At 38.2% G+C, this 72,089-nt stretch overlaps 4 protein-coding genes across 7 annotated transcripts in view; 2 read left to right on the top strand and 2 right to left on the bottom strand.

Moving 5' to 3' along the window:
- Positions 1-14,517: 14,517 nt before the first annotated feature.
- LOC116253376 (WRKY transcription factor WRKY76-like) lies at positions 14,518-17,959 on the top strand. 2 transcript variants are annotated; one of them, XM_050077275.1, is made up of 5 exons: positions 14,546-14,680; positions 14,768-14,935; positions 15,929-16,258; positions 17,196-17,312; positions 17,397-17,959. In XM_050077275.1, exons 3-5 carry the CDS (start codon positions 15,959-15,961, stop codon positions 17,742-17,744), a joined length of 765 nt encoding a protein of 254 aa, XP_049933232.1. In that variant the 5' UTR covers positions 14,546-14,680; positions 14,768-14,935; positions 15,929-15,958; the 3' UTR covers positions 17,745-17,959. The 2 variants fall into 2 exon arrangements, with proteins under 2 accessions (XP_031484027.1, XP_049933232.1); XM_031628167.2 differs by lacking the exon at positions 14,768-14,935 and having other exon boundaries at positions 14,518-14,680.
- An 11,895-nt stretch (positions 17,960-29,854) lies between these two features.
- On the bottom strand, positions 29,855-46,273 carry LOC116252932 (uncharacterized). Of its 2 annotated transcripts, XM_031627567.2 has the most exons (7): positions 45,811-46,267; positions 45,513-45,717; positions 41,720-41,921; positions 41,392-41,585; positions 40,151-40,304; positions 32,484-32,648; positions 29,855-30,636 (listed from the first exon to the last, which is right to left on the bottom strand). In XM_031627567.2, exons 1-7 carry the CDS (start codon positions 45,986-45,988, stop codon positions 30,178-30,180), a joined length of 1,557 nt encoding a protein of 518 aa, XP_031483427.1. In that variant the 5' UTR covers positions 45,989-46,267; the 3' UTR covers positions 29,855-30,177. The 2 variants fall into 2 exon arrangements, with proteins under 2 accessions (XP_031483427.1, XP_031483428.1); XM_031627568.2 differs by lacking the exon at positions 32,484-32,648 and having other exon boundaries at positions 45,811-46,273.
- Positions 46,274-50,976: 4,703 nt separating this feature from the next.
- LOC116252082 (red chlorophyll catabolite reductase-like) lies at positions 50,977-54,466 on the bottom strand. The gene is made up of 2 exons (XM_031626134.2): positions 53,998-54,466; positions 50,977-51,803 (listed from the first exon to the last, which is right to left on the bottom strand). Exons 1-2 carry the CDS (start codon positions 54,367-54,369, stop codon positions 51,186-51,188), a joined length of 990 nt encoding a protein of 329 aa, XP_031481994.1. The 5' UTR covers positions 54,370-54,466; the 3' UTR covers positions 50,977-51,185.
- Positions 54,467-62,546: 8,080 nt separating this feature from the next.
- Positions 62,547-72,089, top strand: part of LOC116252623 (uncharacterized) — a 10,340-nt gene continuing 797 nt past the window's right edge. Inside the window, exons 1-3 of one of the 2 annotated variants that reach the window (XM_031627008.2) lie at positions 62,547-62,793; positions 63,138-63,369; positions 70,706-72,089. The exon at positions 70,706-72,089 is cut by the window's right edge and continues 797 nt beyond it. In XM_031627008.2, coding sequence (XP_031482868.1) covers positions 70,884-72,089 — 1,206 coding nt within the window. In that variant the 5' untranslated portion in view covers positions 62,547-62,793; positions 63,138-63,369; positions 70,706-70,883. The remainder of the gene's footprint in view (positions 62,794-63,137; positions 63,370-70,705) is intronic. The other variant, XM_031627007.2, reaches the window with a different exon arrangement.

Raw genomic sequence — 72,089 nt, 5'->3', positions numbered from 1 at the left:
GTGTTCTTGCAGATGATATGGAGTGGAGTGATTGTGACGATCATGGTAACTGTCACCTTTCCGTGATCAAGAAATGGACTCTTTAATACTTCAAGGATGCTATCATCAACAACCTTGAAATTTTTGTTAATGAAATATTGGATAATGTTTTTGAGGACAAAACAATCCTCGGTGTCATGAGCAGGGACATGATGGAACTTATACAGTTTTTCTTTATTACTTCCCATCATTTTCGGAGGTTCTAACATTTTCGACAAGACGACAGTTCCTTTGGCGAGGGGGTACTCTAGGATCTTTTCTCAAGATTGACTGAGAGGAGTGAACTTCCAGTCATAATTCTAGCCTGCGTGTTTGTTCCTTCCTTCTTCATTTCCTTTGGGCAACTATGTGTTCTTCTTGTGGTTTGTCTATTTGTCTTGTTTATAACTACTGTCGTTGTCATTTTGAGCGTCGACATTTTCCATGAAGTGTGTGGGTAACTGTGTTCTTCCTCCTTTCATGCCCTCTTCTTTATACTTGAGTGCAATGGTTTCATCGAAATCACCTTCTTCACTTCTTTTTTTTATTGAATTTGCTTGTTCGGTGAACTCTGCAAAGGTCTTCTTTGAAGCATTGCAGATGAGACTTTTCAAGGGTTGGACAAGCTTTTTTCTAATGAGTGACAGATTTTGCGTTTCAGAAATAGGCTTATTCATCATGTTGCATTGAATTCTCTATTTTTGGATGAATTTTTGAGTTTTTTCTCTTTATTTTTTACATAGACTGCAAAGGGTACTGAGGGTTGGAGCCATGGGAACATTTTACTCAAATCTCTCGACGAATATGTTAACCAATCTATGAAATTCCTTAAGCTCAACTGGGTTAACATTTTCTTTGTACTATTGCACTGCAATACCTTCAAGACTCTTTGAAAAGTAGCGAAACAATGCTTTGTTATTCGTCCAGATCTTGTAGCAATCGTTGATGAATGTCGAAAGATGAATGTATGGGTAGGTTGTTCCATCATATTTGATAAACTTTTTGGGCAAACCATTCACATCTTCATCTCCTTCAATGCCTAAGTAGTAATCCTCGCATGAGTATGAGTGTTTTCCTTTCCCCATAAGTTCAATGTTGGTCATTCTTTTCTCCATTCGTAAAATTTGCGCTTAGTTTGACTCATATCTGACCTTTTTTTTTTCCTTTCCCTTGACCTCTTTTACTTTTTGTTTATAACTCTTGGTGTCTGAGCTACTGCATAGGGTATACTTCTTTGCTTTTCTTGGCAGGCTTTCTCTTCCTTTTTGGTTTCTTTTCTAAACTTTCGCTTGTGATTTGGCTAGGTGAGCTGCTATCTTCTATGATTTCTTTTCCTTCTTGCTTTTTTTTTGTTGTCTTTTTCTCCTTGAGCGGAAGCAATTCAGGCATTTCATCTTTATTGGTTGTTGAGTCTGAATCCAGATGGTCTTTATCCCAATCTGTGGGAGAAGGTTTGTTATTTTTCTTTTTTTTTTGTTTGGTGGGTTTTCAGTTGCTGGTTTTAGAGTAACCATTAGAGCCTTTTGTTCTTCTTACTCCCTCATAAATCTCTTCTTAAATAAATGGAACATAAAATAACCTTTTGGTTTGATTGCTGGGAAGCGAAGTATTTCTGGCATAGGATCAAAAGATGAAGCTTCGGTCTGAGGAGCCTGCTTAGCTTGTGCTCTTGTTTCAACCATCCTGCTAACTTCAAGTATTCATCTTATAAGACAAGAAAATGAAAAAACATTGGAGAGAAATGATGATAAAATGAAAGTTCTTATTGCATTAAGAATTTAAAGATTACATCCAAAGAAAAATTTTAACAAAGATGACAGCGACTAAAGGCCAAATAAAAAATACAAAGTTGACAATAGGAACTTTTAAGGAAGGATGGATGGTGGTTGACATCCCACAACTCGGCGTATTCTTTATTCACTACTGGGCTTGTGAACCAAGTGTAGGATGTGTGCGTCTCCCACTCTTGTCAAACTACTATGAACAGTGCCACCCATTGAAAAGAGCTGAGATCGAATTCAGGAATAACTCCGATTGGGGCATGCACAAAAACCATCTTCTGTCTCTAAGAGAATTGTCTCATGCATCTATCAGCACAACAATCAACTATGAAATAAGGGCCCAAGAGTGTGGTATGACCATGGTAGTGGTGAGTGTATCTTGATGAATTCTGATGACGATCATAATAATCCCAAATGATCTCTTCTCTATTTAAGTGCTTGATCAAACGACAGTATTGTTCTAAGGTTGTCAATGCTCAAGTAGTGTTTCTGAATAGACTGGCTTGGGATACCATGTGCTAGAGAAACCACAATTGTAAAGCATATGTGCATCTTTCTACAAAGTTGGTGCCTCTGATGATGAAGCGGGTGAGTCATCAGTAAAGAAAAGTCAAGGGTGTCATTGCCACTAATAAGTGTCAGGTCCTGCTATGTTTACATATCCAAAAAAGTTGGGTGGTACAAACATATAGGAAGTCGGTTCCATTGGTGAAATGGGTCACTCCCACTATGCAAAGCATCATACAATGTTTAACTCTTCCTATGGCTTTTTGAAATAAGGTGGAAGGTTCAACATAGGCTTCAAATTCTTCATATAGATATTTTAGGTTGATGTTTTGACTCTCATGGTCTTTTACTATGGGCCAAGTTCCTGGCCTAGTAAAGTGAGTTATAAGGTCATTTACGTTAACCTTAGTTGTGTTCACGAAGAACTGTTTCTCCAATGGATCATTTGAATCTTAAGTCGGGGTAGAGAGGTCTAGTATTTCAGCAAATTCATCTAATAATATTGTCATTTTTCTTCATAAAAATAAAAAAGAAGAAGTCCTTGTGTTCCATCATTCGGCAATTGCATGCACCAAATTCTCATCCACTGATTGCATTCCTCTGGCTGCCACTGTTTCTAGCTCACATTCTTCAAAGTAAAAAGGAAACATTCGAGAGAATGTGAGATGCCAAGAATGATACCATTCAGGAGCCAAGGGTCTTAACTCAAGAGAAATATAAGTAGACCATTTAGATTCTTCCTCAAAGAGGATGTGATCATAAGGGAAGGTGACAAAACGTTGAAAAGAATACATCTTGAGTGATGACTCTGAAAGATGGAGATTAAATTAGTAAAAAAGATTGACAAGGACAATATGAGGTAGAGGTATATAATGAGGCTGTAAATCATCACATAAGGTTTTGTGCATATCCAACATTCGCTATATTTCTATTATGTAAAAGAATTTGGAGAAGGGATATAAAGGCCTAATTTAGATAATTGTGAATCACGATAACTAATACTATGTTATGCTTATATAATTTAACCAAATGGCTTAGTACTAGCATAAACTTTTTTTTAGGCAACTAAGGGTAAAGTTTATATGCCTCTTCTTGGGCACTTTTAATATACCACAAGTTACCACTCATGGTATTAACGAAGGGTCTTTCTTGCCCAAGGTGTGGTCCAGTTGTAAGGCTTAGTCATATGCTACTGCCTAAGACCAAACCCGACAACATGATGACCAGGACAAATAGATGCAAGAAGTTTTGAAATATGAGCAAACATGCAAAATCGGTTGTCTCTAATGCAATGTTTCTTAATATGATGATTAAAATAAATAAAAAAACAAACATTATTTTTTAATCAAGTCTTAAATTGTAGATGGTTGTATTTGATCGTATATCTATGTAAACATGATTGATCCCCCTCAATTAGCCTTATATACAAAAAAACAAATATAATCATTAAGCAATGTAATGAAATGTAGTTGGTGTCAAGGCCAAAGAAGATGACATGCTTTATCATAGCAATATGGGAGATGTTCAAGTTCGCGAAAATGCATCAATAATAATCATAGTCAAACGATGATATTTATCATCAAGGTTGACATCTGTTCGCATCCCCGGGATCTATTTTGATTTTTGGAGTGTTTTAGAAAAATTTTATTTTTTGAAATGAGAGAGAAAGAGACTCGCACATCCGTACAAGGACTGACCATTTCTGGTGCCTTTATTGGGAGTAACCAATGTAAGGGTTATGTTTATTCTTGATACATTTTGTTTTTGCTTAAACATATTTTCATTGTAAATGCAGTGTGGTGTTTGAGAAAATGTTGAAGATTTGATGTTTCAAAATTTTTAGAAAGTTTTGAAGAATCATTGGAGAGCATATACCATTTTGATTTAGTGAATCTTTACAAATATCATTTAGAAACTTTTAAAGATCTAGGATAGGTGGCCAGCCTCCTAGAAAGAGCGATGTGCATGGACCCAAGAAGATCAGAAACGTGGTGTTGGGAAAAGATCATATAACAGAAAGCATGGCAAAAGAATTTCCAGAACCAAAAGGGAGAGGGATGATGGTATTCTCTCTTCTGCATGAAAAACAGTGGAAAGTAGGAGGGAAAGTCGAAATCTATATGCAGCCCGACTGTAGCGAAAGTAGTACAACTCTTCTTTCTTTTGTAAACACTTTTGCTTCAACTACAGTATAAGTAGAAGAAGCTAGTACAGAGAAACCTTATGTATAAGGTTTGTGGCAGCATGCCTCATCAGTCATTAGACATATTGGTACATCAATCCTCGTACCAAGGTTGGAACAATATGTAGGCAAGAAGCGTTGTATGATGAATGGCCTCCTGGTACTTGGGGTCTTTAGAAACAAGCATTCAAACAGACCTTGTCCTCCCTCTCCAAACTAAATGAGGTATGAACAGGGTGGATTCCAAGGCCTTCCACTACTGGCAGGATTGCAAAAGGGAGCTAGGCGTAGTAGCCTAACTCTATAGAAACTGAGGCCCTACATCACAAGATTAGATTAGCAAAGACCAAAACTCGCAACTTTCAATGGCATCGGGTTATAATTGGGGCTTGGGCTGGTTGGGGCTTTAGAAAGCAAGTTGAATTCATACTATGCCTATCCGCAGTTACAAGTAGTTTGACCGCTCAACAAACGTGAAACATAAGTGGAAGAGCTAGAGCTCGCATCTTCTGATGAGGATGCATCCATGGAGACCAGGGCTAGGGCTTCAGGTTCCCAGCCTACCATGCCGAGGCTTGGAGGCTGTGTGGTACGCTATATGATTAGTTAAGGAAACTTGTTGTGTTTTTGTAGTGACAGGTTCACAGCACTGATAGCAGGGTAGCGACAACTCCTTCCTTGATGATGATGTCCTGAAACAACCACTATCAGATTGATCTAAAGAATGTCATTCCATTCCACTTAGCACTTTCTTTTCTCACCTTTTTCGCAGGAGGGAAAGCTGTTGGAAAAGCGCTCATCTCTGTGCTCTCCTCCTTCTCTTCTGCTAATGTGAATATCACGTTCTTGGTTCTGAAAGATATGTCTCCTGCCCCTATTAGCGTCTCTAATTTCATCTATGGTTGGAGCTCTCTTCAAAATGGGTCATTTGAGAAGAACTTCTTCTTTTTTTGATGAGTTCGATATTGATGATAGTGACGATATCAATGATGACTTGATACAGAGCTGCTAACTATGTTGAATGTGTTAACTATGGCTTAAGTTCTTTTAGAAATGTGCTTTTGATCATTCATGGTTTTTACAAGTGAATGTATGCATTGACCCTATATGATTATAAGCAAATCCTTCATTCCTACTATGACATTCATTTAAAAGCATTCATACCATCACATACATCTAGGTTTTCTTTTTTGTATTTATATAGTCATCATAAAAATCTTTGTGAAGAGATAATAATTTTGAAAATGGAATGAAAGTTATAACCATCAAGCATGGTTCCAATATTGGGTCTTTAATTGAGTTTTCGGTCTTGGTGAAGCCGACAAATGAATAAAACCTTAGATCTTGAGAGAAAAAATATTCAAAAGAATGGAAAATAAGAAAGACTTTAATCCAAGAGGAATAGGGAGAAAGAGAAAAAGATTTTGAAAATCACAAAATAAAACCTTTTGAAAAAGAGGGAGATATATATATATATACACACACACACACACACATGTATATATGTACGTATATGAAAGAAGTATTAACTCGAATAAAGAAAAAAAAAAGAGCTTTTAAAAAGAGAGAGATTTTAGAGACAGGGAGATTTTAGAGAGAAAGAGAAGAATAAGTTTTTAGAAAAAGACATTCATTTATAGATATACGTAAATGAAGATTTGTAAAGGAATATGTTAAACCATAAAGAGAAAATGACAAAGAGAAATAATTATGTGCATGTATACATGCATAACATGTATATACGCATATGCTCACCCGGAAAGTTGAAAACAAGAAATAACCTGAAAAATATCCGACTTCGATTTTCCTATGTGGACCGGAGAGGAACTTGGGCTGATGCAAGGATTTAAGCTAAGTCTCCAAGGCCTCGTTAAAGAGGGTCTTGCTTTCAATTTTTTTTTTGAAAAGTAGGTTTCAAATATTTTTATGCGTGAGCATAGCACCACAATTATTTTGTTTATTACAAGAAAATTTATTTATCCCACCATTGGGTATGGAAGAAAATCAAACACACATGAAATGAAAAGTAATGAAAGAAAGCATTCATTGGACTCCCTAACCGGATGATTAAGAGAGTAGCTAAACGTGTAAATGCCATGAAGATGCATTTTAACATGTACAGACTAGTGAATGACTTTCTAGGGTTGAACAAATCATAACCTCAAAATCAACATAATAATGAAGAAATCCCTACTCAAACGCTCATTCTTACCATTCATTTGCCTATTAATTAAGAAAATTTAGTCTATCATGCATAAACATCATGTCAAACATAAACGGTGAACAAAGCAATATTTCAAGCATATTTCGGAAATAAATGAAGAAATAGAATTTATTTCGCCTTGCTTATATTCCTTGTGCGCTGAAGAGTAGCTCTTGACTCTGGATAAGAAATCTTTAAAGCTCTCTTGCACGGCCATTGGGAGGTGGCAAGGGGAAATGAAAATTAAAAAAAAAAATGAGATGAAGATTACATATCTCTAATATAAATGATTTTGAAAATGAATCTCCTTCTTCAGATGATCCTAGGGTTGCCTTGGGTGAAGCTCCAAGATAATAAAGGTGTTCCTCAAGTGATCTCCTCGTACTCACTTGAAGAGTTGGAACTTGGAGAAGATTGTTCTCAAGGTTGGTGAAGAAGATAGAGGAAGAGAAAAAATGGGGGAGAAAGAGGTAGAGAAAAACTCTAATCTTCTGTTAAAGCACTAGAGGTTCCCCAAGAGTTAGTTTTTATTTAAATGAAAAGATTGTAGGGTATTTACAGGGAGTTTTGGAGCCAAAACTCAAACTTTTAATTTTTTTGAATTTCATTATATTTTCATGTGAATTTCAAGTATTTTTGAATAATTTTTAATTTTAAAAAAATAGGTTTTAACTAAGTGTGATTGGCCCTTAGCCCTTCAAATACCCATTTGGGGTATGGGCAGGGCTAATGCCCACCCAACAGACCCAAAACCACCCCCCAGGGGACAATTTTTAATTAAAAAGAGGGCCTGCATTCTGGTTCGGTGCATTTGCGGGTCCGCGTGATCATCGGGCAATAGCACTGCCGCCCAGCACACGCGACTGTTCAATCACGTGGGTGCACAACGCCGTCCCCCGGTGTGCACGACTGTTCAATTACTCGCGCCAGCACATTGAGCTCAAATGAGGGGGTGAAATGCCCCCTTATTGTGTCATTTGGACCAATAAGGGATGGATTTCACCACCCTAGCTTCCAAGGGGTCCGTTCATAAATAAAATAATAAAAAAAGCATAAAATTATGTTTTTAAATGTGTATTTAAAAAAGGTAAAATGGCTTTTGTTACAAACGGGCTAACTCCGTTTGAGTAATTTCGGGCTTGTTTTAGATCTAGATTAGGTTCAATTGGTCTAATGAGTGGTTTAAGCTTAAAAATATATTTTTGGTGCGAGAACAAGATATACAACAAAGGGCAGTTTTGTGCATGCGCGCATGGTGCTAGATAGCTTCAAATTTTGTTGTTTTGATCTCAACTTTGAATTTTGAGTTGAAATTCTAGGTTTGGATCTAAACTTTGGTTTTGCATCAAATTTAGATCACAGAGTTGGATTTCAGATTTGAATCTTTTGTTTGGACTCAGACATGGGCCTAGAGATTCGTTTTGGATCGAATAGTCATGAATTGGATTTAGGTATGGATATGAAAGTTTGTTTTAGGTTTTGGGTTGGGCTTCGGATTCAAAAATTGGATCCAAATGAAATAACTGAGAATTTTGTTTGAGTGAAAATGGAATAATGTTCTTTTGGAAAAATTTGGGATGATAACAACCATCACTACGGAAAAAAAGGATTTTGCTGACAGAAAAAAGAACGTCAATAAAAATAAGCAAACCATCACTGTTGGATTTACAGATGTTTTATTGTGAACATCAGTAAAAATAGTGTCGGTGATACTTTTACTGACGCTTTGAAAATACATTAGCAAAAATTAACCATTGACTTACACTTACGGGTATTATTTTACGTTCCTTGTTATTGTAGGCTTTAACAATATTTGAATCTCTAAACAAAAAATTGGATGAGATAATTTGATTAGCTAATATTTGATTAGTTGGGTATAGCAAATGGCTCGATCCTGTATGAATATAAGCACCGGTTGCACTCTCCTTAAAGTTCAAGGTTTCATATTTAACATATCGCAAACACACAGCAGATCATTTGGTAAGGTATTTTGGGTGATATCGATGTTATATTATATATATGTGTGTGTGTGTGAGTGTGTGTGTGTGTGTTTGCAGCCATAAGATTTTGAATGTAACCACTATTTAAAGTGCTGTCGTAGTTAATTGAAAATAACTTTGTTTGTGGGAGACCTTTGCGCTTGGGGCAATGCTGCAGGTAATGACGTCAAACCGAAGCGTTCACTTGGTGGTTGATCAACTTTTGTTGCAGGGGATTGATACCTTTTGCATTTTTCTATGGATCCATAGGTTTTGGGCTTGTTATCTTGTTATGAGGTGCATGTTGCCTCTTTTCTGAACTTTTGATTGTTCTTTCAGTTCCTATCCCTTTCCACTTCCTTCCATTTTTTTTTCTTTTGTAGTGCATTGAACACATGATTCTTTCAATGTGGTCACTGGACCAGAAGGCTCTAGTTCAAAAAAAAAAAAAGATCCTCTTTTTTAAATTTCTAATTTTGTACATGAGTTTGCACACCAAAGAAGTGAATTATGAACTTGGAGATCAACATCGATGTTAGCTCGTCCATTCTTATTCTTTTCTTTTTCTGACTTGGTATGTCAATACTATTCTTTCAATCCCTGAGGGGCCTAGCTCAAAAGGGCAGATTTGAGGTGTGTTGGAGGCGCATCACCAGTTTGAAGGTGGGTTCTACGCGTAGGGTTATGGTCCTGTGCCATAAGGATGGTGGGTTCTATGTGCAGAAGCACACAGAGATCTTGCCACCTGGTACGGGCACAGCTTTAAACCTTTGAGGGCAAGGAAAGAGAGGGCGGCTTTAGCTCTCGCCCGGGTCATGGGATAACCCTCTCAGTCACCCAGAATATGTCACTAATTCGAGTGACATTGTATCAGATCATTTCCCGCACTAAACCAGTGTAATTTCTGGGTACTTGTTTGGTTTGCCAACTCTCTTCTGACATAGAGAAAAATGGTCTCTGATCCTGACAGAGGCTGCCGCTGACTGCCTGTCTCAACTCTCAAGCACTTTTTACCTACACAAATCAATAACCATGTCTCTGTAGTTTCCCTCAAAACGAATGGAGCAGCAAGTTCAGTTTTTATGACAGGCAACATAAAGTGATTTTGTTCACACTTTAACCCTGCAGGCTCATAACTAAAAACTGAGACTTGGCCCGACTCATTTCTTAGATGGGCCTACGGCATGCTTTCTTCAGGCTCAGAAGGGCTTGGTGGGGGTATTCCAATTCAACGGGCCTGGTCTATGAATGGCACAATCTGGTCTACGCATGGAAGAATCAACCCAAACCAAACTGAGATTCGGCCCGACTCATTTTTGAGATGGGCCAAGGGCAAGCTTTCTTCAGGCTCAGAAGGGCTTGGGGGGGTATTCCAATTCAACGGGCCTGGTCTATGCATGTGAAATCTGGTCCACGCATGGAAGAAACAACCCAAACCAAGGTGGCAGCCTACGTATTGGACTCAGGCCTCTTGTTAACTTCTGGCCGGTCAGAGTTGATAATGCATGGCAATTGAGGTCTGCGACCAGAGGAACGACCAAGAAATGAGATTCATATCAAGAAGGTGATCATGTTCTTCAGTATGAATCAATGTGCAATTCCTGTGTGAAACCATTTCAATTGGCTCTGGACTCCAGCATATTTAGTAAAATAGCTTTAACTTCTTTAGGTGTGTGCTGATGACCAATTGGTACACGGGCAATTAAGGCTCCTTGTCTCGTTTTGCTTTTTGATCAATTTCCTCAGTCAGGTCAGCAAGGTGTGTCTGATGTGTCTGGCCCACCTTAGCTAGCTGGTTATATGTTTAAGCCCCAACCTTTTGGTCCCCCAAAAGATCAAGAAACACATTTGAAAAACAAAAATTAACTTGAAAAACAAGGTTGTAACATTAACACGCATATTTACTCATGATGGGCAGTTGGGTTCGAATTCAATTTTTCAGTCTCCTGTTTGCACGGAACAGTAACATATTCTTCCATGTATTTGACTAATATAACGTTTCACCTTAATCTTTGAGAGAGGTATATGAAACAGTATTTCATGAATCTGTCTCAATTATTGGGGTAGATACATGATGCCCTAATTTTTAGGGTAGGTTATATATAAACAGTGGTCCGTTAGTATTGTTTTGGATGCCAAATGACCCCTTACTGGGCTTCAAGTTTGACATAAATGAGCTAACGACCAAATACCGTGGCTTTTCCGTGTAAGTAATAAGTTGAAAAGAGGATGACAACACGATTCTCAAACCATTTGACGTTTGGTTGAAACCTTCAAATACATCTCCCTTTATTAAATAAGCCCAGCCATATTCATTCGGTAGCCACGTTATGACCTGCACATCAGGTTTCTTGGATGTTTCGTGGCAACCAATGGGACCATTTGGGAACAGTGACATTATGGTATGGTCCCATGTGTCTAACCCAAAAATTATTTGACACTTCAAAAATTTTGTATGAATCTGCCCCACTTTTTGGGATAGATGCTAGAAACAGTAACAGATAATTACTGTTCCCAAATAGTCCAATAGAATCGTGGATGAAAAGCGTTGGTCATAACAACTAAATGCATACAACAGCCATAATTCATAACCAGTTCTTTGTCGGCCATAATTTCAGTTGTATAAAGATCCTTAATTTAATTTGTGGAGTATTAAATCTATAAATATCACTTACGGGCTAAAGATGGGATATGTAAATGAGTGATCAGGTCATAATCCAATTCCAATTACATAAAGGAATTGAGAGCTTGTGAAAAGATCCCTGGGTGCGTGTTGCTTCCCTTAGATTAAATGATCGGTTAGCTTTCTGCTGTTTCCGTTCCTGTTATCATTTTATCTTGATTCATTTTGATAATCAAATTAATGAGGGGCATAACCTCCACCAGGTGGCCCGCAGAGCTTGTTAATTGTGTGAAATTAACATTCACAAGTTGGAAAAATCCATGATATGAGAGTCATAACTCAAGACTGGCAAAAGGGAATATTTCTTCTTGTTTGAGGTTTTAAAAAAAAGTGCTAGGAGTACAAAGGACGGTATGAGCTAGCAAGTAAAGGTTTAATTTATATAAACTTGATGTGTCGAATTGACTCAACTATTGTGGCAGAATGCCGTGGCTAACCATACATTTAACTAAACATGTAGATAGAAGTTTAAGTTCATGAATATGAAAGGACAAAGTTAACCTGCAGGCTATATTTTGTATATGCATGTGGAGATAATCGTGGTGAACGTATATGAAGTCCATGTTTATCTTCTTGTCTTGACTGTTTCATTTGACTCTGGCAAGCTGTAAGCAAAAGATTAATCCTTTGACTTATACGTACGTTCATTTGGCAAACAGTTGCAGCTTTACTCTTATGGTGACTACTGAAGCATGCGACTCTCATGGTGACGCGCAAACTGAAGCATAGTGTATCTCCTAGGGTTGGAATTAGGTGCACTAAATAGGTTTTACTGCTGGCTACTTCTAAAAGCAAAGTTGGCCAACTCATTGATCGAGTCTCAAGTTGTCTGAGTCAACTAGGATCGTCCATTTACTGGGTCATGAGTTAGGGCCTACCAAGTCACTTAGGATCGTCAATAACTTTTTCCTTTTTCGTCATGCATTGCAGAAAACTAAAGTTTGTTAAGTTTTGGATTTGAAACATCACAAACTTTACTAAATATACAGAGACTTACATTACATGTTATTCAGTTTTGGTTGATAAAGAAATGAAACATAAGGCCCCACAAACTTACAATGGAGTGAACGTGAAATGCCATGAAAGACGTTTATAGTGACGCTTTTACACTGTTTTCTTTCACTGTTTCCCGATGCAAAAAGTGTCTTAGTACCTCCGGTATTCATCAATGAAGTCGACCTCAGCGACATTACTTTCCCTAACGTTCTTTATGTCGTCACTTAAAATCGCTGCTAAAGTTATATTACGTTTTGCTATCTCCACTAACGTTTTTTTTTTCCTCTGTCAGTAAAGGTTTTGTGTTCTTATTTTCCATTTTAACCTTATTTTTATAAAGAAAAAAAAAGGAGTAGCCTCAATGAGTTTTAGCACATCGGCTTCGTTAGTGGCGAGTCCCTAGCTCAAGCGGCATAGGGGCCAACTCTTTATGGAAGCTTAAAAGGCACCGCCTTTCTCCTAGGGTTCAAAGCCTGATTCTGATCCTAGGTGACAGTTCTCACCCCAGAACAGGGGAGTAATATCCTTGAGAATCACGTTTTTGGCACCAGCAGTTATGTTGTGCCCCTTGAAGCTTTGATGAAGCATAATTGAAGCTTTGATGAAGCATAATTAAGGGCGCTTTGGCATACAAGTACTTCGAGCTCAAAATTAAACTTCACGAAGATTAGCTTTGGGTTCCGTAGCTATCATGCAAACGTCGTAGGTCATGCGGTCAAAATCCTATACATAAAACGTAAAAATTGTTTTCCCTTTCTACCGTTAGATTTGCATTAACCAAAAGTTTCATATAGCGCATAACCCATACGTGCCTTACTTAGAAGAATCGATGTATTTTGTCGCAATATCAGCCAAATGAGACGATCAAAGTTGCCAACAAGCGGCAACGGTTAGGTCTAGGTCCACCTAAGACCAGATTGCCGGTGGCAATTCTGGTCGAGCAGAAAAGTAAGAGAGAAAGAGAGAGAGAGAGAAAAAATGACCGAATATAATAAGGCGTCAATCCATGGGGCATTAATTAAGTGGATCCGATAATTTAAGGAGAAAAGAGAAAGAAATTTCTTGCTTTCTTGTTGGCGCCCTTGACTTGATTGGGAAAAAGTTGTCCAGTAGTCTCTAAGTCCTGTTATATATTTACCTCTTCCTTATCCGGACAAGTGGAAGGGAGGGGCCCTTTCGTTTCTGTCCAGTCGATATGATGTACTTTGCTACGAAGGGTAACTGTGCGTTTGAAAAATTACTTTTTATATTTTCATATAATAAAACAGAGCTAGGTACCCAATAGATACTTGTGATTATAACTTATGCTCAACCTTAAATTTGGGCATCAGATTGACCAGATTACTTATTTAAAATATTATTTAATTTTACATGCATATATATTATAATTAATTTATATGTTATATTATATCGTATTTATATTTCTTATAATCAGTCCAAGGCTCAGTCTAATTGTGGCCAAGTTATAGGCATAGGTTATTGGTTATTGCTGGGCTCGAGGACAACTTTTTGTTAGGTTGAATTCAACTTTTTGTTAGGCTGAATTGGATCGTGTGGTTTCATGCTCAGTCTTACTTTTACTATTTTATAGTTAAAAAGTCATATCAAGGGTAAAATGAGAAATTTTTCATTAGATGGATTGAATTAAAGTTTCTAAATTGTGAGAAATTTTTCATTAGATGGAGCCAAAATTTGATTTAAATTTTTTTACATAAAACAAATAAACTTTTTTTAAATTTACATATAAATTTAAAAAAAAAATTGTGATGTGGTTAGGGCCCATGAAACCCTACCTTGGCTCTGCCCCTAATCTTTATTACCATGATTCAGCTAAATGCCACAGACAATCTGACTTGGTCTTACTTAGTCAGCCGCGTCAATTCAAATTCTACTGTTATGTACATTGGAACGTTATCGATGGACAACGCTATACAAATCTATGTCCACGAGGGAGGGAGGAGATGAATGGTCACAAATATTGGTGGATAACGGAGGGCCGACGAAACTGCCAATCGCCCCGCCTATACGGTGGAAAAACGAGTCACTAATGGCCAAGATGATGACCATCTTCTCACATGACGTCTAAACCATGACGTACGCCAGTTTTCTTCTCTTCTTCTTCTTTTCTTGGTCGTCCAACTTGACAATAATAATATTAGGCAATTTAAACAGGAGACGAACTCCACCTTCTATTTCTATCTCTCTCTCCCCCTCTCGCTGTTGGCTTTCTCAGCTTTGGTGAGGATGATGGTGGGCGCAGGAGGAGAAGAGCCGCAACAGTTGATTAATCTTGCAGATTGGCAACCGAGCAGATCAGAAGCGAAGGAAAAGGTAAATTAGCAATGTTTTCTGCTGCCTTAAGTTTATCTTTCGTTTCGGCCGATCGGATTTAAGTTGGGCCGGCTCAATGCGTTACAGTTGAAGAAGGCGTAGGTTTCTTTGCCGAGTGATTGTACCATTTCTTCTAGACAAGGCCTTTGAGGAGAACTTGCGATAACGCAAGAGAGGCAAGACAGCCATGAAAGAATATCAACAACTTAAACATGACGAGAAGAAGAAGAAGACCAAGAAATCAATTCTTTAAGGGTTCGTTTGATGCTGTTATCCTCACCGTACAGGAAGCCATCAGTTGCATGGTTAATTAAGCATTAATACTCTTTCTTCACCATCGTACAAACGTATGTATTTTAAAAATGAGGGAAGACAGTCAGACGAGGAGTGAGTTTAAGCGACAATTGTTAAGTTGAATTGCTTAGGCCTTGTTTTTTTAAAATAGTTTTGTTGAGGTTTCATGAATCTGCCTAAGGATTGACACATATCAATAGAATAACGTATTGCAATATTTCATAAATATATCCTAAACTTTAAGGCAAAGGCATGAAATAGTAGCGTAGTATTATTCTTGCCAAATAATAATTCATACAGAGTCTTGGGTCCCATTTGGTGATGATCGATCTTTCCATCGTTTGGATGAGTATGCAGTAAATGATTTAGATGTTAATAAGTGTCATCTTTTAGATCTGTGTTTGGTAGCAAGAACACTCAAAAAGTGTTTTATGAATCTGAGTCAATTATTAAAACAGATTTTCACAAATTTGTTCAAATATTGCTAAAACACTAAATCGAACAACCAAGTACCATCGATCAAATTAAGTGCCATCGATCAATGAAGGCAGATCCAGTCCAACTATGCATTAAATTGAAGTTAATAAGAAGACACCCAACTGGATGAAATGGATAAAGTGGGGAAGAAAGCCTTTTTCTGAATGACAATTTTACCGTTACAAAAATCAGAAAAATGGAAAAGTTAAGGGCATCCTTCGTCCGTCTGAAGGAACCGATCCCTACAACTACATGATGGGATCTAACTTTGGCATTGTCGACCAGTTGTGTATGAAATGGTGTGCCTCTAGGTCGTCTCTGCCACGAAAAAAAGTAGTGTTTTACCAAAACCATGAAAGTCGCTCTCTGGCAATTAATAATCTATTGGCAGCCTTTTTTTCCCATAATAGTCGCATGGTTGTCTTTCTTTCAAGTTGAAAAGTCTTTATTTAACAATTTGCTGAAACAAGTGTTCAGAAAAAGGCATTGGAGCAGCGGCTTGAGAAGATGATCGAAGAGAACGAGAGGCTACGGCAGATGATCGGAGAGATGTGGCAGAGCTGTTGTGTTCTTCGGGCTCAACTTGCTTCACTTGTCAGCAGCACCAGTTCATCAATGGAAGAGAACAAAATGGAGGCGTCGAGGAGCAAGGGAGGGGGATATCATGCAGTCGGCAGTTCTACTATCATAGGAAACCAGAGCTACTCGTTCAAGAATCCCATGGATGGCCTTTCCGGTCGATTGACGGCCGGTGCCGGCGGCATCTACGAAGTCTATGTCAAGACCGACCCATCTGATGCCAGCTTGGTGAGTTAGTAAGGGGCCGTTTGATAGCCGATATTTGGGATCCTTAGGATATGGGGATTTAATGTCAGACCCCTCTCCTTCTAAATCTTAAATCCGACCTTTCATAAATAGGAAGAAGTAAAATAAGGATCTGAAGGGTAGATGGTATAGGTTGAAACTAAAATCCTTAATTTAATTAATCAGGGAATTTACCATAATCTTTTGCCTCATCGAATTTCAAATCTAAAATAATCAAACACCTCTTGATTGCGACGTAGCTGGCTGGTAGCTAGAAAGTTTAATTATGGAATTCCATGTATGTCTTAAGTTGTTTTGATCTAATCTGGCTCAACGTACGCTTTAATTAACTTTTTTGCCACGAATAATGTACATCTACAGTAACTAGGCTGGTTGATTTGGGTGCCAATTTCCTTTCCATGTTTGTTTTCTATTTGAGAAATAATTACTGCTTCTGCGTTTTAGGATCAGTTAGCGCAAATTTAAATTTATCCAGTTACAAAGTAACCATTTTAATGCTCTTGGTTCGTTGACATATATATATATATATATATATATATATATATATATATATGTGTGTGTGTGTGTGTGTGAGGTTTTGGTGACTTGATACTATTCTACAACAACTGCTAATCTTATAGATCACATATAAAAGATCTGATCATTAACTGTAACCAATGGGGCCATTTAGAACCCCATGCAACTAACCCAAAAAAATTTGCTTAGGTTGATAGATACCTTAAAAAGTATTTCATAAATCTGCTCCATTTTTTAGAGCAGATGCATGAAACAGTAACAATAGGTTTCGTACTTGGTTCTTGATTGAGTCGAATAAGACTATTGATCCGTTGATGGCTCTACTCGCTTATATGGCATATAGAAAAGATAAAATCAAGAATTGTATGTGTATGCATGTGACAAAGAATTCCATGATTTTCAGATTGTGAATGATGGATACCAATGGAGAAAATATGGGCAGAAAGTGATAAGAGACAACCCATTCCCTAGGGGCTACTTTAGGTGCGCCTCCGCACCAGGTTGCCCTGTCAGGAAGAAGGTAAGTTCTTCACTTTCATCCTCCACTTACGGTTAATTAGGAGACTGCGATTGGCATTGAAACACGCATCCTTTTCTTATATAGGTACAACGAAGTGCAGAGGACAGTTCCATCTTGGTAGCCACCTACGAGGGGCAGCACGACCACACCCGGCCGTTGCCGAACGGGCGATGCCCAGCCACGGCCGGATCACGTACTGATGGCTTCCTACCTTCCTCCGATGGCTTGAAGACATCATCACCCACCGTCACACTCCATTTGCCTCATGCACAGCATCAAGTGAATGAGACGACGACCCTTGGTGGCAGCAGTGCTGATCTGCAGAAGGTGTTGGCGGAAATCGTGGAATCATCGCTGGCAACGGACCCGAGATTCTTGACGGCGTTAGCTTCTGCTGTTTCCTCCAAATTCTCCTGGCGTTCTTCGTATTGAAGGCCACCAAAATTAATTAATGAGCTGACATTGGCAGTTCAACAGATGAGTGTTCAGGCTGACGTAGAAAAACAGCCATTTGTTTTATGGAAGTGTTCCGTAGGGGACAGTTGGCAATAGGAATAGCATGTCACTGTTTCATGAAAACAATGTGTTACAGTGCACTATCAATCTGTCTCATTAATTTGAGCTAGATACATGAATCATTAAGGTACTGTTTGGTTGTAGGAATAATGAATCCTATAATAATTGTCCTCACTAAAAATAAAAAGTTATTGTCTATGTAGACAAGTCGTAATTATGTTCAGTCTTTGTTTGCAAAGACAAAAATTTCAACTTATCTTGTTTGTTATTTGTCTAAATAATTGGATGGACAGACAAATTTAACATATGTTTTGCATTTTTTCTCCTTTTCGCTTGTGCGCGCGCTCTCTCTCTCATATGAACTAATAAAAGTACTCTTTCTTTTTATATATATAAAAAGTTCATGTATGATAGAATTGAAATATTTCTCAAAACATATTAAAGATATAAGAGAACGAAAACATTCAATCTTTGTTCTTTTTCTCGCTCTATACATTAGAGACTTAAAAACAACATATAATAAAAGAAAATACATAATCAAATATGTAAAAAACATCCACGCCAATAAAACATACTCTTTCTATCTTTACTAATATAAGCAACCTATACTGTAAATACAAGGAAAGAAAATACATGATAGGAAATGTATACAAGTGAAAACATATACTCTCTGTCTTTCCACTCTCTTGTTTTTTTTTCTCTTTACCAATATAGATGACCTAAAATGTACATATTATAAAAGAAAACACAGTAAGTTTTCAATTTGTTAGGTACAACCAGAAAATGTTTAGATATATGTTTCTAGAAACTATGTATATCATAATAGTTATGTGACAAAAAAAAATAACTTTTTTTATTTTCTTCATTGAAGTTCATGACTTGAAAATGATGATGATAGCAGGTGATCAAGTAGTCATCATCAACCATAACATAATGCACATCCATTGCATTGTTACTTTGGTCCTTACATTTCAATAATAATTTATGTGAATATTAACGAAAATACAATAAAGCAAAAACACATAAACATAGGTTTGACGTTTACAATAAAAGAACATTAGAAAAAATTGTTGTTTCACTACAATATATTAATAAAAATACCACTAGCAATTTATAAATGTGTTTACTTGTAAAATTTGGCTACTCAATGTGTTGATCATTCAACAATTGACTCACCTCCGTTTGACTTGTATTGGATTTCTAGGGAGATAAGACCCGACCTATTGGTATAAGGCATGATCATTCTTGGTATCTTTATGTGGTAATCAAACCAAAGACTAAGCTTTGTTAGTATTTTTTTCCAAGTATCTAAATGTTATACTACTTAATGCAAGAATAAAGCAAATGTGCCATTGTATTTTTAAAGTAATGTTTTATATTAAAATCTAATTTTACCTTCAGAACTTCAGACTCATAATAAAATGTCATTAGATTATTCTCATTGTTGTGCCATGCAACAATTTATGCTAAGCTACATGATACATGCATGTCAAATATTTGATGATTAGGGTTGGGTTATTAGGGTTTAAAGTTGAGAACAAGATCCAAATTCTAAGGCTTGGACTGGAGTGTTTTAATTGTCAATTTATCAGGGTTTGGTTTATCTTTAATTTATGTTTTTTAACTTTATTCATGAGTTTAGGGTTTTGACTTTCTTTGAAAGTTGGGTCATGGTTTTATTTTTAGGCTTTCAAAGTGCCATTTAGTTGATGATTTAAGTTTGAATTTCAATCTAGATAAGGGGTTAACCTAGAGTTTTTCTTTGGTTTAAAGAAAGTATGTTTTAATGGATTTCTATCATCTTTTTTTTGTAGATCATGGAACTATATTTTTAGAGAACCCCAGGATATCGGCTGTCAATGACAGGCCTTAGTCAAGAGCTGGCGTCTTCCACTCTATAACAGAGGTCCCTCGAGTCTCCAGTTGCAACTATACCAATTTCCTTCCAAAATACCGCAGGAACTTCTTGAGCAACATTAAGCCCAACCCAAGCTCTCTTCGTCAATTTATGCCTATTGTGCCAAGTCCTTGTTTCAGCCAACCAAAAATGTCTGACATGGTTCTTGCACACCCATGTATCGAGATTGGCCTTGGGTTGCACACAGACTGGAGCACCCTCATACTGTTTACATCTACTAAAAATCCAGCCCTAGATGCCAACATCAAGTCTTCTTCGTACATGTGATCCCCTCGGTAGTATTCGTTAGACTCTGCCATTCTTTATTGATGTTCCCGTTGTGACATCCTCATATCTCGGCCATCATCAACCTTGACATTCTTTTGGAACCACCAGCCATGCTTTTAGTAGTAGAGTCGGTTAGAGGAAGTGAACGAGTCACAACCCTTGATCGCCAACTCTGCGAACTGACAAGTCCAACCAACTCCATCCATCTCTCGGTTGAGGCTGCCTCTCAAATGTCAGCTCAATTTCAGAAACCAGATACCTTCTTGCAGGCCCTGGTGAGCAATCTTCACTTACGGTTGCGGCAAAATCTTGGCAGTCTCGGCGAACATCTGGCGAACGTGGCTGAGGAGCGGATGGACCCTGTCAACCATACCAGGCTAAGCTGAAATCACTCTAGCTAGTTAGGACTTGTGAATTCCCATTGTAGGCTAGGGGTAGCCTTTGGGCTCTATTGACTATAGGTAGGTCGGCCAGCACTGCGCTGCTGGCATTGTGCTTAGCTGATTGGGTAGTGTGGCCGTTAAATGATGTATTGCATGTCAATGAAAGGATGGACGGTTTGAGGAAATTGTATTATACTTGTATCATATACAATTGCGAAATATTAAAGTCTCTATCTCTATAGCAATCTTGTAGTAGGCTTGACAGTGGGGCTTCTTGTACTGTGGGCTTTGGTTGGGGATCATGTTTGGTAGGGATTAACCTCTCTTGTATTTGATCAAGCACCCAACCATTCTGAGCATCCTAAGAAGTATCCTATCAGCTCGCCTGGCGCAACCGTCAGCAACCAGCCAAGTAGAATCAGATAGGCCTCCCAAGGCCTCGATTCCACGTCTGGACCACCTCCATGATCAGCAGTTCAAGAGCAAGTTCGTATCCCCACCAGCTAGTAAGTAGCCTGTATCCGAAGGTGATACTAGCAGCAACCAATCACCTCTCGCAGTTGACAACAAACAAGCAAGTAGCTCCTAGCTCCAAAAGTTCGACCAGTCCTTGGTTGTGTCCATCTATTAGTCACCAACCTATAGCCGGCCGCATCTAGTAGCTCAACATCTCATACAAAGCTACCATCGGCTTGGTAAAACAACACAATCATGCTTAGGGAGCAACCACTCACCGATAAGGTATTGGTGTCAGTAGAGGCAACAGCAAGGCTACACTCTCTAGTACTGTAACTAGTTTGAGCCCTCAGTAAAGAGCTGACGTTGGAAAGGCTATCAGATGAGATAAAGTTTCGGTTAACTCAGCTCAAATACAAATCAAATTGCACAAGTTCCATATGAGATCTCATAGGTTCACATTGTATACCAAATTTGCAAGTCCCCTAAAGAATAACTCAAACATGCAACAATCAACTAATATGATCTATTCAAGCATAAAGTTTGACCACACCAACAGGCTATTAGATAAAGAATCTTCGGTCAAAATTAGGCAGGACAACATGAATAAAATGACAAGAATCTTGCTTTAAATGATCGTCAAAAACATAACGATCGACCAAGGATCGACCGTGATTGGGAAGAGAAAAATAAACGAGCTATCCTATTTCTCTCACAACAATCACGATCACCTTAGAATATCAATCAGGCAAACAATAAATCAAGCTAAACATGATAGGATTTCAGCTAGAGTTGTGACTAATATTAGGAGCAAGATGAGCCAAGAAATGATCTAGATCAATCGCTGAAAAATCGACGATAGATCAAAACTTCTAGCTTAGATTGAGGGTGGAGATATGCTGAAATCGATCAACTCATATGAGCATCATGATCACTGGGGATTGTAATGAGGATCTAAGCAAGCGATCTAGTAGATCAAATGAGAAACAGGTAAAGGATTCACTAGAATCTCGACAATAATTCAAGGAAAGTAGATCTACGATAGAACTAGTTCAATGTGGAAGAGAACACTGGTAGAAACTATACCAGATTGTTCGATTGAAGCTCGAGATTACTGAGGTTTTATATCTACGTTGTCATTGGTTTGACGCGTCATCCATCAAGGATCATGAACAAAAATCGCTAGCAAGGCACACTAGCAATCGATGATCGAAATCCACCAAATAGCAAAGCCACAACCACAAGTTCGGTAATTAGGTAACCGAATGCCACCTCATCTTTTCCAAAGAGCTATGCCGAAAAGGAATTGGAGGCAAAAAAGAACTCGTTGGACAGAAATCGGGAACCACACAATTGATGCCAAAATATTCCTTTTGAATCTTATTTAATGAAGTTGGGAATCAAGGATCTCTCCTTGTTGTTTTACAACAAAAATTCAAGCTTAAAAAAGTACAAAGGGCGGGAGGAAATTATATTCATGCCAAGTGTGAGACCAGTTCTCCTAGTCCCATGCAGTGGTGACTGGCCTATCTCAGTGATGTGAGTGCACAAGATGAGCTGGTTTCAAGGTAGGGTTTTCCCGCCTTCTCTCCAAAACCAGCCGAGTCGAGTCTAGGTCCTCAACCCAAGTTGAGTGTGCTGGTACAGTCTCTGAAATGCTGGTGCTCAAAAGGTCAGCCTCCTCTCGGTTACTCTTCCTCGGGCTGGGCTGCAGTTGGAATCGGCACTGTTGTGGCTATCAATGATCGAAGAGCTCTACCTCAATTATGAGCTTCATTTATGCTCAAGTATATCAAGAGAAGATGAGAGAAGGGATCTTAAAAAAATGAATGTAATTCTCATTAATCTCCAAAGTTTAATGTACAGTAAAGAATTCAAATGTTTTATATAATAAAGCCGGTTTAACAGGTGAAAGAGTCAGCTTAAAATTGATTTGCAAATGAAATAAAAAAACAAAAACCGGTAACTGTTTGTTGGTTGTTGTTGACCTCGATGTGCATTATTGGCAGGGGTTGGTGTCGGTTATTTGTGAAGGAGCTGTCACCCATTGAACCAAATACCTGCAATCTCCAACTCAGGTTTAGCGTGCTTCAAGGACTATTGTGGTCCATACATGCCACAAAGTGTAGGGCCTCCATTTCTCTATGGTTGTCATGATGGCCAGTATTTTCTTCCTACGTGGATAGAAGAGGCACTCTTTTTGTCAATCAGGTGCTCATTTTAGATGATCATATCTTCAATCCCAACTTCACAAGCATTGGTTTCAATTTCAAAAGGCTTTGTGAAATCAAGTAAAGCAAGCATGGGAGCGCTCACCATTGCTTTCTTGAGCTTCTCAAAATCTAAACATGTCTTATCGTTCCCTATAAATTGGCCCTTTTTCAACAATTGAGTCAAAGGCACAACAATATACTCATATCACTTAATAAACTGTCTATAATAGTCGGTCAAGCCAAGGAATCCTTTCAAGGCTTTGAGATCTTTGGGAAAGGGCCACACTTGAATGGCTTTAAACTATTCCCTTGCACCTCAATTTCTACATTCATGCACATGTTGGAACATGGCATTTTTACTCTCATTACCTATTGTTACTTCAAATGAGAGATGCTCTTTAATGGGGACCCAATGTCATGGGCTACTTGTTCATTGAGAAAATTGTAGTTGATATAGTGTCTATCAAAACAATTACTTTTTTCTCTCTGATTTGACGTACCACCCTCACTAAGTTTAGAATAGTGGTGTTGGCTAAAGTGTGATAGGTTAAATCTGAGGTGTCATCAGAGGTTGCCTTTCTTTGTGTTGAGACTTATTCTTCTTCATTATCTTCTTCTAACACCTCATAAATACGATACTCTTTACATTCATAGCCTCTATGCTATTTTCATCACAGTTGAAGCGTAGACTTTTTTCATCCTCTCAGCTCTCTACTTGTTGGATATGTACTTAGTCTTAGGATGAGCTTTAGTACCAAGTAGTTCTTTGCTTTCTTTAGCATTCATAGCAGGCTTTTTGACGAAGTTGGGAGGACCTTGGCTAGTATTGTGGTTCGGAGTATAGTAGGGATCCAGTTTATAGTTCCTTTTAAGAGCCGATAGCCGACGGCTCTTTTTCTCAATAACCCTAGCTAGCTGAAACCGTCTTTTAGGGTCTGTGGCCGCTGTGACAATAGTTCAATTTTGATATATTTTTTAAGGTCACTTATGAAAGTACCCACCAAAGCCGTCATCAGCCATCCAACTACTCAATCATTGAAATCCTCAAATTCACTATGATATTTCTGAATGGTTCCCTTTTGTCTTAAGTTTTTGAGTTTCACCTCATGGTTAATGAAGGTAGTCTCCACAAACTGAATTAGAAGCTTCTCTAAAAAGTCATCCCACTCTAACTCTTCATGGTTATGGTTGTGTCATTTATGCTAGCACATAGCTTCATCCTTAAAATGTAGGGTCTCTAGGGACTCACTGACATCTGAAGTATTGTTGAGCTTTATGAGACCATTCCAAAACTCTTTTTCCATTAAACTTACGAAAGTCTACTCTAAGTCAGTTGAGGTTTAGGGATGTGCTAATATTATTTTGGCGCTCTCTTGACCTCATTTTGCTGATTAGCATAACTACCTTCACTGTATTGACACACAAAGTCATACTCATGTCTGTCCTTTCTGCCCAAGGGCCTGTCTGCCCCCATAAGCCCTAGGTGCCATGGCCATGTTGTGGTCGAGTCCTGGCTATCTCCTCAGACTTGCAATGAACATGTCGGTTGTATGTGCCCTATTTGTCCCCTCTTCATTTTCATTATGTTGGCCAACATAAGGCCAGGCCTTAGTACGCCCCTCATCGTACGTATCTTGTCGGTGCATATGCAGCAAGGCCATGGATGGCTCAGCATCGTACTAAGCACGTCGACCCTCACAAGGCCAATCCATATCGGGTTCCTTATCCACATACATCACACCCTTGCAGGCCTTCTAACCATATTCTCGCAATACTCAACGTAAGAATCAAATGCACAAGTCCTACTAAAACCCTTTCTAACCATTTTAGGCTCCTCATGATACAAACGTCCATACCTCTAGGTCAGTTGGCCCTTGAAGTCATATCTTGGCCTATGCGCTTGGCAGAAGTGGCCGAGTGGCTGGTCTGCCATCAATTCATCATAACGATGGACTAAACTCTTAAAAGAACTTAAAACTTGTTCTTGTGATGTTCCCAACTCTGGTTGAATTTCTACATAATCTCAGTTATGCTCTGCTATGACAATTGAAGTTCAGCTCGAAAATTGTCTTGCTCCTTGCACCACCAAGTCAACATCACCTCAATTTGGTACATGGCTGATAGTGTCTAGTGCACTTCCTCCAGCTTGTCTGATTGTCTATCCAAATCACATTGCAAGTAGTCGACAACATCTACCTCCAGTGGTCGTCAATGCAATAGCCTCCTTTGCAGAACTTCTAGCCATAGCTAGCTCTGATACTAGCTCATAGGATACTCCCTAGGATGCCAACTAATGTCGGACAGGATTCCTGGTTAACCCCAAGGTACAAGAAGCCCCATCCTCAAGCCTACTACATGATTGCGACAAAAAACAAAGGCTTTATTGTTTTACAATTGTGTCTCGTACATGTATAATACACTCTTCCTTATTCATGAACCATCCATCGTTCATCTAAAGGCGTACGAAACCAGATCCAAACCAAGTTTAAGGGAAATTTTTCTCACCCGTCGAGGTCTGCCACCGTCGAGTTATACAAATGGCAAGCAAAACATTTATTATATGTTACTTTATTGTTTAAGCTTTTATAGATACAGGTCTAAAAAACGAGCTCTTCCACTCAAGTGTCAAAATTTTGAAGTTTTTGAGTCAAAATTTTGAAGTTTTTATGAAATTAATAATAATAATAATAATAAATAGTCTTTTCGCACCGCCGCACCAATAAATTTTGAGATGTGCCGCACCGGCACCCGCACCCCGCACTCTGGTAACATAGCCTATAGTCAATAGAGCCCGAAGGCTACCCCCGTCCCACCCAGCATCTTCAAATGAGATTCACAAGTCTTTATGGGCTAGAGCTAATCCAGCTTAACTGAGTAGCAAATCAAGGGACATGAGATGATAGGCCTCTGAAGGCCTGCTATGGTCGAAAAGATCTGCCTGCTCCTCGGCCACATCCACTAGATGCTCGCCGAGACTACTAAGAGCTTGTCGCAAAAAGATTGCTCACCAGGGTCCATCAAAAGGCATTCGGTTTCTGGGATTGAGCCAATGTTTGTGAGGCGGCCTCATCTGAAAGATGGGTAGAGTTGGCTGGACCCGGCTCGCCCGCTAGTTTGCAGAGGCAGTGTTCAAGGGCTGCTACCCGTTCACTCCCTCTAGCCTACTTTCCTATTGAAAGTATGGTTGGTGGCTTCAAAGGGATGACACGGTCGAGGATACTCGAGATATGATGATGTCACGATAGGAACGTTACTGGTCAAAGGGATCACATGTACGAAGGGGACTTGGAAGTGGGTATTTCGGATTGGGTCTTTGATAGATTAAAACAATATGAGGGAGCTCTAATTTGTGTGTGACCGAAGGCCAGTCTTAGCATATGGGTATCCAAGAACCACACCAACAATCATCGGGTGAATGCAATCAAGACTCAGTAGAATGGGCACAGCGTGCCGAACAGAGCTTGAGTTTGGCTTGAAGTTGCCCAAGAGGTTCGCACGGCATCTTGGAAAGAGGTGGTTATGGTCACAGCTGGAAATGGACAGAAAAAAAAGAGGGCTGTTGGCAGGATGTCGAAAGGGAGTCTCAAACAAGCCAAGATCGATGGTTAAGAGGGGGATTCGAGGACCCTCTACTACAAAGTGGAAGACATCCGAGAAATATCGGCAAAAGATGGCTTACCTACGTAAAGGTTTGTCGTTGTACATGTTATGTATATATGTAAAATATATATAATTACATATATATTATATACGTCCATTTTATAGTATATTGTTCATATAATGTATTATCACAACTTCGTACATATGTATATAATATATGTATTATGCATATGTACAACATATACAATATATATGTAACATACAACTATGTATAACATATATGTACATGTAGACATTATAATATAATATACAATATATGTATATACATATGTTATACATATATACAACTATATGTACACATATAGTACGTACATATAATATACAATATATTATATACTATATGCCATACAGATAATGCACACATATATATTACATATATATAACATATACGTATGTGATATACTATGATATATGTATATATTACATAATATATAAACATATGATAGTAATATATATGTATACACAATGTATTTATATATATGTACGTTCTATTACTATATTATGTTATAATGTGATACATGTATACAAGTACATTATATATATTATGTATATATATGTTACAATAATATACGTATACATAACATATATGTACATGTATGCATATATGTATATCCACATAATATGATTATAGTATTATATGTATATATATATATATATATATATATGTATGCAACTTGATCTAGTGAGAATGTGTCCAGCATGTTGAGTGAGGTGTGAGTGATTGATCTATTATACCATACGCCATTGTAATACTCTTAAAGCCTTCCTTAGATCTTTCGCTATTGTATTAGATAGCGTTGTGGGTATCCAGGATATTGGTTCTGCCTCACGGAATAATTTTGGTTGTGGTTCTTGTCCAGCTGGGATCCACTATTGTACTTTCATAGGACGATTGCTGTTTCAAGCTGTAGCTAGGCAGGGTCCTGGGCGGCAGGGGTGGAGCCAAGGTAGGGCCCACATGGGCCCTGGCCCTATTCACAAAAAAATTAAAAAAATTTATATGTAAAGTTTAGAAAATTTCACTTGTTTTATATGAAAATTTTGAAGAATGATGTTTCAGCCTAATCAAAATTTAGAAACTTTAATTCGGCCTCCGGCCTCCGGCCTTGAAAAAATTTTTGGTCCGGCCCTGCTAGTCACTGTTGGAGACCTACCGGTCTCTATATAAGTACCGTGGGTGATGGTGCCTTGCATACAAAAGCATAAAGTGACTTGGTCTACCATGAGATTGTTCAAGCCACATGATCAAGCCCTACTGCCTTCTTGCCAAGCCATCTCCTTCGTTTGACCAAGTACGCTCCGATCGTGGCATTGGCCATGCCAGTCTTGTGCTAGGCCGATGTCTCTGGGTACTGCTGACCTGTGCCTGACCAAAAGCCTTAGCAGACCAGCTGTTTGCGTAAGCCACATCAACTCATGGTACTGGGTATATCAGGCCCTGGTTCTGGCCATGTATAGGCATCTAGCCTTGGTCGTGCCTTGCCATGGTCCTGGCCAGCCGAGCCATTGCCAAACATAGCAGCCCTAGCCCAAGCTTTCTGCTTGGCCATACCATGCCACCAGCTGAGGCAGGTGCTTACAGCTAGTTTATAGCACAATGATGCATGGCACCTATGTCGTGATGTATTATCTACATCACAACCATTCTATTTGTGCGTGCAACCACACACATGATTTATAACAAGTTTATATATATATATATATATATATATACACATATATGTGTGTGTGTGTGTGTGTGTGTGTGTGTGTGTGTGTGTGCAATTGATCATTTCATATGAATCGCACATGCTATATTAAGCGGCAATGTATTTGAAGTGGGAGATTCTTTATAAATGGAATGTTTTACACTTAATAGCAGCACTACACTAACCAAGTTATATATAAAATCAACAATAATTTTTAACCTAATGATAGCAATTTACTATAGCATCCCAGACAAATTAATGAGACACTATCATAGCAACGAATTTTATATTCGATATCATCAAACGTTTAAACTCCTATAAAATCAAGTTTATCACAATAATAAGTTGCATTGAAACCCCAGTAATATATATGTTAGAAAGGCAATGATTTGGAATATTCTATCCAAATAAATGACTTATACCTAACAATAACAATTTTCTCAACTACGATAAGCATGTTATAGTGGTTCTAACTTAAGGATGGTTACACTATCCTAGCAACAAATTTACATTTATTACCAGCAAAGTAATCAATCTCTGAAAAGCCATGTTGTATCACAATGATTTACATTGAGAGTTTAAAATTTTAACTTTTCACATCAATTCTTTACCAACATCATTCCCAAAATTTGGCAAAGATTTGTAGGAAGGCTGAAGCTACATGGTCCCATGAGAAGAAATAGTTTCTCTGGAGGTATGACTTAATAACACCACCTCAAATCTGGACAGAGTCATCTCATCCTGACAACTTCATAGCCACAACCACCACGGCGACCACAACAATTAGGTAGACACAGAATTTTGTACATAAGAGTCTCTGTATTATCTTTCTTCATCCTTCTAAACCATTTTCTCCCAGTGCCACCTTTGAGAAAAATGAATTAAGAGAAAGGTCCCCTTTTAAACCAGGTTACAGAGTGATGTGCAAAAATGTGGGCCTGTGGCCATCCTAACTTCGGGATAAATAATTAAGAATTTTACGGATTATTATAGGTTTTCGCAGAAATTCGACACTACCTATCTCCTCGATTACCCAGTAACATATAGGATTCAGAAATATCTTAAAAGCCAATGGAGCAGATATAGAATTTTACAAATGTTCACAAATCATGTTTGTAAGCTTTTTTGGAGTTATGAAACCCAATCTACAATCCAGGACAGGTATTTAAGTTTTCTTCTAACAGACGTTAATTCTTGGACATTCTAACCTCATCTATAGGGTTAGATTGTGGAAAAGTATTCAAAATTTCTGGATGGCCACTAGACAGCTCAGAATTTGGTGGCCAAGTCTAAATTTGAATCCCCGAAACTGGAGGTTTTCGTCTCTTGGTTCTTTTACTGATAGGAGAGAGCTGGCGACTACCAATCATGGACACCGTGCGTCAATTTAGAGGTGAAGCAATGTCACATGTTACAAAATGCAAAATGAAAAGAATAGACATTTATGCAAATTGATTATCCATAGGAAAACATTAAATTGGCAATGGTAAATTCAAGAACTAAATCATTGGTGTTGCCAGTAATTATGTAAAAAAAAATTATGTTTCCTTGTGACATGAAAGGGCTCCCCATCAGTACAAATGGCTTCAGAACGAACAATAAGCCTGAAACGAGAAAACAAGATACGCATAAATTGAACAGTGAATGACGATACGATGATTGAACCATGACAGCTTCACCCTTCCTGCCACAACTAGAAAATCAACTGAAACAGAGAAAAGGATCATTTTTTAGTCATCTGTTATTGAAAAATGTGTGGCGTGTTTATTTTTCTGTCCTCCATGGCCTGGCTAATGGCTCAACTGGAACAGAATATGGTGAATCCCAGTCCGCATCAAAGATCTCTTGCAGCTGAGAAACGATGGCAGGATGATAAGTGCCAAAGCTCACACCTGCTGTCGTGAAAAAATAGTCCCATAACAGGTTGCTGGTCCCAATATGAGCACGAACGTCACTGACTGCGTATTTTCCATGGTTTACTCTGGAGTAAGCTGGATAAATGTTTGCTGTCTTTTGTCCTTTATTAACTGCAGCTCCAGTCATGTTGAACCCAGGCACCTTGTAGTACTTTATCTCAACTTTACCTGTGCATCGGTTGTATCTTGAAGACTCACATAGAGTGTTAGTGTAGAGGAGGGACTTCAAATACTGATCAGTGCTGTCAATGTTGTGTGCCCAATATGCCACCAGAATTTTCACTCTTGCATGCTTCGAGAAGACCACCTGTTTTAATGTATCTTCCGTCAAAGAGGGTGAACACAAATTCGGAAATGAATGTGGTGGCAAGTACCCAAGTATCCAAAGAAATTGAGTATCCATACTCTGACAAGGAATTAACAGATATACGGGGATCCAATCTGTAAATTGAGATGCTTCCCTCTACCTCTAGTTGAAGACTTGAAGGTGGACGGGTGACTACAGAGATTTTATGAAGGGATTTCAATGGTCCATCACAGCTGCCTCCAGATATAACATTTTTTTGTTAAAAGACAAAAAAGTCTGGCAAATAACCCTTTCTTGATAAAATTAACTGTTGGCTCTAGATCTATGTCACATGGGTGCAGGTACGAATACGGCGATACGGCCATTCTGAAATTGTGGGTATGGCAAATTTTTAAATTCTCAAAAATGATAAAATGAGAAAAAAAGAAAAAAACATTAGTTGCTCGTAAGTGTAATCCCATTAAAAAATCTACAAACAAAACAATAAAAAGATGCAAAACAAAAATATATCATGAACAGAAAATTCAAAGAGTCAAACAATAAGCAATCAGCTGTTATGGAAAAGTGCGAAAACTGATCACGATCAGGCAATCACTCTTTATTTAGGCTTGCGCATAAGCTTGGCTGATCAGCAGCATCACTTTTTTCTTCTGGCTGATCTTACCCAAACCTGATCCAACCCTTACCCAACACTCTCGCCGTACCCAGTTCCTCGTACCAGCGTATCGGAATGGGTACATGGGGTAATCTCACGTACCTCTGTCACATAACTCTAGATATGCATGATAATGTAGCGAAAGCTCTTTGAACAAGATTTGGGAGCTTGAGGCCTCAAAAAGGGGCACAAGGGAGCAAACAACCATGAAAGCTTAATAAATCAAGGCAAAGACTTTGGTCTACATAGGATGGAGTTTGAGACTTTGGCTTCTCCAAGCGATTTCACCAAGAAGTGAGACATGGGCAGCATATAAAGCTTTCTTTTCATTTTCCTTTTCCTTTTCCTTTTCTCCTTTTCTTAATGAATGTTTACTGCATGCATCGAAAGGACTAGTTTGGACTTTGGAGTTGTTTGAATTGGACCTTGTACCAAATTGCAGAACTATCACTAGACCCATATTGGCCTCTAACTGGTTTATGGATCTGCCTGAGCATTATTTTCTTAGTAGTTTCTTGAATTCAATATTGTTGTGTTCAGAGTATTCAGACAATGGTGAGACCCACTCAAGAGTCTTACAGGGGATCCACCATCTACCTTATGCAAGCAAAGAGACAAGAAAAGTCCAGCAATTGGTCTCTTAGACTGATTATTCCCACACATTGTGTGGTTTGTCCAAGAGGACTAATTATCATAAGCAGTCGCAGGCTTTTGGAAGAGAGCCCTCCAGCACATTTTTGCTTACATTTTTCAGGCAGAATTTCAAAACATGTATTTCACCCTAGATCATAAGTAGGCAAATTTCATGCCTAGAAAAAACAAGAATTGATTTTCTTCTAGCAACTAACATGGTTGGGTTTCAAGTATTCAATCCACCTCCAACATTTTGGAACACATTACTTAAGAATGAAGTTTCATCCTCAGCTATGCTATTGTCTATTCTAAATGGAAATTGAAATGAAACAACACCAAGTAGTTCATTAGTTTTGTGGTAGAAAACAGGGTCACTCTAATAATAGCTTTAATTAATCCATGTGTAATTTAAGGTCCAATACAAGTTCTGACCATGAATCTTAGGTGATGAGGTTTTGCACAAAGCAACATGACGAAAAGCATTATTTTAGTAACATTCTCCATGCATCTCCCAGGTACTGAAACAAATGATGTCCTTGAAGTAAAAGAAGATACTTACCTCTGATATTGCAGATGCAAGTGATGACCAGTAAATAGGCTGTTTTACATACTGTGACTGACCAAGCCAGTCCATCGTACTAATTCTAACAGTTCCTTTATAGCGTGCAGATTTAATTGTGTCACTCCATGCTTGTTCATCAGACTGGAACTTCCCAAATGAAAGCTGAAGCAAAAAGCACACCATGTGGGACAGTTTACAAGAATATGCAAGTGGTGATTAGGGATGGATGGACAAAATTATGTGTATATACATTTCACAACTGATATTTTATGAAAAGGAAACTGCAAGTTGATGGAGGGTTCAGATTTGACAGAACATTGTGGATTCACGTGAACCATGGTGTTAAAATAAGATTGACGCTGATCACTCATCAACAAGTGCAAATCAAGATAACATTTGGGATTGAATCTCACCATATAAGTACTGCGATGCCCATCAAATTAAACCAATTAGCAAAGGAGCAATCAATTAATCATAAAAGACAAAGAAAAGGCACACTACTGACATTTTAACATCGAAAGCCAAAACAAAATTTAAAAATAGAAGATAGAAAAATCATTACATATAATCATTTACGGTGGTGCATACATCAGTTTGAGAACTTTATCTATAGTACAACAATATTGTGACAATAGCATATTTCTCATTTTGGACACTTGATCTATGTTATAACTTTGTGGCAACTGATACTGGCAATGTACTGCTGCTAGCTATGAATGCTTGGAAAAACAAATACTTGAAACCTTCTTGATTAAAAGTTGCTTTTGTTTTTCAAGATATAGTCAGTCTTTCATGGCAAATGGGAGGCTGTACATGCCCACAACCTTATGCGTACTGTATTTTTGCATAATTCTTGGACACGAAGTGGTGTTCACGAATATAGATCACCAGGACATGGTGAATTTTAGATAAAATTTGCTTTCCCACTGATGCACACCTTTTTTTTCCCTTTGTTTTCCTTTTTCTTTTTTAATTGAGGGTGAGCTTCGATCAGCATCTTACTAAGATAACAAGCCATGGAAATGCCTAAGCAACAGAATGACTAGATTAAGACTTGATCCATAATCTCCAATGTATGGCCCTCGCATTCCCCTCTTACCCAGTGCATCTGTTCCTCTTAGTTTATATGATATGCTATGTTAAATATATAAGATGTGTATACACATTTGTTCATATTAATTGTAGAAATACGAACAAGAAGAAGACGAAGAGAAACAATGATCACGATGTAACGTGGAAAAACCTCAACACGAGGGAGGAAAAACCACGAATGAGGAGGAGTTGGTGCCCACTAGCAGCCAGACTCTCTCTCTCTTAAGATTATCATTAACACTTAAGGATTAGGGTTACATGACTTAAGTAGAGCCCAAAACGGGCTACAAGGCGGGTCAGGTATGGATCCGGACCCGAAACACACAATCTATCAACACTCCCCCTCAAGTTGGGCATACATATCAAACATGCCCAACTTGGATACATTCCTCTCAAATGAAGCTGAAGGAAGAGCTTTCGTCAGAACATCAGCAGTTTGGTCTTCAGACTTCATGTAAGGTAAGATCAACTCTTTCGCATCAATTCTTTCCCGAATGAAGTGACGATCAATTTCAACATGTTTTGTTCTGTCGTGAAGAACAGGATTGTTGGCTAAGTTGATTGCAGACTTGTTATCACAGTACATCTTCATAGGTCCTTCAATCTCTATTCCAATGTCAGTCAACAATATCTTCAACCATAATAACTCTGACACTCCCATAGCAACTGCCCTATATTCTGCCTCTGCACTGGATCTAGAGCAAACATCCTGTCTCTTGCTCCTCCATACAACAAGGTTTCCTCCCAAGTAGACACAGTACCCTGTAGTGGATCGTCTGGTATCACCACAACCTGCCCAATCCGCATCAGAATAGCCCTCGATTTCCACAGTCTCTTGTTTCACATACAGGAGTCCCTTGCCAGGATTTTTCTTCAGGTAGCATAGCACTCTGTCCACAGCCTTCAGATGTGCATCGGTTGGCGCATGCATGAATTGGCTCAAAACATTCACCGCAAAGGTGATATCAGGTCTCGTGAGGGTAAGATAAATTAACTTCCCAACCAAACGTTGATATCTTCCCTTGTCTTCTTCACAGAGAGGCTCTCCATCTCTAAGACTCAACTTGTGCCCAGTGTCAAAAGGGGTAGGAGTAGGTCTACATCCCAATTTACCAGTTTCTTCCAGCAGATCTAATGTATATTTCCTTTGGTTTAGTACAAGACTAGTACTAGACCTAGCAACCTCCATACCAAGAAAATACCTTAGCTTGCCAAGATCTTTGAGGTCGAATTCTGTAGCCAGTAACCCTTTTAGCTTGATAATCTCCTCCTCATCATCTCCAGTAACAATCATGTCATCTACGTAGACGAGCAGGAGAGTAACCCTGCTCTCCTTCTTCTTCACAAACAGAGTGTGATCTCCATTTCCTTGCTTGTATCCATGACGTATCATCACTCTTCTCAGTCGTTCAAACCACGCTCTGGGCGATTGCTTAAGGCCATACAAGGCCTTTTTCAGCTTACAACACTTTTCTGGTTCTTCATATCCTGGAGGCATATGCATATATACTTCTTTTTCGAGGTCACCATTGAGGAATTCATTCTTAACATCCAGTTGATACATCTTTCACTCCTTCATCACAGCTAGGGATATAACCACCCTCACAGTCTTCATTTTCGCAACAGGAGCAAAGGTTTCCAAGTAATCAATTCCATATTTCTGGCTAAACCCCTTGGCCACAAGTCGAGCTTTATATCTTTCAACACTTCCATCTGGTTTGTACTTGATGGTATACACCCATTTGGATCCAACTAGGTGAGCGGCTTTAGGAATCTTCACCACTTCCCATGTCAAGTTTCTTCTTAGGGCATCTATTTCTTCTTTCATTGCATCAGCCCACTTGGAGTCACTTTGAGCTTCAGCGACAGTCCTGGGAATCACAGCCAAAGAAAGAGTAGAAACAAAGCACTTGTAATCTTTCCCAAGTCTGGAATAAGAAACAAAATTACCAATGGGGTGTTGAGTACATGACCTGACACCCTTTCTCAGGGCAATGGGAAGATCGTCATTCTTCTTTTCAACCTCATCATGAGTCTCCACGGTCTCCTCGGTAGGACTTGGTTCATCCAGGGAAGGAGTGGCATTGGGATTGGAAGTAGATCTAGCATCACAAGTCATCATCTCTGTCTGAGTACCTCGTCTAGAGTAGAACTGTCCAAACAACTGAGGGCCTTCCTTCTCAATGCTATTGTCACCCCTTTCCTCCTTCTCAGGCACATCAACAGTATTAAGTGATTCTGCTTTCTTGTAGTCCAAAAAATCTATAAACTGAAGTTCCTGTCTCTGAGAATACTCTTCCCTGCCCACAAACTGCTCCCCCTGAAGAGGATTCGCACCAAAGTAAGAGGCATGTTCCAAGAAGGTAACATCTCTCGTAACATAAGCTCGACCAGTAATAGGATCAATACATTTGTATCTTTTTTGCGTAGGGGAGTATCCAACAAAGACACCTTTGATAGACCTAGGATCAAGTTTCTTGACATTTGGACTGTGATCATGGATAAAACATACACAACCAAAAACACGAGGAGGAAGAGAAAATGGTGGACGACTGCCAGGAAGCAACGAGTGGGGAGTCCTACCATTCAAAACACGACTGGGCATGCGGTTAATAAGATAGGCACTAGTAAGAACTGCATCACCCCAATAGTGTTTAGGAAGATTTCTCTGAAACAAAAGAGCCCTGGTGACATTAAGAAGTTGACGATTTTTCCTTTCAGCTACCCCATTTTGAGGGGGGTGTAACTACAGGATGTCTCGTGAACAATCTCCCGTTGTCTAAGAAACTCCTCAACAGGCTGACACATGTACTCACGGGCATTATCGGACCTGAAAGTTTTAACATTCGCACCATACTGGGTATGCACAAGAAGAATAAATGTCTCTATGATGCGAGGAACCTCGCTGCGGTCTTTTAACAAGTATATAAATGTAGCACGAGAGAAATCATCAATGAAAGTGATAAAATACTGTAAACCTTGACGGGTATGAATGCCCGAAGGTCCCCATACATCAGAGTGAATCAGGGAAAAAGCTTCATTAGCACAACTAGAAGAAAGAGGGTACGAAGCCCTCACATGTTTGGCAAACTGACAAACATCACAAGAAATGAAAGACAAATCAAAGGAGGAACACAAGTCTGGAAATAAATGTTTCAAAATCCCAAAAGGTAAATGCCCAAAACGTTCATGCCAGTACATAAAAGACTGAAGACAATCTTCTCTTCTCTTATCTGTCTTGTGGATCACTGTCAACAGAGCAGTGGCCACACGTATGGGAAGACGATATAATCGATCAGAAGCTAAACCAATCCCAATCCTCTTCCCTGTCACCAAGTCCTGCAAAACACAACGATCGGCAGAGAATATAAGTTCACAATTCAATTCTTTAGTAAGTCTACTGACTGATAAGAGATTTAAAGGAAACTGGGGAACATGTAAAGAGCCCTGCACATGAAATTTGTCCAACAAGGGCAGAGTGCCTTCGCCTGCCACACAGGTAGAGGAACCATCTGCAAGAGAAACACGTTCCTTTCCCGAGGACAACTTATACTCATGAAACAATTTTGGATTACCTGTCATGTGATGAGTAGCACCACTATCGACAATCCATTCCCCCACAGAAGAGTTACCTTGATTTCCAATAACCGCAAGAGCATGATTAGTTGTAGTTTCCTTTGAGGTCTCAATCTTGTTGACATCGATCCTGCCCAAATATGCCCTTAGTTCACGAAGCTGGTCAGCAGAAATAAAGACTTTTTCTCCACTGGATGCTTGCACCTCAGACACAGGCGTTCTCCCAATCGAAGATCTCCCTTTGTTTCCCTTCTTTTCTGGATGAAGATCCCAACAATAATCCACAGTGTGACCTGTCTTCTTGCAGTGAGTGCACCGGCGAAGGGATCTAGACGGGCCGCCAGGACCACGACTCACGAGAGCGGATCTCTCGTTATAGGGCACAAGTTCCCTCTTCCCTTCTTTTGTAACAAGCCTCCTCTGTTCTTCCGCTTCAACACAGGAGTACACATCTTCAATACTGGACACCTCCCCTGAATTCAGAATCTGGCTTCGAACACCTTCGAACTCATCATTTAAACCTGTTAAAAAGAGGAACACCCTGTTTTCCCATTCATGAGCAACATAGAGCGCCTGATCATGGGGACAATGCCAAGGAATATCAGAATGATAGTCAAGCTCTTCCCACTTGGCTTTCAAAGCCCCATAGTACTCTGCAACAGACGAGTTCCCTTGTCGAATGCCATAGACTGTCTTCATTACTTGGTAAGTACGAATTGCGGTCTTCTTTTGGCCATACATTTGCTCGAGGACCACCCACATGTCTCTAGCAGTCTTCTTCCGAAGGATAAGGGGCTGAATATCGGTGGAAACGGAATTGACAATCCAAGTTTTCACTTGATTATCCTCAAGAAACCAAGTATGCCACACATCACTTGTTCTTGCTGGTTCGGGGTTGCTCCCATCAATATAGGCCATGCGACCACGGCCAGCAATCCCCATAGTCATAGCAGGCGACTACGAGAAATAATTCTCCTTGGTGAGGCGAAGAGTGATGACCTGCATGGGAACATTCTCAGTTCTAAAAGCCCCTATTTCAGTGGGATTGGTGTTGACGGTTGACGAGGAAGAGGCTGCCATAATCACAGACCAGTCTAGCTACGGGTGAAGCCCAGTAGGCAGCAAGGGCAGCAGGGAGCAACAGCACAATACAACACCAAAAAAAGGCAGAGAGCAGGCAACGGACAAAACGGAGAACGCGTAAACCTCACCGGCGGAAGAGACAGCAACAGAGAGGCAGCGCCGGAGAAAAAAAAAACGAGGGAGCGGCGCTGGGCAGAGGCGCTGGGCAGGCCGACGCTGGGCGGAAGCAGCTAAACAGGAACGGCGCTGATCAGGGCGTCGCTGGGCCGGTCGTCGCTAGGCGGAGACGGCGGAATCCTGAGCGGCACTGGGCGGAGACGGCGGCGGGGTGACAGACGAAGCTCGGGCACGAGCGTCGGGCACGGGCGATGAACAGTGTCGGGCGAGACAATGAACAGTGTCGGGCGAGACAATGAACAGTGCCGGGCGAATCCTCCTCCAACACGGGCAAAAGGCAAACCAGAAACGCCGGAACTTCACGGCTCTGATACCATGTAGAAATACGAACAAGAAGAAGACGAAGAGAAACAATGATCACGATGTAACGTGGAAAACCCTCAACACGAGGGAGGAAAGACCACGAATGAGGAGGAGTTGGTGCCCACTAGCAGCCAGACTCTCTCTCTCTTAAGATTATCATTAACACTTAAGGATTAGGGTTACATGACTTAAGTAGAGCCCAAAACGGGCTACAAGGCGGGTCGGGTATGGATCCGGACCCGAAACACACAATCTATCAACATTAAAAATGGAATATCGATTTAAGAGTGATCTTCTATCCACAATTCCAAGCCAATATAAATAAGATGGTTTAGAAACACTCTGCCTTCCATGCCTATACAGTCCATGATCCACCCATTTGGCTTTCCATCACCTTTTACCAATGATGAGTAAAGTTATGAAGGCATTTGGGATTGTCATGCCTGAAGTTATGAAGACCAGGTGTATTGTGCTCCATTCTATCTGTTCTTCATTGTATAAACTCAAGCACCCTTCCTTACACACCTTGAGATGGTTTATAAGCTTTTCCTATTTAAAGCTGCTAAAAAACAGTAGCTACAGGAACATTACGATGGTTTGTGTTGCATCAACAATTCATGATGCTCTAGCAGTAGTTTATGGTGCTTTCAACGTTGAATTTTTAAATTTTAACCAACGGGCAACATCCAGCATCCAGCAGATCTGAATCCTCCTATATGTACATATAGAGAGGAAGAGATGGAGAGAAGGTTTTTGTCAAAATTTATTACTTATGCTTTTTATCTTCTTTTTGTGAAAAAAAACATTGATTTTCAATCCTTCATTGTGAATCCTTTGTTAAACAAACTATGTAGGTCAATACATTATTAAGTTACATTCCCCATCCTATTATTTGATCAGATGGTCTTTACATGGGGAATACAGGACACATCAAATTTGAGGCACATGTTCAATCACTTCATATGTGTGTGTGTGTGTGTGTGTGTACTATCAAATAAGCAGCTGAATTTTAGCACACACTTGCTGCACTGCAGTGCAGTTAAATTTCTTCATATTCTACGTAAGTAAAATAGGTTAAAAATAGGCTTCGGGTTCTGATAGTGAGAGAGAATGTTAAGAGAACTGAAGTCCCAACAAGCAAGTCTACACAAGCATACACAGTCCTTACTGCTCCTCATTCTACTAGCACAGTAAGAATCATGAGGAGCTGATAAAACCAAAGGACCGAAAGGATAGAAGAATTTGTTTCAGTTTATGAAACTAAATAAAGTCTTGGTTGACATATATTCAATGACTATGATGTTATATATGCATACTATTGGTGCATGTAACAAGGAAATGTGTTGGTTATATTTGTAAACATAACATTCTATTAACAAGGTTATCATATAGGAAAGCAACACAAAATGAGAGACTAAAGGATCAACTTTTACCTCCGGAGGTGAAAATGATACATAGCTTCGATGGTTGCCACAGATGTTATGGTTGTAGTCAGGCATGTTCATTGGCACATCAAACATGTACGGATTTTCTAGGGCTGGATAGCCAATAACATGGGGTGTCTCCACAAGTCCAGGGAGAGGTGACCTGTCCTTCAATTAAGGCTAGTAAAGTTAAAAATCAATATTTGTATAAGACATACAAGTGTGAATTGCTAGTCTCCTAGCCATTCAATTCTTCCTATTATGTTACAAATCTTTTCTACATAACCAAATCAAACAAACTGAGAATGGATTTTCTCAGTGTTGAGTGATGGAGATTGCACCCACGTGGACAGGATTTTGGAAAGAAATTTCAAATTTTATCTTCTAAAGTCTTAATTGCAAACTTCATGCAATTTAATGCACTGTGCATAGAAGAAGTGAAAGAAACACCTTCAAGTTTTCTCCAGTTCCAACATTGCTTTTGGTATTCAACTTAATATAGCGTACGTGGATTGGAAGTTCGACAGATAGAACATCTTCATGCATAGTCTTTTCACAAGGGGCTAAATAAAAAATACAGAAGCTGATAACTGTCCTGAACTGATGCATCGCTTGTGCAATTTTATACATAGAAAGGCTAACACACCCATATTTATAGACAACATATAAGGTATATGCTGGTGCATGTGCTGCATCTTCATTGAAAAGCAAACTGGAAATGGAAAGAGATAGCTTGCGCCGAATCCACCAGCTAGGGATTGTACTATGAAGAATCATGCTATGTGTATACTTTCGTAATTAGCACCTCCTACCATTGATTTTATTAAACACAATCTTCACCCGTTCAGAGGAAAAAAAATGCAATTTCTGTTAGAACGCAAACTGATGTCGTGGGAATTGAATGTCTCATATTGTTTTATTTTTTTTTCTTCTGTAAGGAAACTGAACTATTATTGAAAGAAAGAAGCTATGGAAAAAGAAACGTGTATGTGATCACAAAAGAACTGAAATGCAAAATCAGAAACAAAAAACAGACACCTGAAGCACAAGAAGGAATACAAAATCCACCGAAAAATTATTCATTCAGCAAAGGTATCAGCACAATAAGTACAAAGAAAACAACATCCCTCAAATTTACGATCTGATCAGTACAATTACAAGCAGAAATGTGGGCACATCCCACCTTAGAAAAAGATGATAATATGAAATCAGCATGAATTAACCAACCAAAATCCGCATGAATAACATACCTGCACCTGTCACGAGCATTCACAAAATGTGACCAGCAGGGTACGTTTCTGTGAACTTGCCACACACTGTCCCAAATTCTTTTAGAGTATGTAGAAGAATTCAGGGAGGAAAGTTTCATCAGGTTCTGAAAGTAGACCTCAACCTTCTTTGCTATCGGATGGCAATCTACAAGATAAACACCGACCTCCTTCACCTGTAAACAATGGGTTAAAAGAGCTAAAAGAACATATGCAGGTACAAGTAGAGCAGGCAAAAGTATTGAAGCCATAAAAAAGGGAAGATTCAACTAACTAGCTTGTTAAACAAATCAAAAATTTATCAATATACCTGAGTAAGAGACTTCCAGTCATTGTTGGCAGACCCAATATACATGTCTTTGCCATCTGCTATCCACACTTTGGCATGCACGATGCCAGATCCCCACCAATCATCGAAGAGTAGTGTAACGTTCTCCACGTTAGGCCTCCCATAGGCTAATTTGGAAGATTCATTGCAGTAATCAGGATAAACTCCAGAGTGCTGCACAATCCTATTTAAAAGATTTTAATATCAATAACATGAAGCAGGACTCATGCAGCTTTCTTTTAAAATTCTAGATCATTTTCTTGAAGTTTAGTATGTTAATTTGCCCAAACAATAATCGAAAATGTGTGACCAATTGCTTCCATATCCTTTAGGCAAATAACAAATCACCCAAGTTAACATGTAGACGAGCAACTTTTGATAAAAATTCCGAAAAAAGCCACCTACTAAAAATTTATTAATTTTTTGGTATAAATTAAAAATACCACTCTTGAAACAAAAACATATTTCTTCGACTAAAATAAGAATGGTTTTTTATGAGAGGTACTTTTATTATTTTATATCAAATTAACGTTCTTCTTAGTAGGCGGCTCTTTGAGAATTTCTCTCAAAAATTAAATATCTATTGGTTAACTTAAAAAAATTAACCAGTGATTTGTTATTGCCCAAAAGTTAGGAGCCTTTTATATTTTTTTCTTATGTTATTGTAGGAAACTGGAAACCGTGGCGTACGTTTTGCTCTACCTACAATTATTGGCAATCTCATGGTTGCAAATCGCCTGAACTGCGAAATTTATATGACCAGGACTTTTTCTTTTTTTGGTGAAGCTTTTTTCTATAGTTATTTCAATGAATACTTTCTGTTATTTTATAATCGCGAGAGCGTAGGTGTCCGCATGACCTGAGCAAACCAGTTCCTTCCTTATCTTACAGGATGTATTTTGGCATAGCAAACTGAATTTGTGGATTTAGATGAAGAAATCCTCCCGTCTCATCTTGCAGCACACATCATGATGTAATGTATTGGCAATCACATCTGCCCGATACATTGTATTGCACAGCTGTGATAGACGGAGTTCAAGTTGGCCGAAGGATTTGAGCTCCTCTAAAAAATCAGTCCTTGTTTCCAGACAAATGAGCAAAGGATTGATTGTCAGGAAATCGAAATCGGACACCTGATCTTCAATCACCTTTGCAATCGAACGTTGCAACGGCTGGGTTCAAAAAGAAAACAAAAATCTCACCTTATAGACTATAAAGTGCAGCTTCTTTGTTTGCATTCTCTTGATTGAACCGTGGTGAAAGATTTTAGAGGATTAAAATCCGGGGAATCAAAGTACTGATAGACCTTTTACCAGCTCATTGGGTGGGGAGCGAGTAACCCAAAATGCAAACAAATTTTTTTGTGGCAGGGACTAAACTAACAAAAATTTTTAAATTTTTTATATATATTAAACTAAAATTCTTTGGATAAATTTTTGAAGTTTTTAAATTTTGTATTCAGGACGTGTATGGACACTTGGGTAAAGAATGGTGTCACTGTTTATTGACTGGACTTTTACCTGTCAGTCTGACGCGTTACAACTCTAAAAATTTGATTGGAGAGACTCGTTCAGCCCAGTGTCTACTGTCTGCTTTTGAACTTTTAAATGTCTACGATTTATGGTTTTAATCCGGTATGACCCAAATACGACTCAACAGGCATCATATACCCATCCCCAACACTGCTTCCGAAGCTCATTCACCTACTCGTGTGACACAGTTTACAGGAATCTTCTTTCTACACAAAGCTGAAAAAGTTTGGCGCTTAATTATTTCGAAGAAGGGGAAGCTTATGGGCTCCCGTCTCATCTCGTTCCACTTAGAATAGGAAACATACATCCAATTAATTAGTTTGCTTTGTAGAGGATTATTTTCATTATTTTATCTTTGCTTTTTCTGCACGCATTTTATTTTCTAACAACACGAATCATGTTATCTTATATAATATAAGCATACATGATACACCTAATACTTTGTAACCTTACTCTACCTATGATTAAGATGTTTTTATTTATTTATATTTCTTGTGCTATTATTTTCACCTATACTCTTTTTTGTTTATATTATACATGTGTTATTACATAAGCACTAACGCCACGCACTTGCAATTTTGTGAGGCAGGTTTTCCCACTTCAATTTAATTTCATGTTGCTTGCCATATACAATTACCTGATAATTTTATATAGCTTAATTAGATATAAGTGGGCATAACAATTGGGTAAAATCCAAATTCAATCAACTTCTAATTTCCTACAACTGGGACCATGGCCATGAATACAAAAATTGTCTTAATTTCTCGTAATATTATAATGATATTTGCAATAGTAAAATATGTAAAACTTAAAATCACGCACTTATTTTAAAAAAATAAAAACACATAACTCAGGCTACTAGAAAGACCAACGGCTTGGATCCCCCAGTCTCCATTTTGATAGATGAAAAATGATCATTTGATGATATTATACATTATTGAAGTTTGCTTTCGTGGATATTACCGCTGCTGCAGGCTAGATCACAGTTTTGGATTTTAAGGTCGTACACAATTTTTTCTGTGTCCCGTGCTTTGTGATGTGTTTGACAGCCTCGGATATTTGATTTGAGGTTGATCTAAAATCCCTTCTGTATGAAATTTACAGCATAAACAAACACCAGATTTGGTCATTATGTGCAAAGGAGGATTTCAAATCGTTGAAGTCAGATGGGAGGGGTCTTACTTTATAATTGCAGATCTGAAATCACCTCTTGTTACAAGTGATGGAAAAAAATATGGAAAATTTTGACCAACTAACATTTTTAATGAGGTGATTGAATTATATATCCCTTCTTTGGAATCATTTAAGACATGATATAACACGTTTATCATATATGAAAGGTAAATAACAATATTCTTTTATTTTTTACGGTCTGTTAAAGGCTCCTGGCCCACTTAGGCTTTTAATAGTGTTTTTATAATAAGCAAAAATGAGTGGCTCTCATAGTTGAGCAAACACGTGACTTAGATTCTGACCCATGAATGTCTGGTCGAACATAAATTCTATTTCGAAGTATGTAGCCTAAGTCTGAGTATAGATCCAAATTTGGTTGCATAAGATCCAATCAGATCAAAACTCCTAAAAGGTAAAACGATCGAAATTCAAAAACCGTTCATATCCCTGAAATGCAAGGCGATATAGAAATGCACTAGCGAACAAGATCTTATCTCTTGACGTCGTGTGGGCACACTGCCACGTCAAGGTGGGCATGGGCCACCAAGGCCTCCATTATTTCTTGATTCTTGATGTCGACATGGAACATTGTCCAACCTGAGCTCAAGTTCCCTTCTTTTATATTATTTATTTTTCGGCTTTGTTTTGTGTGTATGAGCCGTATTTCTATTACGTCATGTTCATTCTATGTCGACATTTCTGTCTTCAATGTGTCGATACGATCTTTCCAGGCGTTTTTCTAAAAGTAGTCCTGCGATTGTTCGTTTTAATACAAGTGGGAGTAAAATTACGTGCATATGCACTACATAGCACCTTTATATATGTGACATAGAGAGAGAGAGAACTTAGGGATAGGTTTTGTTATTTTATTGTGGTATTAAATTTTATGTTCTCCATAAGCATAAGAGAGAGAGGGAAATAGTAATATATTTTGAGCACCAGAAACGGACAGAAAGGTGCCTTTGGGAGCTACAAATAATGCCGAACAATTTAGAGGGTAAAATAAAACAAGTAACGAGGAGCGATTTGGAAAAAAGCAAAAGAAAAGGTGCAAAGTTTATCTATCGTACCTGACGGAGACGCTGCGATCAGCAGCATCTTCGATCGCCCGATAAACGCCGGCGCCTGCGTCAGCCCCAAAAGTCTTCATTTCCTCGCTGGAGTAGCCATAATCGCCGGACAGCGGGTTCTCCGGCGAGGCCACCAGCTGCCAGTACTGCACGATCAGGTCCAATCTCTCCGTTGCGTTTCCGGCGAGCCACCGGAACACCTCCTCTGCTCAACAACATCATTCCAACCGTCACGGAGGACGTCGGCAGGAAAATAGAAAACCATAGGGAACCGGAGAAGGGAGTTGAGGAGAAGCACCAGTGGAGAGGACGCCTGGCACATGTTTGAGATGGGGCATGTCGGTGGGAATAGACTGGACTAGCCACGCCTTGCATCGAGGAGTTGTTTCCTGATCTGCTCCGGCGTGGTGGGCAAAGAAAACGAAGAAGGAGAAAAGGAGGAGGATGCCATGGAGGAAAGAATCGCGCATCACCATTTTCCTCTTATCTATCCTTCTTCCTCAGGATCGTCTTCCTCCTTCTTCTTCGATTCTCTTTCTCTTTCTCTTTTTCTTTTTCTATGGAAGCTCGAAGACTTGGATGCCTCTGCAGTGTGGCCCCATAGCCGCCAAAAGGCGTAGATGCCGCTGGCCTCTTCGCCAATAAGGAAAGGGAAAGGAAGCTCTGTTTCCTTCTGAGGGTCTTTATTGGGCAAGAAAATAAATAAAGAATGTCATACAGAATTCCAGATCGCCAGCACAATTTCTTGTACGGGTAGGTTGCAGTACCTAACAAGGATCTCATCCGCATCAAAATTGATGCCATTGTTTCTTTTTCATTTGCTCTTGATTTCAATATTTTAACGCTTTTTAATTCGAATAACTACGTCGACGCTTTTTTTTATGTTGGAATTTAACTTGAATGAGCTGAAGATGGAGACATAAATACCATACTTTGTAATCGTGGAAAGGGGAGAACTTACTCTAACTAAGATACAACCTAGTTTGTGGCCGTAGGCCTTCACACGAGTCGAGCGTGAGCTGGGCCGCTCGAGCTTGACTCAATTAAAAAGACTTGACCTCGAAGCTCAAGCTAAACTCATTCAAGTGTCTGTTAACATGTTCCATTTCTTTTAAACTATTTTAACTCATGAACTCATTTAACTAATTCAACTAAGATGAACCGATTTTACATACTCGAGCCAAGTTGAGTTTTTACAACTCGAGCTTGGCTCGTTTAACATTTTGAGTATAAATTTAAACTCGAGCTTGACAACATAGTCCAGCCTTTTTGAGCGAGTTTGAGTTGAGTCCAATTTGACTCGATTCATTGTGCAGCCCTGTTTGTGGGCATGCATTACAGGACACTTTGACCAAATGAGCAAAAGTGGTAGTGAAGGTGCTACAAACACTGATGCGAAACAAAAACACGTTTGTGAAGAAATTTTTGCTGACACATTGTAACCACATGTCAATTATTCATGCCAGGCGAAGCTGGTCTCTGGGTTTATATGGATGTACTCTTCTATTTCTCTCCAAGTGCTACCGCTGCACCATGGAAGTTTGCCAACCATGATGTGTCAGGACTCGTCAGTAAAAGTGACTCAAGGTTCCATGTTTTTACTAATGCAATATACTACATTAGTAAATGGGCCCATGAAATCAGCACTCCATCTTTCTAGAGGCCAATGGAATGCGTCATTAATGGCCATTTTTCCTTGTGGGCGTTGCTTGTATTATTAAACGGTTCTCCATTGGTCTGAATCTTCGCATTGACACTTTGATGAGGTCCCCTAAAGCTAGGAATCATTTCTGCCACTGGTTTGATGATCAATAAAAACTGGATCTGTGGGGCTCGTGTCATTGAGAGCAAGTAATTCTTGACGCTCACCTTTTGTGTCGGAAAATGGTCATACTATATCGCCCCCCTTCTTTTGTGATGCCTTGTTGAAGTGCCGCTGGTGCTCCATCTTTTCTAATTAATGTGTTTTCTGCACATTAGTAAAAAAACGGTTGAAGGATCTCAACATTTCACTGACATTGGTTGTGCATCCAGGGAAGTCGAGTATTATTTGAATACTCTCACGTTAGTAAAAGTTGAGACTCATTTCTGATGTTTTTCTTCGTGTCATTGAATTGAATGTGTTCATATCAACTATATTTCTGATGCATTTTCTCTTGTTGGAGAATTTCCCCTTTCTCTCTCTTTCTTCTTTTCTCTCTCTTTCTTCTTGTGTGGTCTACATTTGGCAAGCTCTTGGCAGCATACTTTCCGATGGCCCCCCAGCTCAATGACTCATTGGCAAAGGCACAATTTCCTTAATAATATCCCTCTTTCTTTTTGTGTGTGTATTGGTGTGAAGAATGGATGGAGATGTCAATATATCTTATTTGCATCGGATATCTGACTAAATCGATCTGAAAAATCTGATTAAGAAATCGGATCGGATTTAAGAAATGGCATCCGATTGTATTTGGATTTGGATTCAGATGTACATAAATATCTGATCTGATTTGGATTGGATGTATTTTTAGACAAATATGTATCTTATATCTAATGCTGAAAATTGACAAAATTCGGTGTCAAAATTTAGATTTAGATTCAGATATAAATATAAAAATCAGATTCGGATGTGATGAGAAGTCATGGTTTATAATCTTGATCAGATGGTTCAAGAGAAAGTGTCTTTTACACTTGCATGTTGTGATATGCTTTTGTATTTCCATACAAGGTAAGTTATATATAATATTAAAAAACATGAAAATCTAATAAGGAAATTGAATTTTATAAACTAACAAATGTTACACTTTTAAGTACATTTATATTATAAATTTTGATTCACATTGAATTTTTGACATTCATTTTCATTGGTATATCATAATAGAGACAAACGACCTCAACAACCACTTTTAGAATGATTTTCGTTTAACGCATCTTATAACGATCTAAAAAGCTTAACAAATTCTGAAGTGAAAAACAATACTATGTTTGTATATGTATCATTTAAGACTTTTCTTTTTCGTTTAAGTACATGCAAATTGTTTGTTGTTTGTTTTTCAATCTACAAGGCCACTGGCCCCATAACCTACCATGTTACATCCCATTACTTATTAGGTTTCCCGCAAATTTACCAATAAACTACTCTCACAAATTTGTCCTTGCATAGCTTTTTGAAACCAAGATGTCAACTAACATCTCTTTGGCTCTTTTGGTTTTCAAAAATTCTCATAGTTAGTACCTCCAAACTTCACATATAATATCTATTTATGCAAATGGTAGCAGTGTGCTTGTGAGAAATCAATTTGTAAGTAGGTTACTCATTAATACTAATCCAACAAAATTTGGTTGCGTGTAATGAATTTGTATTTTTGTTATCACCCATTTTTTTTTTTTTTTACAAAAGGGTGTACTTCATTTTCACTCAAATCTCAATTACTTCATTTGGATTTACTCCTTGGGCCTTAAGCCCGACCCTAGACCCAAAACTAACTTCCATATCCTTACCTAATTCCAATTCATTACTATTCAATTTAAATGAATCTCCAGACCGACGTCTGAGTCCAAACACAAAAATCAAATTCAAAACTCAACTTTAGGCACAAGATTTAAATCTCAGGTCTGAATTAAATCCAAAACCCAAGTTTAGACCAAATTGAGAATTTCAAACTCAAATTTCAAAACCGAGATCAAAATGACAAAATTTGATTCTTTGGAGTGCCATGCGCGCATGCACAAACCTTCCCTTTGTTTTATGTCTCATCCTCACACCAAAAATATGTTTTGAGTTCAGTAGAACGCGTCGGCGACCGATTGAACCCAATCCGGATTTAAAACGAGCCCAGAGTCATTTAAAACAGTATGCTTCGTTTGCAACAAAACCATTTTTACCCCTTTAAATAAACATTTAAAATATGATTTTTACGTTCTTTTTATCATTTTTATTTTTTGAACGACCACTGGGAGGCGAAATCCACCCCTTATTGGTCTATACGAGACAATAAGGGGGGCGAAAGACTAGGGAGGCGAAATCTGCCCCTCATTAGTCTATAGTAGATAAGGGGGGCGTTTCGCCCCCCATTTATGAGAACTTGACGCAATTGGGCTGCACTGGCGTGCTGGCGCCCGCAATCACCTATGAATGTGTCATTTTCCCTCATCATGATCAAAATTCAACCGTGATATATCTCTTCTCCCTTATGGGTTCACGCAACACCTATGAATGTGTCATTTTCCCTCATCATGATCAAAATTCAACCGTGTGTCATTTTCCCTCATCATGATCAAAATTCAACCGTGATATAATTCTGGAGATCCAGCAGCATGTATCAGCTTTAGATAGTTTGTGCATGAGAAATAGACTGGCCGTTTGAAGGTGTTGATTCAACAGAAGAAAAAAAAAGTAAAAGTAAAAGTGGAAAATGACGGTAGCCATTCGCCTCCATTATCACTGCACGAAAATAGAAAAGTTGTTTCTTACATATGAATTTTTCTTCTTTAGTTTTCAATTCAAAACCACAAATTTTTGTCTTTTCACTCATACCTTTCCTCAAATTTCTTCAGTTAACTTGTGGTTGAGAAGTTCATTTCAATTTCTTAACTTGGAAAAGACAAATCGTTCCCTTTATGAAAAGTAATTTTTTATGGGCATTTTGATGGATCAATTACAACTCCAACAGAATTAGTTGTATAGGAAGAAAATGATGATAAAACCCATGGTTCAACCCAGTTTATATAATCCTTAGTGTATTGCTTGGGTGAGACTAGCTCAAGCCTCCCATCCATCACCTCTATCCAATCTCAAGGGGTATTGATAACAATACAATATGGCTATCTATAATTTTGTATCTAAATAGCCATATTGTATTGTTATCAATACCCCTTGAGATTGGATAGAGGTGATGGATGGGAGGCTTGAGCTAGTCTCACCCAAGCAATGCACTAAGGATTATTACAGAAACCGTTTTCTTAGAAAAAAAAAACGCGAAAAAATGTGATAAATTAAATGGTAGTTTAAAACTTAAAAAAAAAAGATTAAAAACGAAAAAAAAAGCATTTTACTTTTTTTAACTTTTTTTTAATGCCAACAATTTTATTTTTTATTTTTTATGTTTTATTTGTTACAAGTCTACTTTGATGTTTGTGTTATTAGTTTCTAGCTTATTTTATTTTTTTCATATTTTTAGTTTTTAAATTTTTTTTAAAAAAATATTGTATTTTGTTCGTTTTTTTCTTGTTTTTTTTTTCAAGTTCGTCGTATTATACATAATAAAAACCTCGCCGTTTAAAACTCATTAACATTATTTGTGACTATGTTAAACCTATCCCAAACGTGAAAAGCAAAAGTTTTTACGTTTCTGGCTAAAAGTTTTTAAGTTTCAAATGTCTAGAATGATATATTTGAACAAGACATCATGGACTAGCAAGCATTCGTGGGCGGGAGGCTCTAGACAAAGATAAAGTGCAACAAACTCTAAATGGTCTAAGCTTAAGTAATCATATTCTTACTATTTCCCTTCTTGAGAAACAGAAATTTACAGGTGAGAGAGACTTTAGAGAACTACATGAACATTGTACACTAGAACAACCACGTGACGTAAGACTTTAAATCTCACCATCCAAGACTCGCAAAATCTGTTAAGATACAAATATACAGTGACCTTTCTAATGAGATGCAACTCTGCTTCTCGTCACACCCTAAACTTCCTTCTCTAGAGCTGCCAGGACTCGGTCGGCAATGTCTGAATTAAACAATCTTGGTAGGTTTGCCCTCAGATCATTATCTATGCCAATGTTCCTCATCATGTTATCACGCACCAGAACATAATCCCTCTCATTTTCATCCATTATTGTTTCTTGAGGGCTGGCACACTGCTCCAACCAAATACCCATCATCTCTTTCACAACATTCCCTAAGTGCTGATCAATTAACTCTTCCATAGAGCAAGTTTTACCATCAATTAACTGAGACTCACAATTTATTTTCAATAATATTGCAGATGGAGAAAAAATTGTTCGAAGAGAGAGTAATGGTGAGACATAAGGCTGCACTACTGGAAGTTTTTCCAGTTTCTGTCTTTGTAAATCCAACTGGGTATCTTCATAGAACTGCTTGAGGTAACCAGGGTGCCGAACAAGGTCTCTTCTAGGGAGCAAATCTACGAGGAGAACTACAGAAGTTGGACTATTTTGTATTATCTCTAAAAGAAAGTGTGGTGCATCTGTATTGGTGTTAAGCATGCACATAAGAGTTGTTATATCAAGCAAACCAAAAGGGAGCTCGCAATGAAGCCAGGAAGCCAATATGTAGCGAACCTGTTAGCAGCATATCCATGTAATTTAATACGAGATCAGAAAGGTTTCAAGCAAAGAAATTGTTAAGGATGTGGACAACCAAATGTACGATAGCACGTATATCACATATAAATTAGCAGTAGAAGAAAAGTACCATATGATGGTTACTCAACAGCCTCATGCTTTAGGTAATCATGTGACTGCAGATGCATGATATCACTAAAATCAAAATACCAATGTAATAGTGAAATCTATTCCAGAAGTTGAAGCAACAGTTTTATGCTCTAAGATTGACATTAAGCAAAAGACAACCTTTTCATTTGTTAAGCTTACAAAGTGCAACTGAAGCTCAATAACCTTGATCATCCACAACCATGCAGCAGAACATATTTCTCTTACAGATAACAAATAGGTTGGCCAAAAGGATACTTGTGAGATAGATGATATTTATCAAAAGATTCCTTCCTGTGTGCATCATTACTTCCTAAAAACAGTTTCTCTCTTGGTCGTTCTATCTCAGCAACTATCAGAATCCATATTCTGATTTTGTAAGTAAATGGAATTAAAAGAAAAAAAAACATGTTGCACGTCAATATCTTTCGGAACTAGGATTTTACAGAAAAAAGAAAATGGCAACATAAAGAAAGAAGATTGCTAAATTTAAAGCACATCAATTTCCATTCTTTCAACTTACAACACTGCATCAGAAATAAAAATGGAAGATTACCACTGAAAGCCTGAACATATTCAGGAGTGATTATTTAAAGCTCCTAGAAGAAGCTCATCCAGCTTGCATATTTATTAATTATTTGGACATCCATATTTTTCAGAAACACACTAACTGCATTCATTGTGGGCTTTCATGTCCTACACTTTCTGTCCTTCAGTTCAGGACATTTTAACAAAAAATTGTCCCAAACCAGTTCATTCTATGTACTATCCTTGGATAAATGTGCCATTCAGTTGCAAACTACCTTTCTCTCTTAGATTGCATTCTTATAGGCACAACAGTACTTTTTTCTGACTAAGTTTATGTGTTCTCCAACCCAAACAGGAAATCAGTTATTAAGAAACCAAACATTCATTTGATAACCAGCATTGGACCATGCAATCTGAGCAGAAACAATCATATGCCAGAAAACACAGCCATAATTAAGATACACAAAGAAATGAGATAGCGCTTCCATTGGATCTGACTTATTTTTGGTGCTTCAGTAAAGCAATATATCTTTGCTAGGCTCAGATTAGTATGAAGTGATTAGAAGACAGACAGGTCAAAGCCACAGATCCATTGGGAATTTAGGAACCATGTTACTTTCCCAAAACTAATTCAGACATAAATGGACATAATCCGCCACTTGAAACTACCTAGTTGGAAATGTGAAAATCCATCAAAAGCATCTACAGGTTCAGCCTTCGGGAAATAACTATCTTATTGAGGAGCACTATTAAATTTCCACCACGGTATTCCAGATCTGCATTTCAATGTCACTGGGAAGGAGCTTTTAGCTTGAGAAAAAGAACTGTAAATGCCATCAAGGAATTGGAAACAAAATTTGGAAGACCCATCTTATCTGGATGTGCCAACTTCAGGAACTGCAGTTGGTAAGTTTCACCTTTGTTTTTATCGTTTACCTTAAAGTCATCCTCCCAGACGGATCATACAGTTATGCCATTAGTCCTCATTCATGCTTTACCAGCCGGGGTATTAAATCTAAAATACTGGCTTTGAGATCCCTTCTCTTACAGTAGCGATTGAAGGGTCCATGAGAGCATAAGTTAGCTTTGCACCGCTTCTCAGATGAGTTTTAGTTATCCTTGGATCACAATGAGGAACACTCCATCTCGTGTCCCACTCAAGCTTCTGAATGACATGACAGAGTGAAAGCCTCACGTACATTGACACTCTCCCTGCAGGTATGTTAAATCCTCCCAGACCAATAGGCTCGATACGAATTTACAACGCTAGTTGCTAGCCTCAAAATTCACGGGTAATTCATGAACCATATTCTATTAAGCAAATAAGGAAAAATGAGTAGGTATTGAAATCTAGAGCACCCATATCCGCCAAAAGAAGGGTCCTTTAAGAAGGAAAGCACATGAAAGAACTTGCGAAATTTTCATGAACCCAAAAATAGGAACTCAAGTTTCATGAGCACCAAAATGCCAAAAATGAGTAGATATAGTTGGTAGGAGAAGACGAAAGTGTGTATACCTTGGAGTTTCCTTTTCCTGATCTAAGATTGACCGACCCCAGAGAAGTGCCCTCCTTGTTCTGGAAGAACCTGACATCAGAAGGAGTCATGCAAGGGTTCAACTGAGGGCCCAATTGGGCATCCACAGTGGTGATGAGCGACTCCATGAGGGTTCTCTGTGCAGGTAGAAGTTTGTGAAACGGGACCCAGCTATTTGGGTTATTTGTGGATGCCATCATGGAGCGAGTGGACGAAAGATGTGTTCTTCCTTTTCTACTTCTTCGACTTCGTCCTCTACTTAGACGAGAGCTGTCATGAGGTGTCCTGTTTATGGCCTGGAATGCCGGCTTAGGAAAGAACGAAGAGAGAGAGAGAGAGAGCAACAGAGCCATGGCGTTCTAGTCGGAGTGATCGAGGGCGGATAAGAAAACCGTTCCATCGGGAGCGTCGACGGCCACAAAGGACCGTCGTACAAATGGAAGCAACATATCATATGGCTAAAGTGGGATAGGGGCTTCAGACTGATCATGCCAGGTGCAACCTCTCACAGTGATTGGATGGAGCTGAAGATGACCCAGCTTCTATAAATTCAATGTTATTGTTCATAAGATATTGTCAAATATTAAAAATTAAAAATATGTTATTTCATCATCATTATTAAAAACACTATAAGCCGCTGCTATATTTTAAATTGTCGTTAATGCTCTTGAAGGATTTTCAGCTCCTCTAAATTCTGTACTGTTGTACATCAGATGTTACAAAAATGATTAAAAATAAAAATATACTACTAAAAATTAGCTGTTACATGAGCATTAACATAGTTTATAATATAGCAATAGTTTATAGAAATATTACGTTTTAATAATGGTTCATGAAGTAACATATATTTAATTTTTAATCATATAGTATTATCCAACACATAGCAGTGTAGCATTGTCGATCAAAGAATTTGATGTATGCTATTTTCGTAAGTTTGAATTTTAGGAGCATATAGCCCTCGTATATTCATCAGTTAGCTTGTGTATCCAGGTAAATTCTCAAAGATCTACAATTGGCAACATGTGAAGGACAAAGATTGCATAGATCGTGCCATCCCCTTTATATATGGCCTAAGGCAAGAAGAAGTACTAAACCTAATTCGTTTTAGTGTTTTCGATGAGACAGACTTTTGTTTTCTATTAAATTATAATTTTAAATATATATGTTTTGCAGAGATCATAACATGCAAAGTAGCTTGAAGACAGAGGAAGGTGTTCAGGCTGCGATACTGACCAACAAAGATATTTGGTGCTTGTGCATGAACGAGGTCTCTATTAATAACTCTGTCCACCACCCCACAATATATATATATATATATACCAGAATCAGAATCTATATAAGCTCCTCTTACACCTCTTGCCCCCTCTATTCCCACCTTGATTTATTTTTTGAAAGCCCTCTCTCTTTCTTGGTTGAACACCTTTTCAAAACCCGGCTCTTCTTGCCTATTCTCTCTCTCTCCCTCCTTTTTTTTGTTTCAGTTTATCATCTTTTGGAGGAATGTAGAAGCTGGGAGGCTGCTCAAACCAATTGGGAGCATATTGCGGGGATAAATAACCCCTTTACCCATTTTTCTTGTTTATTTCAATTTTAGCATAGAACAATGCAATATCGATTGATTAATTTCTTTAAGTGTGTTTGCTGGATAGTCTACGTTTTCTGTATTTATTTCTCATGCAATATATTTGATTTATTTGTTGCGGTGATTGTCTAATTAGTGTTAGCCTGGCTATATATGGCGATCAATATATATAGCTTGATCGCATCCGAACTAATGAATCAGATCTAAATTTGATCTAACCTTTTTAGTGATAGTTCAGTCAGCCACCTTTATAATTGGAATGCATGATGTTAGTTATTAATTAGATGTGGTGCATTAAGCTCTTTATTTTGCTGTTGTGGTAGACCAGAGCGGGCTTGATCTGATCAGCCAAGAACGTTATTGAATTAGATAAGGATAGATTATTTGGACTCAGTCGACTAAGGTGGTGAAGACATCTAAGGTGCTTGTTGCTTTTATCATCTAGTGTATAGTTTGTTAGAAATAGGACCGTCTTGCTTCTGGACCAGGGATTTTGGTGGGGTCTCTTGTGTCTTAATTTCTTTCTGTTTTAGTTCTTGTTGATTTGATATCATACTCTAGGTTGTGTGCTTCTTTTATGTTAATCTATTTAGTTTTTTCAATAGCTTGATTAGTTATTCAGATTTGTAGTTCTATAAAGTAATTAGCTAAACTTTTAGCTGTTTAATTCAGGTAAATCAATAGGTAATCAGGTAGATCTTTTATATTTATGAAAAAAATATTATTAAGTAGGTTTTGTTTTGCCTTGATGTCACCACATTCATACAACTATGGTCTTATTCAAAGGAACAACTTTCGACAAAAAACAAGTGTGATAACATGATGTTTAGTTTAGTTCAGCCCACATGATTCAAAATAGGGAATTTGAGGCATCATTTTGTGAGTTTTCTTGAATTTTTTTCCCAAAATTTTTGTCAGGAGTCATATTACTTTTTTACAGATAAAATGCCAAAATTCAGAAGTAATGTTTGGGCTGGATTTTGGTCAGCAAACTTTTTTTCTGAAAACATGTGGCAGGATTTCTAAACCAGCTTTTGTTTGTCACTTCAGTTGAGTCTTTTTGCTTTTCAATTTATTTTCCACTTTTGTGGGATTTTTCAGTATATTGTATAATGTATTGGAAATTTTTTTGCATAACATTGACAGAACTATAAGCATTTAGGAACATTTAGATCTTGTGCAGGTGTTCGTTTGTTTCCCATGGAGGCATAGTTGATAAAGTTGTGGGCTCTATATCTTTTTGTTTTACTTGTTGCTAATTTCCTTCATTGTTGTTATTGTTGTATTGTTTTTACTTTCAGGTTATATTTAGCTCAGACCTCATATCCAAAGTCAATTTTGCAAAGCATTTGTCAAAATTTTAATCATAAGGATTTCAAATCTATAAGGCCGGTGAGTTCCATAATTTGAAATCGGAGGGGGTGGGAGAGAGAAGGGAAGAAGGGGGACATAACACCTCAATCCTTAAGCCTAAATATTCTTCAATTCAATACCAAGTTACCAACATCTCTCAATACCATCAGAAAAGCAGCCTCCTAAGAATTGAATAGGAGATGTGCCCACTACATGCTTAAAACATAAAGAGAGAACCAAGCTCTCATCCCTCCTACTTAATGTCAACACTCAACGCCACTTACTCTTCTTCGATCCCCATGAGTGCCTCCACCTCATGTGGGTGTCATCAACCAATAGACGAGCCTCTGCCTCCTCATCCGCCTTTTGGTGCTCAAGCTTAGAGAGAGCAAGAGCGATCCGAGGAATCGACTAAGTGTGTCAAACAACATGGGTTTTAAAACCATGCATTTAAAGATTTTGATTCCTTGGTCAGATGATCTGAAGTGTGCCCCAAATCTAAGATCCAAAGCGATTCAATGCAGCCTTTACTTTACTAGCTTGAAATTTAAGTGTGGTGTCTTGATTTCTTAGTTAGATTTGAATTAGACTAGTAATTTTATTTTTCTGTTTTTCTTGTTGTAGTTTTAGCTTTTGTCGTGCTTTGGAGCTGTGGCGTAGGGCATCATACTATTGGAGAAAGGGAGCATAGGCATATGTGGACAAAGAAGGAGTTCTTTAGAGGAAGAGCTACATGCATAGATCACCATTGAAAACTCCTGATTTGGACTGTATTCTAGATGGTTTGGTTTCTAGTTTTATCTTTCATATAATAATTACATTTAAGCTCTTCTTTTAATTTGTTGCTGTTAATAGGCTTCACATTTTGTGTAGCACATTAGGTTCATTTGTACATTGAACGAAGAAGTGTTTTGTGTTTGCATGCAATAAGTTGACTTTTCCCTAGTAAATCTACTTAATTTGACATAAATCAGTTATGTTTTAAAACTTTGATGCATGGTGTATAATGAAATTTTCCAAAAACAAAATCTTGAAGATTTATTACAAAAGAAGTCATAATTAATTTAATTCAAATTTCCTTGTTTAATTAGGTATTTACTTTTTATTGAGGACATTGGCAAGAGAGAACTGGGATTGTTCTAGTGAAAACCTAGAGAGGTCAAGACCCTCTACATTATTAGCAACAAAATGGATTATATACAGGAAAAGAATCAAAATGTTCAACAAGATGACAGATTTACCAAAATGAGTGGGGTTCTAGATAGACCATCTCCTCTCATATTCCTTGAATCTCATTTCACTAGAACATAGCAGCAACATGCTTCAGGCATCCACTAAAGGATCAGCTCTCTTCAAAATGATCCTATGCCTAAGAAGTTGGACATGTGACAAGTTACTGGCACCTTCCACAGAACCTTGAATAATCTTCTTGAGATGATCTTTCCAACATTTTTTTGTTTAATTGAACTACAAGATGATCAACGTAGTCCGATAGCCTACTTAAACATCTATCTAGCACCAAGGAATTCTGCCATTTCTAGACCAACAACAAATTCCATAAAGAAAATCACCATTGACAGACCTAATCAGCCCTCCAACTCAATTGAGGCCTTCCCCATTCCACGAGGCCATTTTAATACTGTAGTGGATCCTTTGAGATAATGCTACGCCGTAAACAAACTTTTAGCCAAAACTATAATCCCAATCCTTTGAGATAATGCCACATCGTAAACAAACTTCCAACCATTTTTAAGATGCCAGATCCCAACTAATCTTCAAATATTGTTTTGGCAATAGTTCCATAGCTTGGAGCAAAAATTGTCATATTGAAAGGCAATTGAGTGTTTTTCTTCATTTCTTAAGCACCAAACATACCAGATAATCATGTAAAAGTAATATGCCATATAACCTTCCAAGGCTTCCTTCGAAATTTCCTTTTGCACCATCAAATGGGACTATTCTTGATGGATTAGGCTTTCAAAGGAGGCTGGTTAAACATGTTAGCAACAAAATCTCAAAAAGCATATTATCCTTTTGCAACTAAAGAAAAGACTCTGTAGCACTAAGATGCTAGTTGAAAACCAATTTTTTTTAATCTACCATCAATAAGCATTTTTCCTTCACAACCTATGTAGACAACCCAACATGCCCTAAGGAAGGCATTACTAAGCCAGACAAAACTTCTCCAAATTTCAATCTCCCTCCAACTACAGATTCTTTCCCATATTTCTCTTCTACATATTGCTTTGTTCTCTTGAAAATCCATATGAGAGCATCTTGCTGATCGTCAACAAGAGTAACATTGCCAATCTTAGGATAACTGCTGCTAATAAAAAGACAGTAGATCTGGATTGGCTTCAAAACATACATCGCTAATGGTGGCAGTACCATTAACAACAACAGACAATGAATGGTCGACCCCAATTGACTTAGTTATACACCTCCTCAGCAAATTGTCCACCCATAATTTGGCACTCTTGCCATCCTTAAGTTTCCAAGATACCTAGTCCTTTATCAGCCTCCAAGCCTTATTTATAATCATTCAAAGCACAAAACTATTTGAAGGTACACTTGGACTCCACATGCTACATCCTTGGAGATATTTCCTTCTAACACAACAGAACCACATGTTGTTAGAGCTGAGAGCTTTGCGTGCCAAATATGCTAGGTAGGCTATGTTGCTATCGTTAAGTTTTCTTAATCCAACTCTACTTTTGCATTGCATTTAGGGTGACACATTTGGTCCTATTTTACTAAATGAGTTTTTCTGTCATCACTGCTATCACTTCATAGAAATGCTGCACATAGCTTTTCAACTCATTGGAAGAACTTGGTAGGAAGTTGAGTGAAAATTGAGGTCCAAATTGAAGAAATAGAAACATGGAAGACATACTTCTAATGCAGCAGCTAATAAGGTGAGGAGAGAAAGCTTTAAATTAACATCTATAATTGTTAACGGATCTTCATCTTGCTATGTTTTCGTTATAGAAAGCGTCAATAGTTTTCACTTTTTCCTTAAATACCATGGTGAAATCGGAGATTTTTTGATATGTTGCTTCACCATAAACAAAGTGATTGTGTAGATAGTTAACCTGGCTTCAATAATTTGATTTATTTATCATGTCCTTTTCATGTGGGAACATGATTTTGATCAAACATGGATGCCTTCTGTATCAAATGACTCTTTCTTTACATGGCATTTTAGTTGCCTAGATACCATATGGCATTTGAATCTTTTATAATTCAACTCACCCCTTCTATTTTGTTCATGTTTAACGCATTTAAAGTTTCTTATATGTTAAGTTATGTGATTATTATTGTTATTATTAATATGTGCATATGTCTCTCAACAGTCATGCTATTGCTACCAATTTTTTTTTTTTTATCATAGACTGCAATTGTGATGAAAAATATCAATTGCTATTGATGAAATATAAAAAGACGAATTTTTCTACAAACAACATAAAAGAAGGTTGTACTGTTTATAGAGCCACATGAAAGGCATTTACAAAAGCAAAAAACTGCCCATGGGCTTAAGATTGAGAACTTTTAGTTAAAGAAAGTCCAGACTCAACACTTGCCATGCCCGGGAGTACCTGATTGCTCTATTGGATACCAAGCTTCATAATCTGCCTCGTACCTGGCCAAGAGAATTGAAATAACAATGAACATGTGGGTCATCACTTGACCACCTCACATAACGGTCTGGCAGCTTCTGCCCACAATTCCAATTTCTCCTTCCATCATGATGATGATGTCCTGAAATAACCACTATCAGAGTGATATGAAGAACCATTCCATTTTGTTGATGGATAAGGGATTGACGTTGCAATGGCTTTAGATCAAACAACTTCTTTTCCGGGAAGTGGTAGTGAAAGTGGGGTGCAACACAATCAGGTTCTAGGCGCTTGGGGAGTAGCGGTCTACGTAGGCTATGCAGTATGCAAGCAAGATCTAAAATTAAAATATTCTCTTTAAAACTGAAGAGTTCAATCTTTCTATTGTTGGATCCATAATGAACCCATGGATCTTCGAGATTGGCAGATGATTTGATATTCTGACAATTTTTTGTATGGATAATGGCATCTAATTTTGGTATAGTAAAGCCCCCAACTTGAGGAGCAAAGCCCACAAAGCACTAGGGCTTTGCTTGTGACTATATATATATATATATACTGAACCACGATTCTGACATTTATTTTGTTAATTTGAGTCATGCTTGTTTATTTTTCTAAACATTTTCACACTCCCTGATCTGAGATGCTCCATCGACTCCCACCTATACCAAATCAGGGGTGCTGCGGGCGGGCCTGCCAGTCCTTCACGGGGGCCCATTGGCGGATACTGCAGTGGCGGCGTCCTTGGTTTGGTATAACTAGGAGGGAGGAGGGAAAAGACGGGTGAAATAATACAGCCAGCGCCTCCCCGACGGGCCCATCGGGACTTAGCTCCCAGCGATGGTGACAACCACACAGGTGAAGCAACAACAAAGCTCGGAAGAAGAAATGAAGTGAGAGTAAAACCCTCGCCCTCATCCTTCCCACAGCCGGTGTAAGTCCCATTGGCCGGTTGACCTGCTCGAACCCTGCTCTGCTCACCACAATTTTGATGGGTTGGGCCTGGTGGGCGTGGCCCGACTGGCTTCCTTCCGCCCATGAGCTTGTTCTGCTGTCCAAACCCCGCTCGATGCCCGTTTCTAGACGCATCTCTCTCGTTATCATTTTATTATGTGATGTGCCACCTTACGAGAAAGAGAAAACAGTTCACAAAGTATATAATGTAATGTGTTATCATATGCTAAGATTTATTTATATATGACATGTTAGAAATACTTGATTTTGGAACGATCTGATGAAGCCACAATCCAGACGTCAACGTCATGGGACTGGTTAAAGGCCAACAAGTAATACACGTGTTGCACTGCTTCCCAAAGACATTTAAATGATCCATGAGATGATTATTGGGACACCATTACTCACTCCCCATAACCATGCGGACTCCTACCACACTAGACATTTTTCCAAGTTCATTTCAAAATCCTTGCCTTTCTTGACATTTTAAAAGCTCAATAACTTTTCCTGCTCAACACGGAGGATCTAATTTGGCGACTATCCTTTTAGATGTTCGATAACTATTCCTGTTCAATATGAAAGAACTAACTTGGCGATTATCCATCGTTGTCATTAATGCAAGTAAGAATTTTTTTGTTACAAAGGCCGATTTATAGTTTCAAAACAATTATTTTTTTAAAATTTTTTTATAGATTAAACTAAAATTTGTAACCTTATAAGATTATTAAATATATACATATATATATATATATATTTATATATATTTATATTTATATATATATTTACTTTTTACATGGTCCCCTACCGGCCCCAGACAAGCTTAAATGAAATTTCTAGTTCTTCAATCTGAATTTCAAGAATCCGGGAGCGCACATGGAACACTTTTCGGTGATTTCGTAAAATGTTGGCCGGCGGTTGATAAATCATTTGAGGCGCTGATAAGGAAATATCGTTGTGCGAGACCGCAGAATAGAAATAAGCTGTTTCTGCGGTCAGAGGGCTCTGAAATCAGAATCTGAGAAGCTAGATCGATAAGAGAAGCTCTCCGACGATAATTTTCAAAAAACAAAGCGAGTTGTGGATTCTAGATGGTTCTAAAGCCAGAAGCCCCCTTCCGTTCCCTAAATCCCTACCTGGTTCAATTTTCTCTCCACGAGCGATCCTCTCGAGTTGCTGCCTCCGACCGTCTTGTTCCTCCCCTCCCGCCGAGAAATCCTGTTCGGTTGGAGCGGTAGTAGTGCGAAGATCCGCAAATCCAGACCATTTCCTTGGTCTCTCTCTCTCTCTCTCTCTCTCTCCCTCGTTCACTGGCTCTCGCTCAGGCGGATTACTTAGTCTTAATTTGCTTGATTTTGCACTTGTTGATCTTTTTTTTTTTGAGTCCCAAGTTGGCTAGGTTATACGGATAATATGGTTTGTTACATGATTCTTTTGCTTGGCCGGCTTTCCACGACAAATGTTTGCTGAAATGTTTCAAAGAAAAGTTGCTTATAGATGTGAAACTGTGGTTCATAAATTGTTAGTGGAAATTAAGCTATGATCTTTGTGGTTTCTTTACACGAGCAGGGTGCACCCTGACGTTAGTGGTCTCATCTAACTGAAATGATTCCTGCAGGCCAGATTTCTGCCTTCGGCTGGGGTCTCCTTCGGAGGTAGAGTTGCCTGTTCTGAATGAGGAGTCTTCAGCTCCTTCCGTTGGGAGGATTTAATAGCGGGTGAGAGTTGGGATGTTCTTTTGATTTTGACACCGATGAAGGATTTTGATCGAGGTTCTGTGGTCCACATAAAGGGGATAACGGGTACCAGGAAACTGAAAGCTCGAGGAGCGGGCGGGCTTTGTCTTGACTGTAAGTGTTAATAGCATGAATCCTCGTTATCCATACTATATGCCATTTGTTTCATGATGCCATGCCAATCTTCTCTGCTTTTATCGTTGTAAGTTGATTTTTAACGGCCGTCAGCTCTTACCCGAAAAGGCTGGTCCCAAGCTACGGTCCTGAGCAAGATGGATCCATCATTTTACTGATTTTAGGGAGACATTAGTATATCCACGTAATGATTCTGGTGTTTAGTTCTGGGTGCATCTTTTATGAGCTTAGGGTCACTCTAGCTACCTTGTGGGTCAGTCTTGGATTCTTCAACATCCCTTTTACTTCGAGAAACAAAAGCCTGTAATGTGCTAGTAGCGAGTTAGGTTCAATAACACTGATATCTGTCTTTCTGATCAATTTGATTAACATTATGTAAAAATATTCAACATAGGTTGCTTGGCTATCCTTTGACTATGATGATACTTGATACAGCACATAGTTTTACAAGTTGTTTTTGGAATAGGCTTATCGGAGAATTACTCCTACACAAGCAGGGATGACTAGATGAGATCTGATGAAAAGGGATTCAATAGTCTTGGAAACGTCTCATTTCAATACCAAAAGCTTCAATGGTTCATGACTTTTGTATTGAGGCTAGATTTGCATGCAGGTTTAGCTTTCCTTTGTTCTCTCCACGGAGGTACATTATTTGGACATATGGGATTTCTTCATAATTTGCAGATTTCCCCTCTTAGAAACTCAATATGGACAAAGGAAAGAGCTATTTTACACAAACTTTCCCAAAGGACTGAGTTTCACATAACTCTATGTGGGTGTTGTTGTTTCAACTTTCAAAGTAGGGAATGTTGAAAGCAGTCACATACCTGTGCTTTCAACAAAAGTTGAGTGCACATGGGTTCAAGTAAAATCCAAATTTGAGTCCAGTGCTCAAAGGTGTTGGTGTAATTAATAGAAACTTGACTGTTTTGCTTTTTTTGTAAAAACATTTCACTGCTGAAATTGGTCTTGTTTGTTTTATTGATTAGTTGGTTGTATAATGTTTGCTAATTCACTAAGTTGCTTTCTACTACGGCAACATTGCTTTCTTTTATACTTGATTATGGTTTAATTACATTTGTGCTTATTGTTCTGTCAGCTGTAAATAATTTATGCATATAGTTCTTATTTAAGGTTAATTATAATTTTATAAAATACTAATGGTTAGATTAATTTATGCCTTGAGCATTAAGAGTGTCTATTGGGTGGACCTCGCATGCAAACTAATGGGGACTTCCGCTGCAAACCCTGCCGGGGGATTACCCCAATTTTATTTACAAAAAATAGAAACCATATACAAAAAGTGGTGATAGAAGAGGCCTCCTACAAAACATTGGAGACCCAGGACGTCTCATTACAAAAAAGACCAGGGACAAAAGTTTGTTCAAGAAACACAACAGCTGGATTATAGCTAGCCACTGAGATAACCCTTCGATGGGAAAACAAAAGTGAATTTGCTGAAAGTACGCCCCTTGGATGATGCAAACAGTTTCTGATTTTGTGTCTCCATTATGAAGGGCCGGCAATAATACAAATTCCATCAGAGAATTGAGGGACCAAAGTTAGACTTGATAGTGATTACCCCGACTTGCAATTCAGTGACCAAGCTGCTATAGACTTTTTCCTCCCTCTGGAAAGAAATTAGCACAAACAGGGAAAAGATGAAATAGTTCACCACATGCTAATTGCTAGGCAATATCCGGACTCAGTGGTGGATTAACAAGCGGTTGATTTGGGCAGGTCAACCATATGATATGGGATTTTTCTTTTAAAAGATAAAATTTAAAAATTAATTTGGGAAATACAGGTCTCGCACAATGTGTTTTTCTGTTATATATATATATATATATATATAGACACATACACACACACATTTTTATGTGTGTATGTATGTATATTATATATGTAAGGTGACTAGATCTTGATAACTAATTGTGGGGAAACATATCCTTTCTCTCATTAGATACAGAAAGTGCATTCAAAGAAAAAAGAGTGTGTGTGAGTGAGTTTTTTGAGTTGCTTCACACACACACACACATATATATATATCTGTGAAGACTGTAGATTGATTACGAGTCATTCGATCAACTTGATTAATAGTTCGCAAAGTGCGATATGTAGATTTACTTTTTCAAAGACAAAATATAGTTCTTAAATCAAATTTTTAAATATGACACTTTGTGAACCAATCAATCAAGTTGATTAGACTCTAATTATTTGTATAGTTAGTCTTAGTCCATATATTTCATGATTCCTATACTAAAAATAATAATGAATGATGATTGGTACTTTGTATTTGAATAGCATAATTTGGCTATAGTGGTGATAACATTTGGTTGTCTAGGAGCCAAATGTTCACTATTAAGCTTAGTCCTTATTGAGTGATGCATATTCGTTCATTTGGTTAGGGACTTAGAGCATGATTTCTCTAACTTAACGATTGCCCAGTTGATTTCTTTTCATTATTCCCCATGTTACCTTCTCATTTTTTCTATTGAAGGAAGCCCTGCAGATCGAAACTTTGTAAGCTACCACCATGAGGAAAAATTAAGATTCAATATCTTGCATGCCATTTTCATTATTTATGATGATCTTATTAGCTAATTCGGAATTACTTGTATGTAAAGTTTTCAAATTCCTAGGTTTCAATAAACATGGCATACCTGTTTGTTGGTTGCTCCAAACCTCCTTTGCTTTCCTTTTTGAGTAGAGGAAAATACAGAGAACAAATGATTTAGTGCTCACATTCGTTAGGCAAGTTAGGTTGGGCAAGGGCAGTAGTTAGATGTTGGTATTGAGATGTGGCGATTCCAACTCAAGATTTGTAATAAACAAAATAGTGAACTGTAAGAACAGAGCCTTCCAAATATGGAATCTACTACTCCCCATCCAAGCACCTCATTCATTTCCATTACCTAGAACTAGAAGTGGCAGGCAATCTTGTTTTTCGTAGGATCTCTCATTACTCATGTCAACATTCTCACTTTTGACATCTCTAGGTGTTGTCACCAAAAGCTTTCCTTGATTGACAGAACATCTCGCTAATGACATTTGAGAAAGCTTTCAAGGGTCTCATCATTTTGGTGAATCACTTGTTCCTGAATAAATTTTCGGTGCCATGGAGCTAAACCAGCGAACTATTATGCTTTCTTGAAAGGACAGCTGGTTCCAAGCCCACCTCCTCGTTGTCGTTGCTTGATCACTTCCTTTTCCAATAAGTGATTGCTTAGAGACCTTACTATATAACCTGGGCTATTTAGGGAAGGAAGATAGAAAGCAATGGCACCAAGTTCCTATATATGTTCCGATGACTGGAGGCAAGGGGCGAGTATGTTCCATTGTTGCTTTGGGCCTACCTTAGTTTCTGGCTGTGGTTCTACGCAGGACGAGTCACTTGATGTAAGTAACTGTTTTTTAGTATGACACTTTGTTGATGCAACATACTGTTTCTATTACACAAGTAGACACCTTTTGATAGTCTTCCTTTCAAAGTCCTTTGTCAAGTGGAAAATGTTGAAGGATGATTCAGATGCTTTCCGTTGCAGGTGGCGAGTTGCCTTAAGGTAGTTGGAAACACACATACTCTTAAAGCTCTGTTGTCCAAATTCAGGGACAGAGGTAGTTGGAGACTTGATTGATGTCTGGGTATAGGTTTAGGATATAGAGAGGAGCAAGGTCTTTATGAGAGAAAGAGATGGGTTAACCCATTGTGTTAGTAGCGAGGGTCGAGTCAAGCGTACATAATGACCTAGTAAGGGGCACTTTGTTGTGATGACATGGGTAAACACAACTTTACAGACTTTGTGCAACTAAAGTGGACGGGCTTACTTTGTACTTCATGCTTGATTATGTACTTGTATCGGCCTTTATGATCAACTATTGAGTCTTGTTCAGGCATTATCCTATTTGATCGATTGAGTATTGCCACTTGTACCTATCAGAGAAGCTAATTGTACTCTTTCTCCTTCCCCTTCGTCAAACTCAACTCATATTTTTCATATAGAAATTGTGTATTGACAATAGAATAAGATCCATTTTACATTATATTTAAGAGCAATAGAGTGAATTTGGGGAATGGAATGTCAGTGCCTCAAAAATCAAAACAACTACTAACTACACCTACCATGGGCTAAAAGCGGGAGAAAGCAAGATTCCCCTCGCCCACCTAGAAAGAGAGTTTTTTCTGCAAGCGCTTACCTAACAAGCAATATGGGACAAGAAAGAAAGGTTCTTCCAACTGTCACCATCAGCCTAGCTTGCCGTGCAAGCGGTAAGAGCAAGCCCCCCTGTCCTCAACCATCTGAGGTTTTTGAGTTACTGAAAGCGTTGACCAGGAACTTTGTATGTAGATGCAAGTGAAGGTCTTCAATTGTGGACACATGGTGGAGGCAGTGTTGTACGTATCGTACGTTACGTACAATCACTTTTTAAAATTATGATACGATACACCACCTGTATCGCAAACAGGTGGTGTATCATATGTGTAAAGCATGTATCGTGCGATACACAACCTATATCATACGATACAGGGCGATACACTGTGTCGCATGATATATGTCTATTTAAATATGGGGTTAAAACCATGTTTACAAATAACATCTCAGAGTTTTAAATGAGTTTTTTCTCAGGTATAATACGGCGAGCTTTAACAAAACGGAAAAAATACGGTAAATTCTTAAAAATTAAAAAAACTAAAAATGGGGAAAAATAAAATAAGTGAGAAACTAATAACACAAACATCAAAAGATAAGTAGGTTTGCAACAAATAAAAAAATAGAAAATGAAAAAAAAAACTGTTTGGTATTAAAAACACTGAAAAAAATGAAAAAAGTGAAAAAAAAGTGATTCGTTTTTAACGTTTTTTAAAAAAAACATGTTTTTTAAAGTTTTAAACGGCCATCTAATTTATTGCGTTTTTTTTTGAAAAAAAAAGTTTTTTCTGTGACTGGTTAAAACCATCTTTTTTCAAACTAATTTTTAAAACTTGCCTCCCTCTTCATTTTTGAACATATCTAATAGTTGAAGGAGGGGGATCTTGTGGCAATTTTCAAAAGGAATAATCAGTTTGACCATGAAATCATCAATTTGAGGGCAGATTTATGCATGGATAGATAAAGAGGGTTTATATCTTCTACGAAAGATGAAAATGAAAATGAGATGATGAAGATTATGAATGAAGCTGTTTTAATTTGTTATTTGCATTAACATTGAACAATTTTGTCTTGTGATGTGGTGTATAGTGTACGCAAAACTTGGTTTTTGATGTGTTATGGATCTTATGACTTATGAGTTATTATGTAGATCATCCTATAAATTATGTTTCTTGATGTCTTAGATCATGTGGTGTTATTATAGGATATTGTGAGTTATGACCACTTATTAATGTTTGTGAAGTAACTTCATACCTACAATAAGCCTGGTATAGCATGTTTTTTCATTAAAAAAAAATATATAACTTTTATTTTTATTGATTTATCTGATTTTTCTTATTTTTTTCTAATTTTTTCTTGTTTTTGAATAAAAAAAATTTATGAATACATATACGATACATTACGATACTTTACGATAAAGCGTATCTAATGGCCGGACGGATACAGCTTACGTTACCGGACGGATACAGCTTACGTTACACTTTTTAGTTTTTACAACATTGGGTGGAGACATGCATGCTTAATAACGACTAAAGATGATTGGACAACCGGGAAATTGCACTGAGCAAGTGGGGGCTAAAAGCTTCTTCTACCCAATCTTCTCTCATAGGCTCAGAACCGGGTTAACAAAATCCCTTTGCAAAAAGAACACAAAATGAAACTAGCAGAGCCATTGCAGATGAATTAGGCTTCAAAAGCCATGAGTCTAATTCATGAAAGCCGATAGAACAAACTTGCTACTTGTGATCGTGTACAACATGGACTATTCGGGTATACAGTCCTGTCCGCTCCCTTTGCTTTCGAACCAACTCCTTGGTGTTGGATGGAACCACTGTTGGAAGATTTCTCACATGCATGTCCGAGCAATGATTAGAACAATCAAAGACTTTGGAATTGGCTGGTCCTTGCCCAACAGGGTTGAATTTTTGGGCATATGCGCATCGTCAATCTAGACTAGAGCCGAGCTGGTCCACTCGCTCCGCTCAAAAGTCAAACAATACGGTTCCAAATGGATGAGTTAGTGAAAAGAGAACTGTGTTTTGGTCTTTTTCTTTGATTTTTCTAGTTGTTTTTTCCTGATGATTATGACTAAATCTAAGAGTTATGACCCCCTTTTTAAGTTTCCATTTGTCTTTACCTTTTAGTGTTTGAGATTAAATGTCTAAATCATGTTCTTCCTTCAATGGTATCAAATTTATTCTCAAAAAAATAAAGGATATAGTTGGTTTTCTCATTTAACGAGGAAAAAGTGCCTCACTTCTGATTGGGTGATGGCGTGATGCTTTTGGAGGCACTGATGAAAGTCAGCCTTCTGCTGTCAGTATTCTTGTTGCTTAATTTTATGATGATTGATAAGTATAGAAGAAAAAGGAGCAATTTCGTTCTCCTCCTTATGGTAACAAAAAGCATAAATACACCTTGGCAAGTCCTAAGTGTGTTCTATTCTTGAGCTAAAGAAATCTTTGGCAGTGCTTTTGCTTCACTTAATCATGCCATAATTTCCACATAAAAAATCTTGAACAATTTTTGGATACTTTATAGGAAAAAAAGAACCATAATTAAGTGATGTAACCAAATCAGTGTTGAGCCCTTGAAGCCTTCATGATTCAATTTTAGTAAAAAGGGTTCTTTATAGTCGGATACAATTATAATCGGATACAATTTTCAGTGTGTCTATATTCGATTCGGTATTATGCATATCTGGCTACACTTACATCGCTACAGTCTGGTCAATGAAGAACATGCATTGGACTGTCTGCAGACCTTTAGAGAAAACAAAAGAAATAAAAAACGAAAAATTCATTAACAATCCCAAACAAAAAAGAATTGCAGTCGTAAAAGGTTAGATCAAAGCTTGATTTTACTTTGAAAAACACTTGTACATGATTTTATGGACTATATTATACATGTAATTACACTGTGGGGGAAGCACTAATGTAAGACCATATTTTTCAGGCACTGGAAAACTCATGTTTGTCACATAGACATGCACATACACTCATAAAACGCACCGGGACACAGATGCTCACAGATACTAAAGCTTACATACGCACACACATAAGTACATGACAGATTCACAAAAGATGACATGATTGCATATTGTGTTTTTTGATACTGCCATTATTGTTGCCACTGCTATAAGAGTTTAGATATTGGTATTGCAGGTCATCTATGAAGTTGATTGCGGTGATTTATATGTTTTTGATGAGATTCTTGCATGGGAGCTGAATTCAGGCTTTTGTTCACTGTTCTGCTTGAAATTTAGTGTGCATTGGAGAAAAATAATTCTTGTTCTCGACTTTTTTTCTGCAACATCATCATATATTACTTTGTTGGGGTAGGATGGAAGAGTACAATTTTGCTGTTGGACAAGAGTTTCCTGATGTGAAGAGTTTTCGCAAAATTATCAAGGAGGCAGCTATTGCTCAGCATTTTGAGTTCAGAATAATAAAAAGTGACCTATCACGTTTCTTTGCCAAGTGTGCAAAAGAAGGATGCCCATGGCGTATCCGTGCTGTAAAACTTAATGATAGTCCAACTTTTCAAATAAGGAGCCTCGAAGGGGTACACACTTGTGGCAGAAATGCAAACACTGGACATCAGCAAGCATCCATAGATTGGATTGTTGCTCGGATAGAGGAGCGTCTTCGTGACAATATTAACTATAAACCGAAAGAAATATCTGAAGATATCCATAGGCAATATGGAATCACGATACCATATAAACAGGCATGGAGGGCAAAGGAACGGGGAATGGCTGCAATTTATGGCTCTGTTGAGGAAGGATACAGCCTTCTTCCTGCATACTGTGAAGAAATTAAAAAGACCAACCCTGGAAGCGTTGCCCAAATTTTTACCACTGGTTCAGAACACCGTTTTCATCGACTTTTTATTTCTTTCTATCCTTCAATTCAAGGTTTTATTAAGGGGTGCCCACCCCTTATCGGGATTGGTGATATTCATCTCAAGAGCAAGTATCTTGGTACATTACTATCTGCCACATCGTTTGATGGGGATGGTGCATTGTTTCCACTAGCTTTTGGAATTGTGGATGTGGAGAATGATGAAAGCTGGATGTGGTTCTTGTCAGAGATACATAAATTACTGGAGATGAACACTAGTAAAATGCCACAGCTTACTGTCCTTTCTGATGGACGCAAGGGCATTGCTGATGCAGTGAAGAGGAAATTTCCAACTGCAGCCCATGCATTTTGCATGCGGCATTTGAGTGAAAACTTTGCCAAGGAGTTCAAGAACCCAAGACTTGTAAATATTTTGTGGAAAGCAGCTTATGCTGTTACTGCAAGTGGGTTTAGAGAAAAGATGGCGGAAATTGAAGAACTCTCAGCAGATGCGGGAAAGTGGATTCAACAAGTGCCGCCTTCTCGATGGACCCTCACATATTTTGAAGGACCTAGATTTGGTCACTTGGCTTCGAATGTTGATGAGTTCAATAAGTGGATTCTTGATGCTCGGGAGCTGCCAATAATACAAGTAATGGAAAGGATCCATGGAAAACTCGTGTCTGAATTCCATCAACGACGAGAG

This window comes from Nymphaea colorata, chromosome 4 (genome assembly GCF_008831285.2).
Source record: "Nymphaea colorata isolate Beijing-Zhang1983 chromosome 4, ASM883128v2, whole genome shotgun sequence".
Classification (NCBI taxonomy): domain Eukaryota; kingdom Viridiplantae; phylum Streptophyta; class Magnoliopsida; order Nymphaeales; family Nymphaeaceae; genus Nymphaea; species Nymphaea colorata.
The sequence above is the reverse complement of the archived record's forward strand: the minus strand, read 5'-3'. Positions and strand labels throughout refer to the sequence as shown.

What these genes read in the sequence shown, in the direction of transcription:
- LOC116253376 (XM_031628167.2), top strand. Translation starts at nt 14,594, where the DNA reads ATGATGGTGGGCGCAGGAGGAGAAGAGCCGCAACAGTTGATTAATCTT. An exon ending in GATCAGAAGCGAAGGAAAAG is followed by an intron (nt 14,681 to 15,928) that starts GTAAATTAGCAA and finishes ACAAGTGTTCAG; the next exon opens with AAAAAGGCATTGGAGCAGCG. An exon ending in GTTGCCCTGTCAGGAAGAAG is followed by an intron (nt 17,313 to 17,396) that starts GTAAGTTCTTCA and finishes TTTCTTATATAG; the next exon opens with GTACAACGAAGTGCAGAGGA.
- LOC116252082 (XM_031626134.2), bottom strand. Translation starts at nt 54,369, where the DNA reads ATGGCTCTGTTGCTCTCTCTCTCTCTCTCTTCGTTCTTTCCTAAGCCG. An exon ending in CAGGAAAAGGAAACTCCAAG is followed by an intron (nt 51,804 to 53,997) that starts GTATACACACTT and finishes TGCTGCTAACAG; the next exon opens with GTTCGCTACATATTGGCTTC.
- LOC116252932 (XM_031627567.2), bottom strand. Translation starts at nt 45,988, where the DNA reads ATGGTGATGCGCGATTCTTTCCTCCATGGCATCCTCCTCCTTTTCTCC. An exon ending in AATGCTCGTGACAGGTGCAG is followed by an intron (nt 40,305 to 41,391) that starts GTATGTTATTCA and finishes ATTGAAGGACAG; the next exon opens with GTCACCTCTCCCTGGACTTG. An exon ending in TTGCATCTGCAATATCAGAG is followed by an intron (nt 30,637 to 32,483) that starts GTAAGTATCTTC and finishes ACATTAAAACAG; the next exon opens with GTGGTCTTCTCGAAGCATGC.